Consider the following 71,108-nt stretch of genomic DNA (forward strand, 5'->3'; position numbering starts at 1 on the left):
GGGAAGTACTGTATGTGTAGAAACTAAAAGGAACAGTGTGGGATTTGGAGAGTGGGATAAAAGGATAAGAGGAGAGAAGAACGGGGAGGCAAAGGGAAAAACTCAGGGGCACTGGGAAGAAATTGGTGACAGATACTGGGATGATAACGGGCTGAGGTAGAAGCAGGAGGTGCAGCCCTGAGTGTGGCTGCAACTGCAGGGCTGTGAGTTGAGGACAAGAGGGAAGAAAGGTGTGAAGAGGAGGGATTTGGAGGCTGACGGGACATGACAGTTCCTGTTGGAAAGACTGTTTTCATAGGACCTGTTATGTCCTCCGTGTACCAACTCATGTGTTTGATTTTCCCTTTAGGAAACGATTTGGGAAGGACAACGTGATTCTGTCTGACATTCGGAAGCCCCCTGAGCACGTCTTCCTTAGTGGTAAGAGGCTCACAGAGCAGGCAGAGAGGCAGCTCCCAGAATCGGTGTCACCGCTCATAACCAGGCTTGTGAATTAAAGAAAGAGGAGTATTTGAGGCACACCTGTGCCACTTAAAAATGTTTCATGGTTTTGTCCTCATTAGTTCTGTAAAAAGCCTACGGTACAGCTACTGCTTGTTCAAGGGATCCAAGGACAGGAGAGTTCTTCAGACCTTGACATGAAGTTGCGGAATAGTATCTTTGGATATTATTTGGAGCAGTATCTGTGGGATAAAACTGATTCCTGTCTTTCAGAGTTTTCAGTGAACTTAGCTCAGAGAGAAAGCAAACAAAAATCAAGTTCTGAAATGAGGAAAAGGAACTTTAAATTTTGGAGAAATTAATCCTCATGTTTCAACGTGAACTTGTTCTTAAACTACTGTGCACACACACAGACCCCAGACTCCTCTAGTCAGGTTGTCTACACCTCAAAGATGTTTTTATAATTCCAGTCCTTCCTGGTTCTGTGTCAGCCTTTTGCTGTTTACCATGGGGAAGAGCGGTAATTTGCTGAAAGTGGGGGAAATTGGCACAAAAAATCGGCTCGGCCTCTAGCCTAACCAGATGTGGCGAACTCTTAATTTATAGTTCTTTTATACCATGGTGGGTTTTTTGTTTTTGTAAACCCATTTCTCTATTCCTTTAAAATATGCAACTTTTTTTTTTTTTTTTTGCTGCACCACGCGGCATGCGGATCTTCCCCAACCAGGGATTGAACCCGTGCCCCCTGCACTGGAAGCGCAGAGTCTTAACCACTGGACCACCAGGGAAGTCCTAAACTATGCAACTTTTTTTTTTTTTTTTTAAAGGGAACACTATTTATTTTTGCTGTGTTGGGTCTTCGTTTCTGTGCAAGGGCTTTCTCTAGTTGTGGCAAGTGGGGGCCACTCTTCATCGCAGTGTGCAGGCCTCACTGTCGCGGCCTCTCGTTGGGGAGCACAGGCTCCAGACGCACAGGCTCAGTAGTTGTGGCTCACGGGCCTAGTTGCTCCGCGGCATGTGGGATCTTCCCAGACCAGGGCTCGAACCTGTGTCCCCTGCATTGGCAGGCAGATTCTCAACCACTGAGCCACCAGGGAAGCCCTATGCAACTTTTAAGCAGGGTGAAATCTCTGTGTGCCTATAGGTTTGGCAACTCAAGCCAGTTGCCCAGTCATTACTCCAGTTCTTAATTTTATTCTGTTTGATACTGGCAAGCTACTTAACCTCTCTATGCCTCAGTTTCCTCATCAACAAAATATCTGCCTCGAAGGCTGTGAGAGTTAAACATACAGAAAGCCCTTAGAACAGCACCCAGCAGGTGTGTGTCCTGTATAAGCATTAGCTGCTGTTAGCCGTGGGGTGGCTGGGATTTGTTATTCTCCGTAAGGAAAATGCTGGGGAGTGTCCAAGTTGTTGTTATCAAGTCGGTACCAGTGGAATTCAAAGTCAGCGGGGGAGGGGAAAAGATCTGTTGAGCTTTTCAAGCCCGGAACTCTTTTACTTCCTGGTTTCACTGCTCCTTGCAGGCCCGTTTATTTATTCCGACATCCTGGATTACAAGAATCTGCGGGAGATCGTGGTGAACAACCGTGTCACCTGGCTGTTTCATTACAGCGCTCTGCTCAGTGCAGTGGGAGAAGCAAACGTGTCCCTGGCCAGAGCTGTGAACATCACTGGTGAGTCTCTGGGTCTTGCCCCAGATGACCCGTCTGCCAGATTTCCCAGTTCTTTGGGAAGAGGTTTCCCAGTTTGCGACATCTGCTTGTTTCAGGACTGCACAATGTCCTGGACGTTGCCGAGGAGCACGGTCTGCGATTGTTTGTGCCAAGCACCATCGGGGCGTTTGGACCTACTTCTCCGCGGAACCCAACCCCCGATCTCTGTATCCAGAGACCCAGGACTATCTACGGGGTGTCCAAGGTCCACGCGGAGCTCATGGGCGAGGTAAGCATCACTTGGCAAGATGACGCAGTGTTTCCTCTTCTATTTCTGCCTCAAACACCGGCTGGTTCATCCTTGGAGGGGACTCTCTCCCTCCCTTAATCTCTGCCCCCAGAAATGCTCGGGGACTGAGTGTGTTTGCCAAGTGGTCAGTACCGACAGCTCCAGAGGAATCCTCAGTCCTGTGCTAACACAACACTTCGTACACGCCCCTCGAGTGGCACCCCGTCTTTGGTTTGCTGCCCATCTTATTTGTACTGCACTGTTCTTTCAGGTTCCCAATACTGGTAGTTATCAGAGGTAATTTTAAAATAACCTCAGACATCTTTTTGGTTTTTTTTTTAATACGCTTTTTCTTTATAACTCTATAGCACATTTTAGCCGGTTTCTGATCCTTCATCTAATATATCACAGTCACCATCTTTCCCTGTACTCTTCCCCGCACTGCACCTCAGGACAGGCTTGTGGAGGTTTGTTCAGGACTGTGTGCAGGGTCTCCCTTCCAAAGAAAGGCTGGAAATCCTTACTCTCGGCTGATCTGTTATTTACAGTGTTATCTAGTGATGTTATCAGCAGAATGACGATTCTTTGAAGATAAAAACTTCAGGGTTATTTGTTAAAGAAAAATGAGTGACTGTTAGCAATTCTAGAGCCTTCATTTCCTTGAAGAGGATTTATTTTTATTTATTTATTTTTTCACTTAAAAAATATTTATTTGGCTGCGCAGGATCTTCATTGCAACATGCGGGATCATTTCTTTTTTTTTCTTTTTTTTTTTTTTGGTTGCAGCATGTGGGATCTAGTTTCCTGACCAGGGATTGAACCTGTGCCCCCTGCATTGGGAGCACAGAGTCTTAACCACTGGACCCCCAGGGAAGTTCTATGAGGATTTTAATATGACTGTATGGGATGAAGTTTCAGGAGAAGGCTATTATTTCTTTGCATTGCTCTACCTGATTTAAAAGATTCTTTTTAAAGTAAGTTTTCTCTTTTTTGTAGTATTATTATTACCGGTATGGGTTAGATTTCCGATGCCTGAGATATCCTGGAATTATTTCTGCTGACTCCCAGCCTGGAGGAGGAACGACTGGTAAGTGTTATTTTCGATTTCTTTTTTTACATAAGATAAGCTTTCTAATGGCCGGGCAAAGTGGAGATGGATCTGTTGTCTTTTTAGTCGTATGCTGACCGGAGTTTTTGCATCCTTTCTGGGAAGTGCATCTGAGAAGCTCATTGAACCCTACTGACTTAAACTTAAACTCATGCCGATGCTGTAAGTCCAGTGGGATTGGCCACCCACAGTGCCGGAGTCAAACTGACATTCGAGTTTGTTACCCACAATGTAGGAAGACACCAAATGAGAAATCACCTCTTGGGAATTCCCCGGCGGTCCAGTGGTTAGGGCTCGGCGCTTTCGCTGCTGTGGGCCTGGGTTCAATCCCTGGTCGGGGAACTAAGATCCCACAAGCCGCGTGGTGCGGCCGGAAAAGAAAAGCCTCTTTCTTTGAATCTACCTTTGTTTCTTCATACAGAGAGTTCTATTAAAATGGATTCTGCATCTTCAGAAAGAACATAAGCGTTGCTCCCGCCGCTCTTGTCATCGTGTCTATTGCTGTTTATCCAAATTGTCTTAGCGTTTATTTCGGAAAAGCTTGCCCCCAAATGAGAGTGGGTTACTGCTCATCTCTAGTGCCGTCGGTTACTTGTCTGTTTAGGACCCTGTATTATTCATTGGTGACTGGAGCACCAGGTCTGCTTAACTTCATTTTTTTCTTTTTTCTTTTACCGAGGAATAGTGAATTTATGATATTGTATACGTTTCAGGTGTACAACATAGTGATTCACGGTTTTTAAAGGTTGTATTCCATTTATAGTTATAAAATATTGGCTAGACTCCCTTGTCTGTACAATGTATCCTTGTAGCTTATTTGGTTTCTGCATAGTAGTTTGTACCTCTTAATCCGCTACCCCTATCTTGCCCCTCCCCACTTCCCTCTCCCTACTGGTAACCACTAGTCTGTTCTCTACGTCTGGGAGTCTGTTTCTTTTCTGTTGTATTCACTAGTCTGTTTATTTTTTAGATCCCACATATAAGTGATATCATTTATTTGTTTTTCTCTGACTTATTTCACTAAGCAAAATACCTTCCAAGTTCATCCATGTTGTTGCATATGGCAAATTTTCATTCTTTTTTATGAGTGAGTAGTATTTCATTGTGTGTGTGTGTGTATACACATATATATTTATGTATATATATATACACATATATATATATATGTATACATACGTGTGTCACATCTTCTTTATCCATTCATCTGTCGATGGACACTTAGGTTGCTTCCATGTCTTGGCTATTGTAAATAGTGCCGCAAGGGACATTGGGCTGCGTGTATCTTTTCGAATTGGTGTTTTCGTTTTCTTCGAATATGTACCCAGGTCATATGGTGGTTCTATTTTTAGTTTTTTGAGGACCCTCCCTACTGTTTCCACACTGTTGTTGTTATCATTTTGGACTTGAGTATGCGTTATATTCAGTAACTCCCACATTAGAGATCCCTCCCATATGAGGGCTTCTGAGATACAGTGTAAAAGATACTTGACAAAATCCAAGGGGTTTTTTACTGTAGATTTGTAGTATTGTCTGAAGTCCGAGAGGGTCGTGCCTCCAGCTTCGTTCTTTTTCCTCGGGATCGCTTTGGCAATTCTGAGTCTCTCGTGGCTCCATATAACTTTTAGGGTTATTTCTTCTAGTTCTGTGAAAAGTGTCATGGGTAATTTGATAGGGATCGCAGTAAATCTGTAGAGAGCTTTGGGTAGTATGTCCATTTTAACAATACTAATTCTTCCAGTCCAAGAGCATGGGATATCTTCCCATTTCTTTGAATATCTTCAATTAAAATTTGAGGGATTTTAAAAGTGCCTTTGGTTTTGGTTACTTTAAAAAATTTTGCCTTAATGTGGTGCATCTCCAAGTGTGCACTGGGAACCCCTGGGAATCCTTGAGACCCTTTCAAGGGGTCCAGGAGATCAAAACAATTTTCCTATCAGTACTAAGATGTTGTTTGCCCTTTTCACTCTCCTTTACAAGTACACCGTGGAGTTTTTCAGAGGCTACATGTTGTGTGTAGCGCAGTGGACTGAACACAGAAGCAGAGATTCCCGCTGTCGCCCATTAAGACAGTAGAGAGGTTTTCAAAATGTAAAACACGCTGTTCTTCTCACTAAATTTTCTCTTGTTTGGAAAATACGTTCTTTTTCACATAAAATATTATACATGTGAATGTGTGGGTTTATTATTGTCAATTTAAAATGCAGAAATTTTTTTTTAATTCTCGGTTGATTTGTGATATAGTAGATGTTGCTACAGCTCACCTTAATAAAACCTCTTTGGGGATCCTCAGTGATTTTTAAGCACATAAAGGGGTCCTGAGACTAAGACATCTGAGAACCACTGCCTTAATGCAAGAGGTTCACTCACCATTTTGTTATGAGAAGACCCACAGACCAGATTCTCTTTCAGACTACGCCGTCCAGATTTTCCATGACGCCGTCAAGAATGGCAGATTTGAGTGCAACCTGAAACCCAGCACGAGACTTCCGATGATGTACATTGATGACTGCCTGCGGGCCACCCTGGAGGTCATGGAGGCCCCAGCAGAGTCCCTCTCCATGAGGACTTACAATGTCAATGCGATGAGCTTCACCCCCGCGGAGCTGGCCCAGGAGATTCTCAAGCACGTTCCAGAATTCCAGATCACCTACAACGTGGATCCCGTCCGACAGGCCATAGGTTGGTACACCATTGCAGAACCCCTCAAAGCCAAAATTAAGCTTCAGTCCGCCCCACGAGTCCTTGAGAACATAAACGGAGGAAGATAAGGAGAGCTCAGCACCTTCCCAAGGGGCCCGACACCTTCTGGAGAAGGAGCTGCTGTCGCACCAGAGCCAGCAGATGCTGCGGTTTTGGGAAATGATGTCTAAAGTGGGTGAACTAGAACCGTCCAAATAAAACAGCTTGTTCTCACTTCACCATTTGCCAGTTTAAACGTAAAACCAGCAGGTGTAGTAGGAGAGCAGCCCTGGGTTCTCAAAGGCTGTGACTGTGCCCCTGTGTGAGTGCCATCTGAGCACAGCAGCCCCACCTTACAGGTCTGCATGAGACTTTCCTCCGAGGTGACAGACTTCTAATCTAAGAAGGGGACTGTGTGTGTGCCCATAATAGCTGCTCTGCTCAAGGGGGGATTTCAAATAGGACGTTTCTTTCGTGGATGATAATCCTTTATTTAAAATGTTCTAGACCTTTTTGCAAATCTAGAGCCTGAATAACTTAAGCTCCTCTTCCATATCTTGTCCTAGCCGATAGTTGGCCAATGAACTTTGATGATAGCAACGCCCGGAAGGACTGGGGGTGGAAGCACGATTTTGACCTCCCGGAGCTGGTGACGACGATGTTGAACTTCCACGGTTCCGAGAGCAGAGTCGCCCAGGCTAACTGAAGGGGCCGGAGGAAGAGCTCGTGAGTCCTGGGCGGCTGTCCAGGGAAAGTCAAAATAACCCCGAGATTCCAGACCCCGAGGAATCTAGATGATGTGGAGTTGAAGGACTAACTGGACTGTTTTCGCAGCTCATGTGGAACTGCCAGATGGAGGATTGACTTGGCTTTAGCGTTTTCTCAATGCTGTAGGTTTGGTGGCAGGACCTCTGGAGCCTTTGCTGTCTGCCTAAACTTGTCCAAACACACAAATCACAGAATGAACACTTAAGTCATAATAGTTTTCCATTTCCTTAGTTAAGATGAAGGAACCATTTCCGAGAAGGTCCAAGTATGTGATGTTTGTATTAAATTAAACTTAAATATCGCTCCTAAGATTCCATTATTCTCTTGACTAAGACCGAAGATTACATTTTAAAGACTATCAAAGATAATCTCCCATTTTAAAAGAATTCTTTGCTATCCCATCAGAACATAAAAAATGCCTGATGTATTAATCCCGTGTTCACAACGTTCAAGAGATTGATTGATTGTTGATTGATTGATTGATTTTTGGCTGTGTTGGGTCTTCGTCGCCGCGTGCGGGCTTTCTCTAGTTGCGGGAGCGGGGGCTACTCTTCGTTGCGGTGCACAGCCTTCTCCTTGCGGTGGCTTCTCTTGTTGCACAGCACAGGCTCTAGGTGCACGGGCTCAGTAGTTGTGGCTCACGGGCTCTAGAGCGCAGGCTCAGTAGTTGTGGCACACGGGCTTAGTTGCTCCGCGGCGTGTGGGATCTTCCGGACCAGGGCTCAAACCCGTGTCCCCTGCACTGGCAGGCAGATTCTTAACCACTGCACCACCAGGGAAGTCCCTGTTCAAGAGATTTTTAATGTGTCAAAAATGATCACTTCTAATTTATTTGTCTGTAAGAAGATATACTGGTAGGAAACTAAGAATATCAAGAGATGATCTAGGGGCCTTCCCTGGTGGTCCAGTGGTTAGGACTCCACACTCCCAATGCAGGGGGCACGGGTTCAATCCCTGGTCAGGAAACTAAGATCCCATATGCCACACAGCGTGGCCAAAAATAAATAAATAAAATTTTTAAAAAAGAAAAGAAAGAAAAGAGATGATCTAACTAGTAAAGGGGAGCACCTCTTACTTTAATTGCCTTCCTGTTGGTGAGCTGAGGGGTGGTGACCGGGACTGTGATCCCTTACCTGCCATATCAGCCTCCGGAGGAGCTTGTCTAAATATACAGGTTTCTGGGCTGTACCCCTTCAGGTGGATTCAATTGATAGAGATGGGAATCTCGAAGGACCACTGGTTATTCTCTTCCAGCTTCGGCCCCCTAATTTAGACCAATCCCAAACACGATTTTCTAAAGAGAGCTTCCTTACTACAGCCTTTCTATATACACTCTTAGGTGAGCCTTCAGAAAAGCTACTCTAACCCTCTGAAGCAGTTACTGTCTAAATATATAGACTTACTTTCTCCAGCTACCTCAGGATGTGCTGCCCCTGAAATCACTGGAAAGTGAAACTCCAGTCAGTCGATCAGGGATCTCATGGACACAGCTGTCAAGGATTAAAAGGCATTTCTACTATCTGCTTAATGACAGTGTTATGTATTTGGAACTTGTAACTGCTCGGTAGAAGCGTGAATTGTTTTCTTTTGAGGCGTAATTGGATTTGAACTTCTAGATAATTATTTAATAGTTATGTTGATACAGTTTCCTTCCCTACTTAGTATAATTAAGCTTACATTTGTACGTTTGATTTGCTACAACCAAACAGCTAGTGTTACGGTCTTTTATTTTCTTTTTACAATTTTATTGAGATATGTTTCCCATACCATAAAATTCACTCATTTAAAGATTGCAGTTTAGTGATTTTGCAGTGTATTCAGAATCGTGCAACCGTCACTATAATCTCATCTTAGGCCATTTCAGCATCTCACAAAAAATCCTTCCCCAGCCTACACCACTACTAATTTACTTTCTGTGTCTATGGATTTGTCTTTCTGGATATGTCACATAAGTGGAATCATACAATATGTGGTCTTTTGTGAGTGGCTTCTTTAATTTAGCATAATGTTTTCAAGGTTCATCCATGTTGTAGCATGTGTCAATGCTTTATTTCATGGCTAAACAGTGTTCCGTTGTGTGAATGTACGACATTGTTTTGTCAGTTCAGCAGCTGAGAAATGTTTAGGTATTTGCACTTTTTTTTAGTTTTTAGGAATAAATGCTGTTATGAATACTGGAGTAGATAATTTGGTTTTGAAGCTCATTAGAAACAATATTTCTAATCGTTCAGTTTGAAAAACAGTTGTTCTCTTAATTTATTCTCAATTATCTTAAAGGAACAGAAATTAATTCCTTCCTTCCATGTGAAGGGCAGAAGCAACTGAATTGAATGACCCTTTGTCCCGTAGACCCTAGTCTTCCAGAGTTTCCACCAGGTTCCTCGCATGACCTTGTAACTGGGGCCCTCTGGAGGGATTTGTTCTAGAATGGCTTCCTTTAATCCTTCTAAATCTATAAATGCACCTCCGGAAGAACCTCAAAGAAGCATAAAAGAACAAATGAATCCTTCAAATTACATTGGTGATTCTTAGTCATTGACAGCTTTGCACTTTAAGATTAAAATTACAGTTGCCCTTTCTATCCAGATACTCAATATCAGGTGCATATCTTGGGATCCCAGGAGATGACTCAATACTTTACTATAAAAGCTTTCCTTTCTGTTGGGAGAAAGGTTTTTTTGTAGTTAATTTGAAAGTGATCTGAAAAGCTACTTAGAAGGGGAAAGTGTGGGTTGCATCACAAAAATAATTTTTTGATTTTTAAATAAAGAAGAATACAAAGCTTGACCTTGCTCTGATGCTTTTCATCCTGAAGATTTCTACAGGCTACCAGTGTGGTTACTAGATCTGCTGGTGTGTTTTCTATGTGGCATTGCCGTGATGCGCCTTTGTGTCACTCCACAAACAGCACAGCCCATGGCTGCCGTCAAGGTGTACTGTTTAAAATCGAGAAGCAGGCTCTGGGCAATGAATACTATTGCACCATTTAGGATACTTACTGTAGAAGGGGATGGGTGCTAATACTATTTTTTTTTTAACTCATATAGGCCAAATTGCCAATTTGTTATTGTATTTTATGGTAAGGGCATGAGTGTTTTCAAGAGGCATTTAAAATTTTTTTAACTTAAAAATGTTTCTATTAAGAATTTAAAAATTAAAAGATACGTAATGAAAAAAGTTGTCTTCTCCCCTAAACCCAATCAATAACTGATGTTAACAGTATAGTGTGTGCCTATGTTTTTCCCCGTATGCTTATACAACATGGTATTAGATAGTCAATTTTTTTTTTTTTTTTTACTATAAAAGTAGTGCTAAGACAACACTGCTGAAAATTTTGGAAGAGTCACTTGCAATTTTTGCTGCCTGACGTACTAGCTGTTTTTTTAATATTCCCATCCTGTCTTCTCATACGTGTTACAAGTAACTTAAATGTAATGTTGATATTTACCATTTAAAAATAGCTGTGTAATAATTCATTGAGTGGAATATCATAATTATGCAATCATTCCACTATTTAATTGCTTTATTTAGAAACCCAGAAGTATGCCTACTAAGTCAAAAGGTATAAACACTTTCCTTGCCTCTTAATTTTACAGTCAAATTCCTACTGAGAGTGTTGAATTAATTGATGATGAAATTCTGCTCTACTGTCAGCAGCCCTTGGTACATATTTACCTAGTAAGATATGGTTCACATGTATTTAAAAGTTTGATTTTTTTAAAAAGTTTGGGAATATAAACTTTATTTTTTGCTGGATAACCTTAAGATTCTAATTGAAATGGATTTGAATTAATATAAGAAAGATACTAAATCTCAGACTAGTGGTAACTGCCTCTAACTTCAGTGCATTGGTTCCGTAAGCCCCCCATGAAGATAGTAATTCTGTTTTTTAATCACATTTTATTAAGATAAATTAGGGTACTTGCTTTTTTGAAAATAGAATGATCTCGTCAATTTTTATGGTTTTAGTATCATGTGTGCTTGACTATACTGAGACTGAATTGAACAGACAATGCCTCTTCTTCCAATGTGAAGGAAGATCCTCCCAAAAGCTTTCTTTCTGCCCAACTTAAACATTTAACTTTTAGGGTTGCAGATGAGATGGTCAAGTGCCTCCTTTTAACATTAGCTATGTGTTTCAAATTTGTTCATCTATAAACCAAGAAATGAGCTTTTCCCCCATTACCTTCATGTTTCATGAGTGTTGCACACACTTCAAATTCACTGTTGAACGTTGACTTTTGTAGTCACCTAACAAATCAAGAGCAAACAATCTTTTCTTCCAATTTGTTTGAGATGCAGCATTCTTTTCATCCATTGTTTGATGCTGTTAATGGAAATTTTATCCCAGACCACAAGGACCCCTGCGCATAACACCAGAACATTCAAAATCCATCCTGTGATTGCTACACATCGCCTACGGTGTTGCTTTCCGTGCTTTTTAAGTCGTGACACCCAACACTTGAAATTGTAGCTTTATGATCTCAGGGAGCATTAGCAAATCTGTTTTGTTTTTTTTTTAATTAATTAGTTTATTTTTGGCTGCGTTGGGTCTCTGTCGCTGCACACGGGCTTTCTCTAGTTGTGACGAGTGGGAGCTACTCTTTGTTGCAGCGCGTGGGCTTCTCAATACGGTGGCTTCTCTTGTTGCGGAGCACAGGCTCTAGGTGCGTGGGCTTCAGTAGTTGTGAAATGCAGGCTCAGTAGTTGTGGTTCGTGGGCTCTAGAGCTCAGGCTCGGTAGTTGTGACACACGGGCTTAGTTGCTTAGTGTTATTCTCTGTGCCAATAAGTGTGTGGATGAGAGCATTTCTTAAAAGAATTTATAAAAACAAAATCATTGGTGCTATAAACCAGCTTTACAAGGATATCAAGTTAGTCTACTTTTAACACCTGCTTCAGGAATGTGGCTAAATGTACTGGATTCACCCTAAAACTACAACTCTGGTTCCTAGGGGTGGAAAAGCTGACGCCCACCCTGCAGGTTTGATGCTGTTTTTGATGGTGCTCAGGTAGGTGATACTGACACTATTCCAATTGCCCGCCCTGGTCGATAGCAGTTGTGCAATGGAGCCTGATTTCAAAGATGTTTGAGTGTGAAGAACATGTGAGTCTGAGTGTACATATCGAGATGGGGCTGCATTTGTACGTGGCGGGGCCAGGGGGAGCCCTGCAGCTGGGCCACTGTTGGGCTCACCACCTGCCTTTTGCATCGCTGGTGGGTTAACAGATCCGGTGGGCGCTAGATGAGTTGCTGAGGGTGATAGGATGTGTACACCTGCGGAGGAGGAGAGGAGATGTGAACCGCCGGGAGAGAACTTCAGGGAAACAGCAGGTTGTCTAATGGGGGCTGTGTGGTCATGCTGCTCTCTGTACATCACCTGCCCGACCAATGCTGCTTCACCTACACCCTACGCACATGACTGATCTTCCTGTGTCCTTGCCCCAGACCCCAGCTAGTGATTGTTCTTATCTAAGGGGCTGTGAGGGGCGTGCCCCTCTGCTAGTTTCCCTGGTAACAAATGAGCCCACCTGGCGTCATCCCCCTATAACTGGCAATCTCCCACCCCCCACCCCTGCCCTGCCCCAGGAGCAAAGACTGCTGCTATGTCCTGCCCGCCCATCCGATGCACACAGTGGGGTGTCGCTCCAGGACCTTGCTTCAAACGTGTAAGTTCCCCCATCCATTAAACCACTCATGTCTCTCTTACTGACTCTGGGCTCTTTCTTTGATCTTGAAGCTGGGTGAGTGCAGGCCTTGTAGGCCTGCGGGGGGCAGCCCAACAGGGGGTTAAGTCACATTAGGGTTATGGTCCCTGAGGTGACCCATGCCTTTTGTTCCGTAAATGAGTTCTGGCTGTTGCTTTGCCCCCCGGTTGTGGATCTTGACCAAGTCACTTCCTGTCTTGGGTCTCTACTTCCTTACCCGTGAGAAACGATATGAACCTGGCCCTGCTGGGCTGCTGCCTCCCCGCCTTCCAAAGGTGTGATTTTAATCGAGGGACTAAACGCATGCCCATAGTTAAATGTTTTCTGAAAAAGTAACATTGGGGGCTTCCCGGGTGGCGCAGTGGTTGGGAGTCTGCCTGCCGATGCAAGGGACGCGGGTTCGTGCCCCGGTCCGGGAAGATCCCACATGCCGCGGGGCGGCTGGGCCCGTGAGCCATGCCCGCTGGGCCTACGCGTCCGGAGCCCGTGCTCCGCAAAGGGAGAGGCCCGCGTACCGCAAAAAAAAAAAAAAAAAAAAAAAGTAACATTGGGTACGTTTGAAAGAATATCTATCTGTAAACATGTAAATTATGAAGTATAAGAAAACCACCTGGGGGGTAAACCAGGGAAGGGATAAATTGGGAGACTGGGATTGACATATACACACAACTATATATAAAATAGATAAGTAATAAGGACCTACTGTAGAGCACAGGGAACTCTGCTCAATACTCTGTAATGGCCTATATGGGAACAGAATCTAAAAAGGAGTGGATAGATGTATATGTATAACTGATTCACTTTGCTGTACAGCAGAAACTAAGACAACATTGTAAATCAACTAGACTCCAATAAAAATTATAGAAAAAAAAAGAAAGAAGAAACCAACTGCCATAAACCCACAACTGTGCTCAGGAGCTGCCCGTTCCCATGGGCCCTTCCCACCCACCCCACATTTTCCTTCTCTTGTACAGTTTTGCTCATTAGAGCTGGACGTGGCAGTCTGTTTCCTCACTTCACTGGTGAGACATTAAGTTTCTAATGGAAGATGAATCAATATTTCTGTTCCCTTTTCTCCTTTAAATAAACCATTATCAAAATACCTAAATTAAAAAATACTTTCCTTAAAATTATTCAGCACATTCATAGTAAAGCAAAATTTTTTGGTTGTCTTGCTGAAGAATATATAAAGCTGAAGTGTGGATTTCCAGTCAGTGAAATAGGTAGAATATATGTATGGCAACAGTTTGAAAATTTCTCGTTTTCTCCTTAAGTCATTGAGTTTGCGGGGGGGGGGGGGGACTTTTTGCTAAATATCTCCCATATGCTCTGATACTAAGTTTGCAATGTTTACTAAACTCTGGAAATGAACTGCTGTGCGGACATATTTATTCAGTCTTGAAACAGATGGGATTCTGTTTGAAGGGGAGAAGTGATTTTTTAGAATCTTTTTGTTTTAGTAAAAGATTAAAAAACTGTCCCTGTTCATATTGAATTTTGGTCATCCGGTAGTTTGTATAATTGTATGGAAACTGTTTTCAACACTTCTGTTTAAAGACAATTTACGACTCCCTGAGAAGATTCCTTTGCACTAATAAATAATGTCCTTTATTTTATATTTTAATACTCACTTTAGTGAGTGCTGTTTTGCTATCATTTTTCACAACAAATATCAGGGAACCCAGACTGACTTCATAACTTAAAAAATAAGCTGGAGGCATCAGGCTCCCTGACTTCAGACTATACTACAAAGCTACAGTAATCAAGACAGTATGCTACTGGCACAAAAACAGAAATATAGATCAATGGAACAGGATAGAAAGCCAAGAGGTAAGCCCACACACCTATGGTCACCTAATCTATGACAAAGGAGGCAAGACTATACAGTGGAGAAAAGACAGTCTCTTCAATAAGTGGTGCTGGGAAAACTGGACAGCTACATGTAAAAGAATGAAATTAGAACACTCCCTAACACCATACACAAAAATAAACTCAAAATGGATTAAAGACCTAAATGTAAGGCTGGACACTATAAAACTCTTGGAGGAAAACATAGGCAGAACACTCTGACATACATTGTGGCAAGATCTTTTTTGACCCACCTCCTAGAGTAATGGAAATAAAAACAAAAATAAACATGTGAGACCTAATTAAACTTAAAAGCTTTTGCACAGCAAAGGAAACCATAAACAAGACAAAAAGACAACCCAAAAAGAATGGGAGAAAATATTTGCAAACGAAGCAACTGACAAAAGATTAACTCCAAAATATACGAACAGCTCATGCAGCTCAATATCAATAAAACAAACCAATTGAAAAATGGGCAGAAGACATAAATAGGCACTTCTCCAAAGAAGATATAGAGATGGCCAACAAACAAATGAAAAGATGTTCAACGTCACTAATTGTAAGAGAAATGCAAGTCAAGACTACAATGAGGTATCACCTCACACCGGTCAGAATGGGCATCATCAAAAAATCTACAAATAATAAATGCTGGAGAGGGTGTGGAGAAAAGGGAACCCTCTTACACTGTTGGTGGGAATGTAAATTGATACAGCCACTATGGAGAACAGTATGGAGGTTCCTTAAAAAACTAAAAATAGAATTACCATATGACCTGGCGATCTCACTCCTGGGCATATACCCAGAGAAAACCAGAATTCAAAAAGAGTCATGCACCCCAATGTTCACTGCAGCACTATTTACAATAGCCAGGACATGGAAGCAACCTAAATGTCCATCAATAGAGGAATGGATAAAGAAGATGTGGCACATATATACAATGGAATATTACTCAGCCATAAAAAGGAACGAAATTGTGTCATTTGCAGAGACGTGGATTGACTTAGAGACTGCCATATAGAGTGAAGTAAGTCAGAAAGAGAAAGACAAATACTGTACATTAACTCATATATGTGGAATCTAGACAAATGGTATAGATGGTCTTATTGGCAAAGCAGAAATAGAGACACAGACATAGAGAACAATGTACAGATACCAAGGGGGAAGCGGGGAGGGATGTGTGTGGGATGAATTGGGAGATTGGGATTGACATATATACACTACTATGTATAAAATAGATGACTAATGAGAACCTGTCGTATAGCACAGTGAACTCTACTCGGTGCTCTGTGGTGACCTAAATGGGAAGGGAATCCAAGAAAGAGGGGATAGATGTATACATATGGCTGATTCACTCTGCTGTACAGCAGGAACTGGCACAGCAGTATAAGGCAACTATACTCCAATAAAAAACATAAGCAAATACGAGTCTTCTGAAGTCTAGGTGACGGCTCACGGTAACAGTTTCCAGGGGTAAGGTTTAGCTATAAAATGAGTTCACAGAATAAAAGGAATACGTCTTCCAGCACAATGTGAAGGACTTTATAAAAGCTAAACTTACAACAAACACAGTGATTCCTGAGATGAAATGGAGAAACCATCTCTCCCTGTCCTGGAACCTCTGTGCTTCTGTCTACCAACACGGACACTCCTGACCACAGCCCAGGTTGAGAAAGCCGTTGATCTCCTTTCTCGCTCCATGGCTGTTAGCTATCTATTGCTGTGTAAGCAACAGGGTGGCTTAAAACACCACATGTTAAGCATCTCATAGCTTCTGTGGATCAGGTATGCTCCTAGGAGAGCCTCAGCAGGATCCTGTTTAGGATGTGACTGAATCAAGGTGTGGTCCAGGGCTGGGTTCTCATCTGGATGCTCTCCTGGGGAAGAACTGCGTCTAAGCTCACTCAGGTGGCTAGCAGGATTCGTTTTCTGGTGGTTATATTACTGAGGGCCCTGGTGTTTTGTGGCTGTTGGCCGTCAGTCGCCCTCAGCTCCTAGAAGTCAGTCCTAGCTCCTAGAAGCTTCTGGAAGTTTCTTGCCACGTGGGCTTTCCCATCATGGTCACTTAATTCATCCGGCCAGCAAGGAGAGTTTCTAGAGTGAATCTGCTAGCAGGACAGAGTCTTACATAACATAACCCAACCAAGGAAGGGACATTCCATCATCTTTGCCACATTCTATTGGTTAGAGGCAAGGTCTTGTTTACATCCAAGGGGAGGGGATCCCCAGAGGAGTGACCACCAAGAGGCAGGGACTGTGAGTCTGCCACAATGACCAAGTTTGACGGTTGTCCAGCACCCTGAATTCATCATGATGTGTTATATCACGAGGGTGAAGAGAGACTTGCAGTTTACTCCCAAAGCCTCCCATGAATTACGTTCTTGGGCTCCTGCTGGATTTCTGCCTGGCCAGGTGATCAGGTCGGGACTACTGAAGATGCTCTGCTAACATCTGACTCCACCCACTTGGTATGTGGCGTCCTTTACTCCATCAGCCATCTCTGAGAGACGATGCTTCCCATCTTTTCTTTCACCGCAGGGTTTAACCTTAGCTAACACTTCTCCCTGTTCCCCTCCCTTCCTCTGGGGCCTCAGAGACAGCTTCTCTCCCCACACTCCAAGTAGCTTTCCCATCCTCCCATCTATCTACAACCAGGTTTCAGAGGGATGGAAAACCAAACTCTCAGCCTTCCATTAGATGCTACATTTTTCAGGGCAAAAGGTGCTGGCTTTTATCAGATTCTCAAAGGGTCCCCCTCTACCCCAAAAGAGTAAAGAACCATGGTGTGAGGGGATCCTCACGTGTACGTTTGGAGGAAAATGCAGACAGCTCCCGTTTGGGCGCACATCTGGGGGCTGGGCTGGCCATCTTGGCCCCACCCCCCGGCCGCGCCGGCGGTGTACCAGGCCTGAGCCGGACAATCCTCCAATGCCCCAGTTGTGGTCGGCCAGAGAATAGCACGGTAGGTCGTGTGCCTGTGCCTGGTGTGGTTCTCAGGCTCTGCTTTGCTTATCAGCCGCTCTGCCCTTGCCTTGAAGCTCAGACCTTGTGAGCTGATAGCATCCTCCCCTCGTGCCAGAGTCTACACTGCCGGGGCACGTGAAGCTGGCAGTGCTCCTGGAGAGGGGGTTGGATGCCACGTTGTCGCTGAGGCAGCAGGTGTGTTTGGCCCTCATCTTGACAGGCTCCTTTGGTTCAGACCTTGTGAGCTGATAGCATCCTCCCCTCATGCCAGAGTCAACACTGCCGGGGCACGTGAAGCTGGCAGTGCTCCCGGAGAGGGGATTGGATGCCACCTTGTCGCTGAGGTGCCAGGTGTGTTTGGCCTCATCTCAACAGGCCCCTTTGATGTCTCTCCTCATCTCCCCTCCTCCCGAGGCCCTGCAGTACTTACTTGGGTCAGTGGATCCAAGGGCAGCAACTCTTCCCTGTCTAGGGTCCTCTGGGGTCTGTTGTCAAGTAAGATCTGCTGTCCTTCAAATCTCGGCCCCATGGACATTTCATTCTCACTGGCGGGAACCCTGGCAGGGCCTGTGCTTCCAGAAACCAGAGCCATGTGTCGGGGTACAGCATCACATCCCTGGGCAGGAAGCTCTGAACCTGCGCTTGGCCAATGTCCCTGGCTCGTGACAGGGCAGGCTGCACAGGTGGAGCAGAGACGGCGATCAGCTGAGCATGTGCAGGAATTCTACGCGCCGTCAAAGCTGCCGAGGCCTCCAGCTCTGGGCCAGCTCCACGTCGTACTACGGAGATTTGCAAGGATGCCACACCAGTGTTCCTGCCTTGCAGCCCCGGAAGAAAGAAGCAAGTTCTGTACATGGTCAAGACTCGAAAGGCATCTGCCGAGAAGTGTGGACTGCGCATTCTGGAAAGCGCGTCAGGCTGGCTGGGCCAGTTTGCAGGAATGACGTGTGGCAAAATTCATACCTGAGGAACCTAGAGACATGAAAGGCCCCCACTTCTCATTCTTTGTGCAACTAATTTCACAAGAGGGAGGGAAGGAGGCCACGCTGGTTGTTATTGGGAAATGAGACCAAATAACTAGGTCAGAAAGGGTAGCACCGGTTCTGACGGGATGGGGGCAGGTGCCGTGGATGCGACCCAGCTACTTGGGATCAGATCGAACAGGCCGAGTCCCAGGGAGCAGGGGTCACCAGGTACCCACCTCTGGTCAGAAAACAACCTGAACCCTGAACTAATATGCAAATGTGACTGTGAACAAAACACATGAGCAGAGCGTCAATAGAATGTGTGGGAGACGAGCGTCCTGAAGGGGAGTCTAAGAATCTCCACCCAGGGCTTCTCTCTGGGTGCTGTGGGTACAACACAAGTGTGCAGAGAACCTGATGCCCTTGGCCCGTGGGGACCCTCGGGCGAGGGCTTTGCCCCAGTGGCAGCACCGTCTCCTGTGCTCCAGCACGGGGCACGAGTTCTATCACCTTCTCTGGATGCCACAGGTGAAAAGGTGGGGAGACACTGGTACAGGTGACCTCAGAGATGTTGCGGCTTCTGGTCCAGACCACCACAATAGAGCGATTATCGCAGTAAAGCGAGTCACACGAATTTTTTGGTTTCCCAGTACATATAAAAGTTATGTTTATACTATATTGTAGTCTATTTAGTGTGCAATAGCATCATATCTAAAGAACAATTTACATACCTTGATTAAAAGAAACTTTATTGCTAAAAAATGCTATCACCTGAGGCTTCAGTGAGCCATAGTAGTAATATCATCAAAGATCACTGATCACAGGTCACCATCACAAATATAATGATAAGGTCCCAGGTCCTTGTGATAAGTAGGCAGAGGTCTGGGCTTTGTGTCTGATTGGGCAATATGGTGAGGGGACCTCCAGGCTGAGGACCTACTTGATAGAAATGCAGAGTCTCAGGCCCCACCCCAGACCTGCGAGTCAGAATTAACAAGAGCCCAGGTAATTTGCGTGCACATGAACGTTTTGAAGAAACTACCAGAAACTAAGTTAGCAATGTATGGAAAAGAGTGGTCTCAGGAAAGGCATGGCCAAGGGAGCCCCTTGAAACCACAGTCGTGGTTTCAAATACTGTCTCCACCGTCCCGCCCATGTGACCCACTGCAAGTTAGTCACCTCCTCTGTGCCCCACCTGCAAAACGAGGACTGTCACAGCACCAGCTTCATAGGACTGGGAGACGCATTACATAGGCTGGTGTATGAGAAGTACCTGGCGCGTGGTAGATGCTTGGTGGATAAGGATTCTCTTTCTGGAGTTTTCTTCCTGGCAGATTCTTCAGGGGTGGGGCAGAGGAAGGGGTGTCTTTCCTCAGGCGGGTGAATTGGTCCCAGATACTTCCAGTGCAAGGGCAGGTGACACTGCTTTGGGCCATTTGCAGAACCTCACACCTGGGATTGTACCTGGGATGTGCCCTTGTGCCAGGACGAGGCTGAGGAGAGAACTCGAGGCTGAGGAGGGAACTGAAATGGTATTGGCAGTGGGGACTGGGGGGTAACTAAACTAGCCTTTATTTAGCCCCTGATATGTTTTCTATAGGTTTACTTTTTTTAAAAGCTTTTTTTTTTTGAAACTGTATGATAGAACATATATATACGAAAGTGCATAAAATAAAAACGTACAGTTTAATAAATAATTATAAATAATAATAATTATATAAATAGTTAATTTATAATTATTAATAAATAATTATAAAGCAAAGTCCTGTGTGGCCACCAATCAGCTCAAGAGGGAGAACCACGCCGACACCAGAAGCCGGTGTGGACCATGGCCTCCCAGCAGGAGACCGCACGTGTCCCTGTGTCTTTCTTCGTGTCCCTATTTTACCCAGGAGGATACCGAGGCTCAGGTAGGTTAACTACCTTCCCCAGGGTCACACAGCTCGTAATCAGCAGAGTCAGAATTCAAACCTATGTGTGTCTGACTGCAGGATGGGGATAAGGGGCAGGGCTCCTGCATGGGGGCGGGGGTGGGGGGCAGGACTGAGGGGCAGGCCCAGGGCAGGTGAGCAGCGGCGGGGGGAATAGATTCGGGGACAGGGCTCCCTGAGCAGGGGAGGATAGAGGAGAGGTGAAGGGCGAAGGGGGAGCCCATCCCGCAGGTGTCAGTCCTCAGGTCCCCCGACTGTGCCCGGAGTGGTCACACCTCAGTAAAGCTAGCAGGGGGCGCCCTTGAGTCTTCCTGCTAGAGAGAGAGCTTGGCAAGCAGGTCTGGAGGGTGCAGGATCACCAACGAAAGAATATCCATGGAGGTGACAGAAAGCCCAGCAGAAAGATGGACCTGCCCCCAGAGGGAAGGGTTCCAGTGCCCTCAGGGTCCACTGCTCTCAAGGGAGCTGGACTGTTTCCAGAGGAAAATGCTCTGCTGGTTGGTCTGAGGGTTCATGCTGGGTTTCAGGTGAGATAAGACAGATAACAAGGCGCCGATCAATGGCAGGTCAAGGTGAACCCCGCCAGAAAGGGTTATCATTCAGAGGCGGCCACATGGCCATTAGGCAACGCTCGAATCTGATTTCTGCTTTCCCATGAGCAGCTGGGAATTTCTGAGACCTGTTTGTATAAAATTAGAAATTCTTAGAAAAGATACATGACAAATGTCACACCGACCCTTGCCCTCTCTCTGCCCAGTTCCCACCCCACCCCTCCAAGGTAAAGTTTATTTTTAGTTTCTTATGCATCTTTCCAGCGCTTTAAAAATGCATATGCCTTATGTATGACTGATTCACTTTGTTATAAAGCAGAAACTAACACACCATTGTAAAGCAATTATACCCCAATAAAGAAGTTAAAAAAAAAAAAAAAACAAATACAAAAATGCATATCCAAGCAAATAAAGTACTAGAGTCTAACCGCCCCCCCTTTCTACCATAAAAGTAACTGATTGCATACTGGTTTGCACCTCGCTTTTTTCCCCTAATTAAAAAAAAATTTTGGTAGAATACACATAACATGAAATTCACCATCTTAACCATTTTTAAGCGTACAGTTCATTGGCATTAGGTACGTTCACATTGTTGTGCAACTATCACCACCATCCATTTCCAGGTTTTTTCATCTTGCAAGACTGAAACTCTCTCCACTGAACTATAATCCCCCATTCTTCCCTCCTCCAGCCCCTGGAAACCCCCATTCTACTTTGTGTATCTATGAATTTGACTCTTCTAGGTACCTCATAAAAGTGGAATCACACAGTATTTGTCCTTTTGTGTCTGGCTTATTTCACCTCGTATACTTTCTTCAAGGTTCATCCATGTTGTAGCCTGTGCTAACATTTCTTTCCTTTTTTAAGGCTGAATAATATTCATTATATGGATAGACCACATTTTGTTTATCTGTTCATCCATCAATGGACACCTGGGTTACTTCTCACTGTAGCCCTTATAAATAATGCTGAGTATACAAATATCTTTTTGAGTTCCTGCTTTAAATTCTTTTAGTTATATACGCAGAAGTGCAATTGCTGGATCATATGGTAGTTCTATTTTAGAATTTTTGAGGAACCGCCATACTGTTTTCTACAGAAGCTGCACTATGTTACGTTCTCACTAGTAATGCATGAGTCCCAATTTCTCCACATCCTCTCCAACACTTGTTATTTCTTTTTTTTTTTTAATAATAGTCATCCTCATGGGTGTGAGGTGGTAGCTCACTGCAGTTTTCATTTGCCTTTTTCTAATGATTAGTGATGTTGAGCATCTTTTCGTGTGCTTATTGACCATTTGTATATCTTCTTGCAGAAAAATCCATTCAAGTCCTTTGCTCATTTTTATTTATTATTATTATTATTATTATTAATTTTTTTTGCTGTACGTGGGCCTCTCACCGCCGCGGCCTCTCCCATTGCGGAGCACAGGCTCCGGACGCGCAGGCTCAGCGGCCATGGCTCATGGGCCCAGTCGCTCCGCGGCATGTGGGATCTTCCCGGACCGGGGCATGAACCCATGTCCCCTGCATCAGCAGGCGGACTCTCAACCACTGCGCCACCAGGGAAGCCCCTATTTTTTATTATTTTTGATTAATTTTTATTGGAGTATAGTTGCTCATTTGCTCATTTTTAAGTTGGGTTGTTGGGTTTTTTGTTGTTGAGTTTTAGGAGCTCTTTAAATATTCTGGATATTAATCCCTTATCAAATATGTAATTTGCAAATATTTTCTCCCATTCTGCTTGCCTTTTTAATCTGTTGATAGTGTCCTTGGACACACAAAATTTTCCGTTTTGATGACCTCTAATTTATCTATTTTTCTTTTGTTGTCTGTGTTTTTGGTGTCATAGCCAAGAAATCATTGCCAAATGCAGTCATTTTAAAAAATCAAAATTAATGCAAAAAAAATCCATGTGAACAACTATCAAAATCTAACCAAGATGAATCTTGCATGACTTACCTTCCTCATCTCACCGTGATCTCAGCCTTGTCCAACCCTGTCTTTCCTTAAAATTTTGATATTTTGTTCATCATGGGGCTTGGTGGGGGGCATTAATTTTGATCTTTAAAAATATTGCATTGAAAATACTAGTTGTCTTGATTACTGAGTTTCCCCGATGCCCCCTAAAATTTTGTATCCGAGGTGAGTCCCTCCCCCCATCACCCTAGTGCCAGCCCTGAGACAGCAGTTAGCCAGGCTCTCTGGGGACGTACAGCTGTCTTCATGCGGGGGCCAGTTCTCCTCTTAGGCGAGGTGGGGTGAGCTGGAAACCCACCTCTGCAGAGAAGCCCCCTGCTCTGCCAGCAGTTAATGGACAAGTGTCCATTGCGGATCTCACCCAGATCTCCACCAGTGGCGTGCTGGTGAATGTTCAAGAGCTGGCCCTTGGTGGAGTGGGGATGGGCAGGGTGAGCAGGATTTGTAGGGTTTGCAGATTTCCATGACTCCCTCCATACGAGATTTCAAGCCACAAACAAGATGTTGCTGAAAGCAGAGCTGGGAAGAGCTGGCAACGGGCAGACCCAAGCGTTGGCAGGTGTTGAAAGGAGAACCCACGGCCACTGGGGGAAGGGGCAGAGCCTCCCCATGGGATGTTATTACCAGGTGTTGAAACTGCAACACATCAGCCAGAGGTTAACCAGGAAAACATATCTAGATAGCAAAGGAGGTTGAATGCAGGAAATTGGTTCCCCAGGGGATGGAGAGGCTCAGGAATCAACCAGGGACAATGCAAGTCCAGGAGCGGTGAGAAGACCCTCCATCCCTGGGCTGAGAGAGAGAAGGAGGTGATGGTGAGTACCAGAGCCAGGGGCTGGGCTCCCCTGGGAGAACCTGGGCCACAGAGGGCCTGTATGGCAGTGCTGGAACTGCAGACAAGAAGGAGATGCTGGCGGAGGGAGAGAGGGATGAGAGGGGTACCCTGTCTTCTCTTCTCCTGCCTTTCCGTCCCCACCGGTGCCTCCCATTGGAGACCTCACTGAGAAGGGGGCTTGCAGGCTGCAGGCTGCCCCTTCAACATACAGCAGAGCAGGGAAAGGATGAGGAACAGATCTGAGGGCAACCAGGCCCAGGGCTGGCACATCCAGGTGCTGGGCACCTAGCACTGGTCCATTATCACAGTGCCCATAGCAAAGGCCATGGGTACAGATGGCCTGGCTCTGTGATTCTGAGTATTACTTGGTGATTAGACTATCTACAGAGGGAAAGGAGTTTGGGGCTTAAATAGTTGAGGACTTTAGATCTAAATGTGAAAATTACCCAATTCCTATAGAGCATGAAACTGAAATGTGAGTAGATAAATGTTTGGAAAAAAAAATTTTGGGGGGGCTGCACCACGTGGCATGCGGGATCTTACTTCCCTGACCAGGGATTGAACCGTGCCTCCTGCGTTGGATGGGTGGAGTCTTTTTTTTTTTTTTTAATATTTATTTATTTATTTGGCTGAACTGGGTCTTAGTTGCTGCTGCAGCATCTTCGTTGCAGCAGGCAGGACCTTTTCTAGTTGCGGCATAAGGAATCTATAGTTACAACATGTGGGATCTTTTAGCTCAGGCATGTGGAATCTTTAGTTGTGGCATGTGGGGGTCTTTAGTTGTGGCATGCGGGATCTAGTTCCCTGACAAGGAATCAAACCTGGGCCCCTTGCATTGGGAGTGTGGAGTCTTAACCACTGGACTGCCAGGGAACTCCCAGAAGAAATTTTTTAAATTAGAGACTTGGCTTAAGTAAATAATATTCTAACAGACCTCAAAACTTTGTTTTGTTTTACAAGAAAGAAATATTTCCGTTATTAAAGCTGATAGATTATTCTGATGAATGATAGTCATTACACTTATAAATCTAAATACAGAAAATAAGAAAGAAGCAGAAGATATTGAGAATGAGGAAATAATGAAGATATATATCCTTTATAAGTATATGAGAAAAAAATAAAGAATTTAAAATATCAAGTACAAGAGACAAATTATTAATTTTTAAATAAAGTATCTATAGATGCATGTTTGATGAGAAAGTAAAAACCATAGCAGATTTTAAGTTCCTTCCACATGGCTGATTGATGTTCACAAAGCTTCATGGGTTGCAGGTGAACATAAGTTGATAAAATTAAACCAATTCTTTAATAGGACATTTCAATGAACATTTTTATGACTTAGTTGGTATCAGAAATATTAAATAAATAGAAATATCAAACAGGACTATAAGGGCTAAGAAATTCTTTAGTGAAATTCCTTAGTTCAGTAGAAGATTCAGCACCAAAAACTAAAGCATTGATGCTAAGAGACATTTACTTAAGACAAAAGTCACCTGCCAAATATCGACTGAATGTGGAACGTTGTTGAGAGCCAGATGTGATTCTCTAAGTCAAATTATGGTTCAGGCGGTTACAGTTTCATCTAGCAGGTGATAGCTAGCCAGCCAAAAAAAAAAAAAAAAAACCATGGCAAAAACTTTAAAAGATCAATACGTGATTTGGAAACTGCTAAAATGGTTTATTGATTTATTTTCTCAATCATTTATATCCCTTGATAAGTCATGGTAGTAGCTCTGTAATTTAGTTTATTTCAATATGAAATAGACTATATTTTTGCTGATTTGATTTGCACTTGATTTACATGATCCTTCCTGCTGTTCACTATTTTCAGATCACAGCTGCATGGGGAGCTCACTTCATGGAGGAGAGGCTGCAGCTGAGTTTCAGTTGATAAGTTGGGAGGGGGTTTCAGCCCATAAACATGAGCAGGGACACGTGAAAGAACTGATACAGGGGCTCATTGGACAGTCACATGTGAACAGGGAAAGCTTACTCGTCATTCATTCAACAAATATTTATAGGACACCTGTGTGCCAGGCACTGTCTTAACTGCTAGGAATAAGGCAGGGAGCTAAAAAGATAAAGACCCTGCTTTTCATGGATCTTACATCATTGAGGACAACGTTCACGTACAGAGGGATTTTTATTTTTTAAAGAATATGAGAAAGGGGCTTCCCTGGTGGCGCAGTGGTTGAGAGTCCGCCTGCCGATGCAGGGGACACGGGTTCGTGCCCCGGTCCGGGAAGATCCCACATGCCGCAGAGCGGCTGGGCCCGTGAGCCGTGGCCGCTGAGCCTGCGCGTCCGGAGCCTGTGCTCCGCAACGGGAGAGGCCACAACAGTGAGAGACCCGCGTACCGCAAAAAAAAAAAAAAAAAAAAAAAAAAAAAAAGAATATGAGAAAGAATATATATGTGTATAACTGAGTCACTTTGCTGTACAACAGAAATTAACACAACATTGTAAATCAACTCTACTTCAATAAAAGTTTTTAAAAATTGAACAATTTTGTGTTTAAAAGTTATACAGGGACTTCCCTGGTGGTCCAGGGAAGGTTAAGACTCCGTGCTTCCCCTTCAGGGGTAGTAAGAAGTGGTTTGATCCCTGGCTGGGGAACTAAGATCCCACATCCTGCGCAGTGTGGCCAAAATAAAATAAAATAAAACTTATACAAATCCCTACCACCACGGGACACCCCAGTCCTGACCAGGTTGACACACTGGAGAAAGTATTTTACGGGTTGATGTTTGCCTCACTTGACCGTGAGACGCAGGCTAGGGTTATTCTGTGTGCCATGAACAAGGATGCATCCCATAGGAGGCCAACAGGTGTCTGAGGAAGCCAAAAATTAGGTTTGTGTCACCCTTTCTGCTCCTTATGTGTTCCACGTTACAGAAAATGCAGTGAAAGTTATTAATTTTACATGTTACGATATGAAAAAAGTTAGGTGTAGTTCACTTTAATTTTTCAAATGAATGTGTGTAATGGGGCATCAGAGAAGGAAGCGTGCCTATGTCAAAACTTTAAAAAGGATTGAGATGCAGAAAACCAAGGGGTGCTTCCCAGTGGAGTTTCTCATCATGGAAAACAGGAATAACAATCTCTGCTTTCCTTCCACGGCCCTCAAAAGGCAGGACATAAATAAAGGGAATGGTGCTCATCACAGAAATGCCCCACCCTATACCACCTCTTTCCCAGAGAAATGTTTATAATTTGAGGTATTTGCTATAATACGTAAAAGAGCCGTTTTAAAATATGCAAGGAAAGACAAAAACAAAAAACCTATGTTTGCTTGACTTGTATTTGACAGATATGTTAAAAAGCATCTGAAAACTCTAAAGTAACTTTACCAGCTCTCAAGTAGCTTGGGGCTGTTAGGCTGGAGGCTTACAGCCCTATTCAGAGCAGTGCTGTGTTATAGATTCCGCAAGCTAGGTCTGATTTAACTTGCTCTTTCCTACTGTGGGCCCCAGCGCCCTTGTCAGATCCCTCCATTTGACTTTGGAAAATGCCGTTAATACTTCTTGGAAAACAGACAATCTGGACATGGTGCCCCATCTGGCGCCCATTCTGTGAGTCACTGTGGGAGCTGATGGGATTTCGGTAGGAGGTAACTGTTGGTGTTAGGACCACACATGGGAGAAAACAGTCCTGAGCTGAACAGGGTGTAACGCTGGCTTTTAAGTTCTGGGAAGGCCAGGACTGTGCCTTAATCCTTTCTGAATGCCCTGCTCCTAACAATGCCTTCCCCACAGAGTATTTGTTGAATTGAGATACTAATAAGCAAAGCATTATTAAGCATAACCATCAGCCGTTATAGTCATTCCTTCTTTTGAGAAACACATGTGGACTGGTCTGAGCCGGAAAATGAATGTTACATCCTAGTTCTGCTTCTTAGCTCTGGTACTGTTGTTATTGATACGTTATTGCTCATGGTGATTTCAATTAATTACATAATAACTCAGTGACTTTTCCTGGGGGACAGGAGGATAGGGAGGTGAGAGAGTTTGGAAACTTGGAGTTCCTTGGCACTTGGACTTGAATCGCAGGTCTATCATTTTCCGTGTGATCTTAAAAAAAACATCACTGGTTTTTCTGAGCCTCAGTCTCCTTTTCTGTAGTAATGGAGACCACAATAGTATCTAAGTCAAGAGTGGCTGTGAGGGTTGTGAAGAGGTCTGGCCACAGACCATAAAATCCAGTGCGGATACGAAAGGCTGTCTGTAATGATGAGTATAACTGTGTGTAGGCATGGCCGGCAATTGATTCAGAGAAATAACCAACTGAACTTACAGGGGACGGCGCACAGGATCCTGTCCACTGTACCATGGGTGTAACTGAGGCCAGGAGAGGGAAAGGTGTTTCACAGAATCTCACTTGCTTTACCTCTTGTGTCTTCTGGTCCCCATCTCTAGGACTCCATAAAGTCGTGATTTTCCTTTTCATCTGTTATGTTAGTGTTTTCTAAGCCTTATTTTTTCCCAGATTGCTTAGGTGTTTGTTTTGTTTTGTTTTGTTTTGTTTGCGTTATGCAGGCCTCTCACTGTTGTGGCCTCTCCCGCTGCGGAGCACAGGCTCCGGACGCGCAGGCTCAGCGGCCATGGCTCACGGGCCCAGCCGCTCCACGGCATGTGGGATCTTCCCAGACCGGGGCACGAACCCGTGTCCCCTGCATCGGCAGGTGGACTCTCAACCACTGCGCCAACAGGGAAGCCCTAGGTGTTTTTTAATCAACTTTATTGAGGTGTAATTTACTCAGGTATAATTTATTATGCATCCAAAACCCATTCTGATGAGCTTTGACCAATTTACATATTCATACAACCACATTCAAGACACAGAATATTCCTTATTACCCCCAAAAGTTCCCTAGGCCTCACCCCCAGTCAATCCCCGCTCCTGCCCCAGGTAACAACTGATCTGCATTCTGTCACCGTGAATTAAATAAAACTTTTTTCTAGCTTTATGTAAATGGAATTGTTCTTTTGTATTTCACTTATTTCGCTCAGTATTTTCAAGATCCCTCTATGTTATTGTACGTATCAGTAGTTCATTCCTTTTTATGCTGAGTAGGAATATTTATGCTACTGTATAAATATACCACAATTTTTTTATCCATTCACCTACTAAAGGACATTTTAGGTTTTTCCCCAGGTTTTGACTATTATGAATAAAGCTGCTGTAAACATCCGTATACGAGTCTGTGTGTGTACATCTATTTCCATTTCTCTTGGAGAAATACCTTAGAATTGCTAGGTCCTATGGTAAGTATATGTTCAACCATATAAGAAATTCCCAAAATGTTTTCCAAAGTGACCGTACCATTTACAATTCCATCAGCATTATATGAGTTTGCTCCACATCATCAATACTTGGTGTTACTAGTCGTTTTAATTTTAGTCATTCTCATGGGTGTGAAGTGGTGTTCCACTGTGGTTTTAGTTTTCACTTCCCTGATTACTGATGACGTTAAGCATCTTTTCATGTGCTTCTTGGCCATTTGTTTTTTTTTTTTCTGTGAAGGGTGTGTTCAAATTTTTTGCCCATTAAAAAAAGTAGGTTGGGGGCTTCCCTGGTGGCGCAGTGGTTGAGAGTCCGCCTGCCGATGCAGGGGACGCGGGTTCGTGCCCCGGTCTGGGAAGATCCCACATGCCGCGGAGCGGCTGGGCCCGTGAGCCATGGCCGCTAAGCCTGCGCGTCCGGAGCCTGTGCTCCGCAACGGGAGAGGCCACAACAGTGAGAGGCCCGCGTACCGCAAAAAAAAAAACCAAAAAAAATGAGAATGAAAACACCACATTAAACAATAGATTTTAAAACATATCACACTATTTTCAAGTTAATGGCCATTTTATTTTCTTTATAAAGGATTGCATGCCACGACTGACATAAAACATGAATTTCAGTTGAGATGGCATGAATGAAACCAAAGTGCTGTATAAACCTTCAGCTTCTAGTCACCTTGCTTTTCTAGAATTGGCATAGTGCTTGGCACATAGTAAATATTAAAAAGTATTTGTAGAATTTAATTAAATTGTGACAGGGTACTCCCGCTAGAGATCTCATTTTTTGAGTGGTGGAAATAGCATTTGAACTTTGAATTTTCCAGCAAACATGGAAAGTGATGACAATCACAAATGCCAAGAAAACAAGCAAATATTAAGGTGTAAGTTATTGGCGCTGCTACAGCATCTGGAAGACAATCCACATGTGAGTAGATTCCTCTGTTTGTCCAGCAGGGGGCACTTTAGGCTTTCCTTCACTCAATAGGCCCGCATTATAAAGTCTGAAAAAAACCTTTTGTTTACAGGGGGAAGAACTTCTCAGATTTGTTTTCTCAGACCTCCTTCTCTGTGGAGTTGGAAGAGAGAACTCGGAGGTAGGAGGGCTCCAGGGAAGAGCCAGGATAAGGAGTTAGGTGACCGCGGTGCAGTCCCAGCTCTGCACCAACCGGACGGTGACCGTGGTCAGCCACTCCAGCTCCTGGACCTGCTTCTTTGTTTGCAACAGGAGAAAAAAAAAAAAAAATCGTACTCTGAGTGGTAAAGCCACTCGACTCTGACAGCATACGGTGTGTCCCACCTGCAGCTTGGGGTCCATAAAAAGCCATGTTCCTTTGTTATATGATTTAATTCCAGCCCCATTTCATCAGGGTGAGTCGCTGTCCTCTCCCTTCTTCCCTGAGACTCATCACTCCCAGAGGCTGCTCTTTACCTCTGCTTTTTCCCTTAAAGTGGGTACCATCACCTCCTCCCTGTGTCCCAGCCCCTAGGATGCGCGTTCTCACCCGCACGTCTGTGATCCCCTGAAGAAGTAAGGCGTTGGGCCTCAGAGGTGCTTTTAAATCTGTAAAGGAGTCAAGGTCGTTTGCTTGGGAAGGCTTCTGGCACGGATGCAGCTTGCCCATCCCTCTGGCTCCCTTCCCCCAGGGGCATGGCGGCTGACCCCCTCTCATCCACTTCCCTGAAAGGAACCACTCCTACGGTTTTTCTCAGGGAGACTCACTGTCTCCTCTGCTAGAAATAGAAGAGGCTGGAAACTTTTAACAGAAACTTGCTTTCAGAGCATCGCTTTTTACCTCCTGGGCACCCTGCTGCATCCTCATGATGGCTCATTCAGTCTTGTCTTTCCTAGAGAGGGGTACAGGGAGCCCAGCTCAGAGGCCACTGTGGGCGCGGATGCGGGATACAGGAGACGACATTTTGTGTGTGGATTGTGTCACACTGAGTTAAATCGTAGAACACCCAGCTGGTGTCTGCAGAGAACTGCAGGATCGTTTGGGGTGGGAAACTCACACATCTGGTGTCAGGAGTGTTCTGGGCGGGGGTGTTTGTGTGAGTAAAAACCCAGTGGTGGCGGAAGGCAGACAGGCAGACAGAAGACCTCTTGGGAATACCTGCTCAGGTGCTGCCAGAAGCCCCAGATGACGCCTGCCGAGCTTGCTGGAATCCAGCACGGCTCCGAGAATCACGTTCCCTGACTCTTCCAGTGGTTCGTAAGCCTGGATGCCCTGGGTCAGGTCCTCCCCTGCTTGGGATGCTGGAACAATTCCACTTCCCGCCCACCCCGCCTGGTGCAATGGGACAGCGCAGAGAGCCCTTGTGCTGCCCCCCAGCCCTGTGCCACCCCAAAGGGGCGTCCGATCCTGGGGAGGCTCTCGGGGCAGTGGGTGGTGCCCAGGCCGGCCCCCCCTGGGAAGGGGAGTTTACTGGAAGGAGGCGGAGTCCCTTGGGACCCTGGATGTCCTCCGACAAGTGGTCCTTTCTCAGGCTCCAGTTGTCCCCACGTGGAGGAGGGGGCAGGAAGAAGAAGCGATTGGATTGAGGGATTCCCTGTCTGACAGAATGGTTTAGGAAATAAATACACTCCAGTCCTGCAGAGCTGAACCAGGCCTTACCGGCATAACTCCCAGGGAATTTCCACCCACTCCGGCACCTGTCCCTGCCAGCCAGGAAATGCCCCCCGCGGACTTATCTCCTCGCAGTGAGTGTGGGTGACTGCTGTCCAGAGCCCCCCAATGTTTGCGGTCTCTCTTCCTGAGTCGGTTTCCCTCGGAGACTGCCTAGGTGTCTCCACCGCAGTTTGCTTTGAGCCTGCGAACAGGGTATTTAAAAATAGCCTTATCTGAAAGCTTCAGTGTGCCTGAGCGGTTCCCATCAGATAGGCCCACGGTTGTACTTGGCCTGTATGTCCTGGCAGGGCCACACGACTGTCCTCCTCCAGTCTCTTCTTCTCAACTGCAGACTCGGGGCTCTGACAGAGAGCATCAGGAAGCGGGAGATGCTCTGCTCTTGCCAAGAAGCCAAAGAGAATGCTGTCGACAGAGCGTAAAAACCCCTTTCTAAATAAGACGGGTGAGATCTGCAGGGGCCGGGGCAGTCTCAGTCTTGACTGATGTCACCAGTGCATGAGGTACACACTTACTGAGGCCACCAGGCAGCTAATGTAGCATCAGGCTGTGTCTCAGAAGGAAGAAGCTGCACCATCCCCGAAATGTCACTTCTGCTGTCCCCATACTCTGATCATCACCTTCTGTTCAGCTTTTCCCCACCAGCCCTGTCACTCAGCAAGTCCCAGATGGCACAGAGACTGCCAACCATGGACCCCACCGCTCTAGCACTGCTGTCATCCCCGCCCCCGTGTCCCCATGGCCCCTCTCCCCTCCTCACTGGGTTTGGATTCTTTGGTTCAACACTACGGTTGCTCCTTTGCAAAACACTTTAAATTCCACTTCCTTGTCCTCCCGTGTACCTGCCTGACACATCCCCTTGCCACCGTCTGCCTGCCCTGTGTGCGCACTGTGGCATCTAACCATTGCTGGAGGGAAAAACAAAAAACAAAAAAAAAATACACGCAACCACATTCACTGGATTTGCATCACACTGAACGACCGCAAGCCTCAAATGGGCAGCCAGCACTCCTGGGTGACTTGACTACCCTTCCTAATAAATGAACATGCCCATTCGCTGAGATAATTGTTTCAAAACTTCTTTCTTCCCAAACCTCCAACATTCCACCACCTCCAAGTCACTCTCCTATTTCACAGAGAAAATAGGAAGGATCCAATGGGACCCTCCTCTTCCCACCAGAGATTCCCTAACCCTCTCATCTTCCGCCTTCCCTCTCGCTACAGTGGAAGGGGTGTCTTTACTCCCCTCCCAGCCCCCTCTCTCCTCCTCAAGAACTTCACTGCTACAATTACTTTCTGCTCTCTCATGCACCCTCGGTTTCTCCCTTCGCATGTCTTAGATGCTGACACCTTTCTTATACATTTGTATTACGATTCGATACATTGTTAATATACAGTGCACTCTATTATGTATTTATTTTGTTATACGCTGTTTCCAGGAAGCCAAAAATTGTTTCCCTGACTTTAGGACTTTGTCCAGCTGCTATTTCTCTGCTCGCTTTACAGCAAACTGACTTGAGTCAATTTCTTCACTTTCCATTTTCTCCTCAACCCACACAACTGGACTTCTGTCCCTACCCCTGGACTGAAAGGGCTATGACCGTTGGAATAAAAGACAGATGATCTCCACCTTGCTTGAAAACACTGTTTATCTCTCTGTCCACGTCTTCCTCGATTTCTCAGCAGCATTTGATATTGACGACCGTCTCCTTGAAACATTTTCTTCTCTTAGGCTCCCCGATGCCCCCTTCATCCGGTTTTCCTTGTACTTTACCAGCTGGTCTTTCTAAGTCTCCTGTGACTGTTTTTATTTCTCTCTCAGACCCCTAGGTGCTGGAGTCCCCACGATGCTGTACTTGGCCCCCTCTTCTATGTCTACGCTTTCTTCCTCGAGGAGTTTATCCAGGTATGGTGCTTTGTAATATCATCCAAACACCCAAATCCACACTCCTAAATTTATGCCTCTGACATTGGCCTTTTCCTGAAGTCCGGGTCCTTATAGCCAACCACCTACTCACTTCCTGCTTGAATGTTTGATAGACATTTAAGTATAACACGGCTGAGACAGTCTCCCCAACTCATGCTCCCCTCAAACTTTCTCATCTCAGTAAAGCCCCCGTCCCCCAATCCAGCTGCTGGCCAGAGGGCTATCCTTAGTCTCTATTTCCTGCACACTCCACATCCAAGCTACCAGTGGACCCTGTTGGCTTTACCTCCACAGTATCCAAAATACATCCCACACCAGGTCCCAAAGTAAATCCCAAATCAGACCGTGTGTCACCCTGTCCACAGCTGCCACGGGCGTCCAAGTCACTCGCGTCCACTGTAATTGACCTCCAGTGGATGCCACGTCTGCCCCACTTCCCCCATACTTTCTACATAGATCTTGCTAACACCTAAATCAGATCATACATCACTCCCCTGTTCAAAGACCTCAGAACACTTCTGGCCCAATCCCAGTAAAACCCAGATTCCTTACTCTGACCTACGAGGCTGACCCCACTCGAGCCGCACTGCCCACCACACTCCCTCCCGCCTCAGAATCTGGGTCCTTGTTTTTCTCTCCAGAACACTCTTTTTCCTGATCGTTGCATGGCTGCAGAGAAGCCTTCCCTGACCGCGTGGTAAAGCAGCCCTCGCCACCTTTTACCTTCTCTGCGGCACTTAAAAGTATTTAACTTGCTTGGAGGCCAAATTAGAGTCATTTCCCTTTGGGCTGAAAAAGTGTGCAGTCCCATCTGCAGGGGTGGAAAGGCCCAGCGGCTTCTCGCGTGCCCTTTGAACTACACGGCCGATGGTGATGGCAGATCTCCAGGTGCCCATCCGTCCCTCAGCTCATGACCTGTGCTCCATGCAGCCAATTCATACTGGGAGCTCTCTGCAGGAACTAGATCCCAGTCACTCATCCGCTTGGTGTAAGCAGGTGATATGATCTCGAGACGGCTAGAGTGCTTCTCTCCAGCTGTTCCTTCTACAGAATGGGATTCCTGACACCTGCTCTGACCTGCAGACATGGACTTCTCCCGGGAATGAGAGACAGGAGCCATTCAAGACATGCCTTCCCTGCCTGCTTTGTCCCTTTAAAGGCTTCTCCAAGTGTCTGCAGACCACCTGTGTCAGTCTCCTGGAGTGTTCGTTAAAAACAGATTCCTAGGCCCCGTGCCAGAGCGGCACACCAGAACCTCTGAGTGGAGCCCAGGAATTTCCTGGGAATGTGCATTTGCAGCAGGTGCCCCAGGTGATCCTCACGCAGCCTTCATTTTGAGCACTGCCACTTAAGATGTTCAAAAAGTTTGACACGAGTTCTCCACACAGGACGGTAATGCTAAGCCCCGTACTTGGATGATAGAACTGCGATTTGAAATACACGTCCTGTGGGTCCGCTACCCAGCAGGGCTCTGAGTTGGACCCATATATTCTGAATCCAATCAGAGTCACCTTTGGAAGTGGCTAATGTAAGAGAGGCTCTGGCCTTGGTCAAATTCAGGAATAATGAATGCCTGCATCTCTCAGTTTCACCTCTTGAGCTCACACAGCCCGCACCGGGAGGCTCCTGACGGCGACACGACCAAGCAGCCCTCCTTGGGGGAAGGTACCATAAAGGAAGGAGAGTGATTCAGGTGACTGTTCCTCCCTCCAGGCCTCCCTCCCTCCCTCCCTCCTCCCACTTCTCTCTCTTTCAATTTAGTGCTCGGCCCTGTGTGTGCTGTAACAGGAACAAGATAAAAGGAAGCACATTTCTCCTCTTTATAAATATATTCTTTTGAAATATTTTAATTTCACTTTTTCTAACAGCAATATAGAAACAAACAATCATAAAAAATAAAATTATAAATTGTCCATCGATTACATAATAGCACTTGGTATTGCTACAGGGAGGAGGCCTGAGGCTGGGTCAGGTCATCTCAAGCTTGCCCGGGCTCCCCAGGCCTGTGATCACTGCTGAGCCCACGAAGGCGTCAGACATCACCCTGCGAGGCAGTGTCATGGAGACTTCGAGTTTTACACCCAGGGGTCCTTGAGGGATGGCAGGGAGACGGGTAGATAATGAGTAAAACTGCAACAGTATCGTATACGCGTGGTAAAGCTGGAAGGCTGCCCTGGGGAGCTGGGCACGCAGGTTAGGCTGCGACTGACTCAGGCGTTTCTTGACCCACAGGAGGCAGGGACTTCACAAAGCCGAACTGACTTGGTTAGTTGCCTGTGTTCACCATGGAAATAAGGACGCTAACAGACACTGGACAGTGAGTAAGAAAACACACCTGTCTTTTCCCCGCACTTCTCTTCCTGACTTCTCCTCCCCCCTTATCCCAAAATAAAATTCCCTTGGCATGAACTAAGCACAAAAGCTGAGACATCTAACCTATTCCAAAAAGTGCACCTATTGCAAAACCTATTCCATCAAGTGTTCTTGATCTCAAAAAATCATTAGGTCAACTGAGCAACTAAATTGCCCAGTTGACTCCAACTCAACTGGGTTGATGAAATTCAGGTAAACCACTCAGCTGTGGCCGGACCCAGCTTTTTTAGTTACTGTAATGACTGGTTCCTAGAAAGAAAACTAATCAGTTTGGCCCTCTTTTCAGTTGTGGAACGCGCTTGCCTGTGTGAGTTCAAGTGTGTGTATGTGCACGTCTCTGAAGAGTGAGCGTGTGTGCAGGCTGGCCGGCCACCTCAAGGGCTCTTCTGGAGGACGGCTGGCGGGCACGCCTCTGTAGGACTTGGCAGCGCTCAGACAGAACCCCTGAGGAGAGGCATCAACTAACTAGAGAAAACCTCCCTCCTTCCTGCCTGGGGAGGAGCCGGCCTGAGGAGGCCTAGCCTTCCACTGAGGGCTTCCTCATGGACAAATGCTCTGCGCCTCAGACTTCTGCCACTGCTCAGAGCCGAAGGAAAAACAGATCTTGGCTACGTGGTAATACCGTCTTTGAAGGAAGTGTAAACCCTCCGGCTCTTGGAAGCCACAAGAAAACACCAAATTATTTTCTAACTAGGGACTGGTCATCCACAAACTCCCACTCCTGGCCCACAAGAGAAAAGCAACCGCTCCCCAGTGTGGGTCATGGTGTGTGTGTGTGAGCCTGCCTGGGCCCCACTGAAATTCTACAGGAAGACGAAGCATGAAAGACAGAGCAACAGGACGCCTCACATCTACAATGGAACCCAGACGCAGTAGGAATGGTAACTCGGCGGGGGGGGGGGGGGGGGGGGGGGGGGGGGGAGGCGGTGACGGCGCTGAGTGAGTGGAGAGTGGCAGTTGGCAGTCCATGGGTTTGGCAAAGCACTAGTACCATCTTTGGAGTTCAAGTTCATGGATACGTGATCTGTGTAGCGTAATTAACAATGATTATTATTAACACATCAATATTCTACAGCCGCGGAGCCCGAGGGAGACCACTCCCCTCCGCTGGCCTCACTCCCTTATGAAGCAGAGGGCTCGGCTAGATGGGTCAAAGGTCAGCCCACCCCCCCACCCCCCCGCACGGGGCGTTCTACTGGGGTAACTTCCTAACTTGCTGAGGTCTCAGTCCTTACCTTGCCGATCCTCCCACTTGTCTTGAGGGAGAATCTTCTAAAATCAAACCCTGAACCTCTGTACTTGACCTACCCACTGGCTTCGCCATTTGGACAAAAATCAAACAGTTATTGACAAGTTAGCCACAGGTTAGTAACAGTCTGATTGAATTAAAATTAGTTGTTTAAGTCAGGCACAGAATCTCAGCGGAGGCTCAGGGCGAGCTTCTGGGGAGGGCACGAAGGTGACGGAGGTGACACCGTCGGAATACACCAGGAGGCCTCTGCTGCCCCCCCCCCTCCCCGGGGAAATCCACTCCTAGGTGCTCCCCAGGGTTGTAGCGTGGCAGCAAAGGGGCTCTTTGGAGGTTGGGACTGGTGTACGTGGCCAGAACGGGCAGCAGAGGGCGGGTGTGCCTGCTCCCCCCCAGCTACACTGGTGGGACCACACACACTGGAAACAGTGTACCCCGCACCTGTAGGGCCGAGGTCGGAGACCTCATCCGGGGCACTGGCTGTGGCTCTGGCGCCTGCTTCCCCAAGCTCCACGTGTTACTCCTTTTGGTCTTCCTTTGCTGGTGGGTCCCTGTCGAGGCTGCTGAGTCACCCACTTAGGGTGAATTTGAGCCAGTACTTAGAGGACAGCAACAGTGACATGGGCGCGGCTGACATCTAATAACCCCCCCGGGGGTCGGTGCACCTGGGGAAGCCTTCTGCAAGAATCACAGCTTTGGTCCCCCTTTGGGTTCCCAGGTCATAGCACCAGTGATTCCGGAAACAGGAATGTGGGTCACTAAGGGGAGGATGAGACGTGTGCCCTGGGGACCCAGGTCTCACTGAACAGCGGATGCGGCAGCCCTTCTGCAGGACTCTTTGGGTATTAAACCAGGGCCAGGCATGGGGACACTGAGCTCCACAGCTGGACCCTGCGAGCACGTGTCACAGGTCCTGGGGACGCCCTGCCTCCGGGGAGACCCGCTTGGGTAGCTGGGCCTCAGCTTCCTTCCCACGCCCCGCCCCCCGCCGCCCCCCACCGTCCACCTCCCAAACCCTCATTCCGGCTCCACCGCCCCGTTTAGGGCTTCTCAGCACAGAGAAAACCTGCGGGAGTTGATGTTCATCTTGGTGACCCCAATGAGCTTGAGTGGCGCGGAGAGACTGAAGGAGGAGGCGAGCGGGGCGTCGCAGAAGAGGTCGGACAGCTCGTCCCGCTCCTCCAGCTCGTAGGTGGCGTCGTTGAGCATCCGCCGGTGGAGGTCGCAGGTCTGCTCGATCTTCAGCTTGTGGATGTCACTGCGCAGGCGCATGAGCTGCCGGGCCAGCTGCTGGTCCTGAAGCCGCATCTCCGTCTGCAGGGGAAGACGGGGGAGGCGTCAGCGCCGAGCTGGGCCGGGGAGAGGGGTGGGGGGTCGGTGCTTCAGCTCCATAGTCCCGGACGGGCCCAGGCCCGTTAACAGGAGACCTAATGAAGGGCTTGCATCACCATTTGGGGTCCACCTAGAGAGAGTAGCCCGTTCCCAGCTCAGGGAGGTGAAAAGACACAGAGAGTGGGGTGACAAATAAGGATGTGCTTGCCAAACAGTCCTTTGTGCTAAGCTAGATACTGTGTCAAAATCCTTCTGGAAGACATGCGTGTCAGTCCTGGCTTAAAGGTATTTCCAGCTGTCTCTCTGTTTACAGATATATATATATAAATGGAGTAAGGGTATAAAGAATTGCACGGGAATGATAAACACCAAATTCAGGCGTCATTTCTGTAGCGCAGTGGTTATCACGTTTGTCCAGATTCAGGAGCACGGTTGCCTTTGGGCAGGAAGCAGGGACTGAAATTGGGGAAGGTATTCAGGGGCTTCAACTCTATTGATGATGTTTTGTATCTTATGTTGGGTGGTGGGTATGCCGTCACATTGTTTTTTAAACATTTAAGAATGTCTGCATTCTTAAGAATGTCTGTCTTAAATGCATTTTAAACATTTAAGAATTCGGCCTTGGAACCAAGTGCATTTCAGGGTAGAAAAATTAGCAACTTCACCAGTAAGCATTTCGTTGCTCTGTTTTCTCGCTTCCATGTTTTGATGTACTTGTACAGATCTCTTTTATACAGAGTTTATAGGTGAGAAAAACCAAAATAGAAAGTCTTGCCTGGGGATCAGCAAAATGTTTAACGGCAAAACGGGGTTAAAATTCTTAGCGTCCTGCTCATTAGTTTACTTCTCAATCCTTGGGCATCACAACCCAAATGTATTGCCAATCAGAAATTGTATTGATCTAGAATAGTGCCAAATCAACGCTGGCGGGCTCACCAGAGGGCAGCTGGTCATTCATTCACTTATTTGGAGCCTCCAGCCATGCCTAGAACTGGGCTAGGTGCTGCCTAAGCCCTTCTGAAGGAGATGGGGGTCCAATTTGTCTGAAAGTCAGTGCCGGCTCACACCACTGCTTTATTTAATATGGTCTTCTGTGAGTCTGCCTTGAACCACTTCTCTTTGGGGTATCCTGTAATTTGAAGATGGTTCTCTTTGAAAGCTAGGAACCCTATGGCTCAGATCTGAACCAAGGCATTGGCCTCAGGGATTGCATCTTCAATCTGAAAAGATCCTTTTAAGTTGGAGAATTTCAGTTTTGAGCAGGTGTCTGGAAGTACCTGTGAGATGTGGTCAGCAGGGAGGCCTGGTGGGGGGAAGGGGCCATTTTTCTATGGCCAGTAGGTCTGGTCCAAGGTCAGAGAACAATTTAGTGTTGAAAACCCATCAGAGTCAGCTGAAAGGTGGTGGGGGGGGGGTTGATAGTAAGGCATCTGTCTGTCCTTGGGCTGGACAAAGGCCACCTCGGTGGAGACACCTCACACGCCCATTGAGCTTGGAGGCGTTTGCCTCTGCATGAGGGGAAGGAAACGGCTTCCTGTGGGGAAGGTGATGCATGTCCCTCCACTTGTTGGAGCCCAACACCAGAAGAGGCTGATCATTCTGTTTCCTCACTAAGCTTGGTCCTGAGGGCCCACCACAGCGTGAGCAGCCCACCCTAGGACTGGCTTGCAAGACGTATTTCGTTATGAATGTAAATCCACGTTGCACCTGATGCTCAAAGACACAGTGTTTGTTCCAGGGCTACAAGGAAAAGCAGCAGCGTTAGCCCCCTTCCCACCTACTCTGTGGGCCACACAGGAATTTTCCAAGGGGGACTCCACACTTAAACCCTAAACTGAGTCCCCGCTTAAGAGGTAACTCCACTGTAGTCAAGCCAAATCCATATAGAAATGAGTTTTCTCAGCCCCCGAAGAAACCTAAGCAAAAAGTACAGGGCTAAGAGGCTTTTTTCCCCCAGGATTTTTTCAATTGTGTTAAAGTACACAGAGCATAAAATTTTACCCTCTTAACCATTTTGAAGCGTACAGTTTAGTGGCATTAAGTCCTTTTACATTGCTGTGCAGCTGTCACCACCAACCATCTGCAGAACTCTTTTCATCTTGCAAAATTGGAGCTCTGTCTCCATTAAATAATAACTCCCCATTTTCCCTCCCCCCAGCCCCTGGCAATCACTATTCTGCTTTCTGTCTCTGTGAATTTGACTATCCAATTACCTTGTGTAAGTGGAATCAGTACAGTATTTACCGTTTTGTGACTGCCATATTTCTCTCAGCATAATGGCCTCAAGGTTCATCCACGTCGTAGCACATGTTGGAATTTCCTTTCTAAGCCTGAATTATATTCCACAGAACGTATACATCGCCTTTGGCTTATCCTTTCATCCATGGATGGATGTCTGGTCTGCTTCCACCTCTTGGCTCTCGTGAATGCTGCTGCTATGAGCACAGGTGCACAGTACGTGTTCAAGTCCCTGCTTTCACTTCTTTTGGAAGTACACCCAGAAGTGGAATTGCTGGATCCTATGCTAATACTATGTTGAATTTTTTGAGGACCCGCCATACTGTTCTCTGCACCATTTTACTGCAGCCAGTAAATATGTTTATTCCAGCCAGTCCAGAGGCAGGAGTCGGCCCCTCTTTTAATTCTCCAGGAAATCACTAGTGATCCATGGGACTCGGATAAAGAGACATCACAGCAAACCACCTACACACTTAGATTCTTCTGTCCTGAGTTTCCCGACCGCCACCCTCCCTGATGCTCCCTTTCTAGCCCCTCCCCACTCTCAGAGCCTCCCCACCCCTCACACCTCCTTATCCCTTCAAGCAAAACCCAAGAAATCTCCCTCTTCCTCTTGCAGAGCAGCCTGATGACCACCTTTAGTTACTTCTTCCCTCCCTTGGGGTTTCACCTTCCACCTTAGAAACAACCAGCCTCTCCTAAGAGCCATTCTTATCTGACTCAGAGAATCAAACGTGTTGGCTAGAGCCCAGCTATTGCAACAGGGCTACGGGTCAGCTGCCACCCCCGTGGTGTGTGTATTTTCTCACCCCGTGGCAACACACCCTTTCACCAAATACTATACCGCAATTAGAGGATTGCTGGAGTTACAGGCAGCGCCTCTGAGAATCCTACAAGTAACTTTACCCTGCAGAGGCAACAGGCCACCCTGGGAGGGGGGATTGAAGTCGGCATATCCCACAGCTGAGCCTTTGCCAGGGAGAGCATTAAACTCGTGTTGCTAGTTGAGTCACCAGGGCCAGCGTCTAAGTCTTTTTAATAAAGGCTCAAAACTTTATTGGGCCCTGCCCAATTTCAACATTCTGCACCTAGGCCTGGAGAGAAAGGACCTACATGGTGAAATTCTCACTTTTCTTTGGCCAATGTTGTTGTTTATATGGTGCATTACTTATGATCTATTTGCTTCTTACAGCTCTTGGAATGGACAGTATCCAGGCAGACAGGAAAACAAAAATCCCAAGGTGATCAAGGGCATTTTGTTCAATCCCGATTTCTGAGGCTGGAATCTAAGCTATCCCAGCCCAACAGCCACAATGAGCCTCTGATCGATGCTGAAGAGAGACTGGGTATAAAATCCAGGCCGTGTTCTCGGAACATGCTCCCTTCTCTATGAGACTTCATCTTGAACCATGGAAAGAGTTTGCATAACCTGTCTCATGACTTAGCTCAACTAAACGTCCAGTTATTGTTTTAATCAGCATTGTGTAGAAATAGAAGCCTGGATAAAACATGATTTGTTATTTGATCTTGGGTTTGGCCCCTGAGAAAGAGCCAGAGACATGCTGTGAGGAAAGACCGTGAGGGTTGTCACTGAGGTGTGCTGCTGGATGACAACCTCAGATGCTGGGAAAAATTAATTTTTTTTTCAAATACCTCCTAGAAACCAAACTGGGCTTGTGAATTGATTTCCAGGGTATGCTGTTGACTCCGGCAGAGGCTGGAACATGTTTTTCGGCCTCCGCTTGCTCTGCAGCCCCAATCTTGGCGCTGGGGCAGGTACAGGCTGAATCTGGGTTCTCCTGATGCCCCTGGAGCCATTGTCTGCCGGGAGGGAAAGTCGGAGCAGAGCCCCAGAGCCAGGACAGAGAGCAGGGGGTGCTTCAGGCCCCAGCAGGGACTCTCCGTCGCCAATGGCAAGAGTCAAGCTCTACATACTATATGATAAAGTCTTCGGTTTGCAAACTTGGAAGGTCCTAGGCCAAGCTGCCGCCTGCACAGGTGAGGCTGACCTTTGGGAAGGACAGGGTGGTGCCTTCTGAAGGCCCCCAGGTCTGCCCCCAGAGGCTCTGGGTTCTAGTCTGCTTTGGTCTGAATCTTTGTGTCCCCCTCAAATTCATATGTTGAAACCCTAAAGCCCAATGTGTTGGTATTAGGAGGTGGGCCTTTGGGAGGTGATGCGGCCATGCGGGTAGAGCCCTCACGATAGGATTACTATTCTTATAAAGAGACCCCAGGGGGCTTCCCTGGTGGCGCAGTGGTTGAGAGTCCGCCTGCCGATGCAGGGGACACGGGTTCGTGCCCCGGTCCGGGAAGATCCCACATGCCACAGAGCGGCTGGGCCCGTGAGCCACGGCCACTGAGCCTGCACGTCCGGAGCCTGTGCTCCACAACGGGAGAGGCTGCAACAGTGAGAGGCCCGCGTACCGCATAAAATAATAATAATAATAATAATAAAGAGACCCCCAGAGAGTCCCCTCGTCCCTTTCCATCATGTGAGGACACAGCGAGAAGTCTTTAACTCGGAAGATGACCCTCCCCTGACCATGCTGGGACCCTGACCCCAGACTTCTAGCCTCCAGAACTGTGATAATTGAATGTCAGTCGTTTATCAGCCACCCCGTTGGAGGTGGTTTGCTGCAGCGGCCTGAATGGATGAAGACAGTCCCAGTCCAGCCTATAAGGAGATGAGTGGCCCGGGGCAGGAGATGCGACCCCTTTGTGGAAAGAGGATGCTCGTCACCTCCCCCCACCTCATAAGGTTGCATCCTGGACATGAGGGAGCCCTAGAAGCCGTGCACCCAAGAAAGGAATTTGTGAGAGGGGAGAGACGGGAAAGACAGGCCCAGATGCGCACACCCACATTCACTTGTCAGCCTGCACCTCAGCATCCTTTCACGCCTCCCTGCCCCCCTCCCACTCTCTGCACTCAGCCCTGCAGTCAAGAGGCTAGCAGCCAGGTTTCTCCCCTTCTTCAAACCTTTCAAAGGTACAACCGGCCCTCCTGGCTCCCTTGCTCTCTCCAGCCTTGAACTCCCATTCTGAGCCCCTGGCGCCTTGTGGCAGCCACGCTGGGTCTGTGTCCCCTCCCCCAGAACCACTCCTTCCCACGCCATCATCCACGTGCCCAGCTCAGCCCTTGCCCCCCAACCCTGCAGGCTGGGTGACACCCCAACTATAGGTACCTCTTACGGCAACACCTACACACAGCATTGCCTGTCTCCCCACCAGACAGTAAAACACGCAGGAGAGATCAGGCCTGGTGCTCAAAAGGCATGGCTGAGGTGGAAACACAAGTTGGAATAAAGTAATATATTTTTTAAGTTAAAAAAAAAAAAAAGGCATTGATCGAATGAATGAATGAATGAATTCAATTCTCCTAGAGCCAGGTATTGATTTTACACAGGTGGGACAATCCTAGGACACCATCCCTGACTCCCACCCAGGCTGCCCTCCAGGCCTGGGGAGAGGCCTCGAGTAGAATGAACAGAGCATCGCTTGTGGGTCCAAAGTCCTTCACCACCACTCACTGGAGGTGCCCCTCTGGGCAAGTTGCTCAAGCTGCCTGAGCCTCAATTTCCTCATCTGTGAAATGGGTGCAATAATAATGCCTGCCTGTTCTGAGAATTAAATAAATAAAACATATATAAGACCCTTGGTCCAGGACACGGGGGTTCCACAAATATTAGTTCCACTTTATCCATTCTTCATAGAGCTAAGCCGTCAGTTATTTTTTCTTATTTCCCATACGACATTCTTATCTCTCCTACTAGGTTTAGGAGTTCTGGAGGACAGTGTGATTCCCCCTTGTTCCCCAACTGCCTGGAGCAGAACTAGTCACCAACCCATGCTTCCCACACACTTTGGGGGTGATTACTCACACCTGACACCTGTGTCGCCCCTCCCATTGTTATCAATACCAAGTACGGCCGGCTGGGCTGATAGGGCAGTACTGGCATCTCGTCACCAAGTGGTCTGTCCAGAGTCACAGAGCCAGTACCACCGAAGCACCTCAGCATTTGCCGTGGAGGCATCTCCCAGGCAGGGGTGTCCTCAGCTTGGACACGATGGGTTCAGGCCCGCAGGGTGGGCCGGGGACTTCCCCAACTTCCCTGCCACTGCCCTGGACAGCAAGTGGGGGCCTTGCTGGGCAACGGCTAGCCCCGGGATGGTGACCCCCTGTGCCAGGCTGCTGGAGTGGGGCCCACAACACAGCTATTCCCCCTGAGCCCCAAGCAAGACTGCAGGGAGGGCTGGCCCCCCCCCGCCTCTCCTGCTAGGGTGTCTCTAGGCGAGAGAGTAGACAGAGACGAGACACCCCCCCCCCCCCCCGCACTTCCTGCTCTGCCATGAGCTCCTTGGGTTGCCTTCTGAACTTCCACCTGCAGGGAGTGCCCACCAGCACAGGCAGGAGTAGCGCTTCATTAAGGGATTGCGTGGAGATCAGCTCTAGCCAGGGCCATTGTCAAATGTGATGGAACAGGGCTGAGGTGCCTGGCATCCTTAGGGAGCCCCCAGAAGACCCCTGGAGCACCTGTGTGGGGACTTCTAGACTTTTCTTGGGTTCTGGGCTCCCCGGCTTGGAAACGGATGGGCTGGGAGTTTCACGTCTGACACCAAGTGAGCCCAGGAACCAGCCAGGAACCCTCACTGCCCAAGAGTCAGGAAGCGAGCCCTGTGGAACTAGGTCTCCTATGAGTGATTAAGGTGCCCCTGCACCTGCAGTTTCTATATATAGATTCCCACCTGTGCCTTCCAAAGGAAGTGAAGCAAATCTGTTCTCTGCAAGTGTGAGCAAGGCCATTAGCTCTCCCAAGTCATTTCACGCTCCGTTACCCTGGAACCTGCCTCCTTAGAGGGAATAATGGTTTGGGCTTCACCCCGGGAGGGGCCTCACAGCAGCCTCAGTGCTGGGCTGGACTCAGAGCCCATCTCAGGAGGGTGTCTGCTGTGCCCGTGGGGCGTCCGTGACCTGGCTCCCCTTCACATGCCAGAGTTAGGGGGTGAGCCCGAGCACACCCTGGGTGCTCAGGAAAACGCAGGGACTGCTGAGCGCCATGCAGTGTGTCCAGCACCGACGTGGGGCCGCCGGCCGGAGCGTGGGAGAGGCTAGAGAGGGCAGGGGGAGCCCCCGAGCAGCAGCTGCTAGTGGACACTCGCAGGACCTCTCCACCCATCTCCCTCTCTGTCTGAAAAATGAAGGCTCACCACCCCTTGGGTTCCTTCCTGCTCGAGCACCGATGGCTCCGTCCATAGTTGTAACCAGCACTGCGCAAAGCAGTTGCTCTGGCAGGAGGAGGCTTTGTCCTCCTCAGTCCCTGTGTCGGGGCAGGGGTGGGGTGGGGGTGGTGCCCGCCCTGGGGGGAGCCACGTGGGAGGTAGAGAAGCCAGGGCCGCCTGCCACCCGGGCCCCTCCCTGGCTCCTGGGCACCTTGGGGCCTGGCCTGGCCCTGCCAGCGGTCAGGAGCGGTGCCCCCCGAGTGCCAGACCCTCAAGGGCTGGGAGGGGTCCGTGGTTGTACCCAATGCACTGGGAGCCTGATCCAGCAGTTACTACACACTAGCCTGGAGGGTAGTTACCACAGCTGGGAGGGTGCCCCTCCGAGGAGCTGGGTTTTAATTATCACAGGACAATGGGAATGGGAATAAGGAGAAGGCTAATGTCAAGCCTTGGAGACGTGGATCTGGTTGCTAAGGAAGTTAGGGATGTGTACTTCCTTTGGTTAATTTCAAAGTCCACCGTACCTGGCCCTCGGTGACTGCCCAACATGGGCCTCACACCCCAAAGCATTTGGGGACTACATTTACTGTTCCTCTAGCATAGCTCTTGTCTCACGGTGTCACTGTTTACATGTTTGTCTCATCCACAAAGGCGGGCCCCATAAAGACAAGGGCCCTGTCCCCACCGGCACCAGCACCTAAGCCCAGGCATTTGGTCAACACAGCTCGTACTGAATGAACAAGTTGGATCGAAGGACGCCCGCCTGCCTCTTACAGCCCCAGGACCACCTCGCGCTGTTCTTCTGGTAAGTGCGGCCATCAGGCCTCTAGCCCTGCCCTCTCCCATCCTCTTCTCTGCATTGCAAGGTGGCCAAGAGATGGAAAGCAGGCAGGATCTCCTGATTTGGAGCCACCTTCATCCCACTGGTCAACAGCTCCCACCTAATGCCAAGTGGGGGATGTCTAGCAATGGCAGATCCCACTTTTTATCTTTTTCTAGGAGATCCGATGCCTTATTTAACCTGGAAGCTATGAGGGGAGGCATGTGTGCCAATTACACTGGCAAGAAGAGGACCTTAGTTCTTTCCCGTCTTTTGTCTTTTACTTTTATAATCTTCTTTTCTCCCTAATCATATATATTTCTATTTTAGAAATTTCAGAAACTACAGAAAAGTCCAAAGGATAATATCAGCTCCCAGAAATAAAGGTCACTGATGTTTTGGAGTATTTCCTTTGTAGGCCCCTTTGTTTAGCAATTCCCTAGTAACTGCTAAAGGACGGTATCTGGCCAGATTAACGAGATAGGCTTCCCCCGGCAGGAGTGGATGGGTGGAAAGCCCCTGCTATGCAGAGGAGACCTAGCCTCGGGCAAAGTGACACCTGGGCTAGAAACTCTTGTGCATCAAACCCCAGCTCAGCCAGCAGCCCCCTGGGTAGCTCTGAGCAAGGTATTATCCTCATTATGGACTGGGCATGGCTGCCCCCATCCCTGCCATAGGGTTGTTATGAGGCGTTGCTAATAACTCTCTGTGACCCCTTACACATGTCCCGTTCTAAAATCAAGGCCTGATTTTTCTTTTTTTTTTCCAGCCGCGCCACGATCTTAGATCCCCGACCAGGGATTGAACTTGCGCCCCCTGCATTGGAGGGTAGGAGTCTTAACCACTGGACTACCAGGGAAGTCCCCCCATTCTGAAATCAGCAGAGTTTCAAATGCAGGCTTTTTGACAACTCGTGGGCCCACTGACTTGAACATCTGATGTGAGCACCTGTACCCAGTACGAAGGAAAGAGATCTGGGTCCAGAGCCGGGAGATGCAGGTCTGTGTCTTGGCTCAGCCACACCCTTACATGTGACCTTGGGCAAGTCACTTAACGTCTCTGACTCTCAGGCTCATCATCTTTCTGAGTCTCAGTTTTCTCATCTGTAAAACGGGAATAGCAAATACCTCCAAGCCGTCCCACTCAGATACTGTATGTAAACGTGCCTTGAGGACCATAAAATGCTCCCCCAGATGGGCGGGGTTAACGTGGCTATCACCTTCACGCCTCTCACCTCCATCCCCATCAGAAGATGCTCAGTGAGCTCGAACTGTCATTCGGCCGCTATCATTCAGCAGCAGTGGATAACACTGGCCTCAGAGGGCTGTGCCTGGACACACCAGTCACGTGCTTGTCAAGCAGGCAGCACAGGCAAGAGAGGGTTAACCTGGAGAGGACAGCTGGGTCCAGGGCTACGGGCCTCCTGCCATGGCAGGCCTTAGAATAATTAAAACTTGTCAGATTTCCTTTCCCTTTTTCTAACAACCATAAACACCTTTTTGGCGGGGGGGCTCTGTCTGTGGGGATCAAACACCTGCATGAGGCTAAAAGAAAAATACCTGTTGACGCCAGGGATTCTCGCCACAAAGACAACACCTTAGGAAGCTGGAATGTTTTGTTTTGGTTTTAATTTTGGCACCGCACAGGCCAAGTAGACGATTTCTCCCTTTTCTTTATCCTTCATGTTGGCAAGGGGAGCGTTTTAGCAGGACTAAAGAGAGAGGCAGAAGGGAGTGTCCCTCTTTCTCTTGGGCTGCAAGCTCTGGGGCCAAACGCAATCAGAGGTTTGTGACGTGTTCTGAATTTCAGGCTCAGCTAGAGGGCTGAGACCCACAGCTTCAGGGCCACATCCTTTCGAGCTCACCCCTTCCTGAAGCATTGCCCCAGCCCCACTCCAGGCCACCTGGACCTAGTGAGGCCACCCTGAAGGTGGAAAGCTGGAGGCTGTGGCCTCAGGCAGCGGAGCAGCCTGGATCAAGCAGAGCTGCAGAGGGCCACTTCGCTAGGCTCTGAGTCGGTCTCCCCAGTAAACGATGCTGGGTCTCAGCCTGGGGAGTCAGGTGGCCCGAAGCTGCCGGGCACAGAGGCAGCAGCCCTGCCTGCCGTGGCCGGATGGTGACACCTTTCCTGAATACACAGGGAGCTGAAGGCCAAGCCTTCCGAGGAGCAGTGCCAACAGGGCTTAAGGATTCCCACCCTCCTTGTACCCCCAACATGTTACTCTGAAGGAAAACCCTCTACGTGCAGGTCCCTGGGGGTGTCAGGAGCGACTGCACTTTCCCTGCAGTGAAAGCTGAGAGGAAGGGTGGACCCTGAGGAAGCTGCTAGGACCCTCTCTGGCCTGGGAAATAAGCCAAGATTCAGGCAGTCGCTCTCTGCCTTTGAGCTAACCTCCTAGGAGATAGGGTTGGACCGCCCATCCTTCCAGACCCGACATCGCCTGCCTCTAGGAGGGTCAGCGTTGTCAACAAGAACCTCGCTGGTTTCATCAACTGCTCCGGTATAAGCTCTTGATGGTCAGAGACCCGTTCAGGGCACAAACCCACGACTGACCCCGAACTCCCAGCCAGCTGAGTATGGCATCGTGTGGGGCAAACAGCTACACAGCTGACTGAATTACAGATTTTTCATGTTTCCTTGGCCACACCAAGAGAAAAGACAAATTTGCACACGGGTCTGATAAATTGGTAGAGAGAGCCTGCCCCGGTATAGAGAAAACTTGACTCTGGGCTTAAAATAAAACAAAGGTTATTTGAAACCACTTTTGAAATCACTATTTTTAAAAAACAGGTTAATTTTTAATGACACCTTCAATGAGTTAACAGATGATGAATTAGGGAAAACAATGATGTGAAGTTTAATGTTTCGACTGAGAGTCAAAACAGGAGCGTGGGCGTGTTGATCAAATGTTCAACTCTGTTTTCAAGGCAGTCAAAGGATTTTATAGGTCGCCTTTGTTACTGTTTAATCTCAGAAGCGGGCAGAACTGCACATTTCAGTTGGCCTGCCTGCTGGGCTGCATTTGGGCTGCTCTGACCTCAGACTTAAAGTCTTCTGAACTAATTCAGCTCTTGGACCATTCGGTGTGGGACGACGTGGCTTCATCCCCGGAGCCCACTGGCTGAGCCCAAGCCCAGAGGACAGTTACAGCAGGGACAGGGTTTAGGGCACAGGCTTGGGGACCCTTGGGGGTTCCCTCTGAGGACCCTTCTTGGTTCTCTGACCCCAGTCTTGCCTGCCTTTCAGTCCTTGATTCTCAAAGTGTGGTCCGTGGACCAGCAGTACAGCAAGCACTACCTTGGCGCTTGTTGGAAATTTGGAATCATGGACCCCATCCCAGACCTGTAAGATCAGAATCTTCATTTTAACAAGATCAGAATCTTCCCATTAGAGTTGGAGAGTCTTTGCTCTGAGAGTTTCTCTACCTGCAGCTGGAGGAGGCCTGCCCGATGGGGCCCTGTGGGAGGGACACCTCTCACCCCCTGCCTTTCTCCCCAAAGCTGTACTCTCACTGGTGAAGGCTGAGTTCACCAGTTATTAGTCATATAATTCTAGGCAGGTCGTCTGACTCTACGAGCCTCAGTTTACTCATCTGTATAATGGAGACATAACAGCAATTACACAGGTCTGCTGTAGGAACAAAAGAGACCACAGCGTGAGGGCTGGACTCTCAATTTTGTTTCTCCCTCTGCCTCACCTATCGACTGCCAACATCTTTGTGAAGTCATGGCACAAAATCAACTGCCTTTGGAAGACACTATGTAGTACAGTGGCTAAGAAGAGCCTGGGCGAGGCAACCAGACAGGCCACTGGTCAAATTTCTACCCTCTCACTTATTGCTACATTCCCCTCTGAGCCTCAGTTTCCTCTTCTGTAAAATGGGGCAACAGGAAGGTGATGTGACACTCAGAAGAGCTAAGTCATGCATGTGAAACACCTGGCACATGGTAGTCACTCAATTGGTAACAAATCTTGATATTATTATTATTATTATGCTTATTACCCACCTTTGGCAGCACAGAGAAGTGGCATGGAAAGGGGGAAAAACGCAAATATGAAGCATTGTTAATGCCAATGTTCACTGTACTTATTTACAATAGCCTTAGGCAGCCACGTTAGTCCTGACGATTAACGCTCCTCTCACTGCCTGTGGAGTATGACTCCATACGTCACCCCTGGGTGCCCTTGGCCTGGTCCACCTTCCTCCCCTCAGCCAGTGCACTCCGGCCGGGGCACTTCGCGCTGCTTGGCTTGCAATGGGCTTGGCAAGAAAAATGAGCACGGCCTGTAAGTCTATGGCAGTGGTTCTCAACCCAGGCTGCACTTTGAGAATAGCTTGAAAAACTACTGACGCCCGGGGCCCACCCCCAGATGTTGGTCTGACTGGTCTGGGGTGTGGTCTAGGAGTTGGGGGTTTCAAGGCTTCCCAGGTAAGTGTAACATACAGCCAGGGTTGAGGGGCGGCTCTCCTCCGGCGGACGTGGGGGACAACTTGAGAGAATGCCCTACTGGTTCACATCCAGGAAATTCCTTCTCTGATTTCCACCCCCGACGGGGACCCGTGTGGGATGCTAACCTACTTAGAAAGTAAAAGCCTGCACTCCCAGAAGCCATCAAACCTCAAATGAACCCAATGCCAGCTAACTGAATCCTTGATTGATGGGACTGTTTTTTTGTTCCTCTTTATGAAAACAAATCAAAGCAGTGCAGCCTCAAGGATTTAAAGAGCAGCTTCGTGTCCATCCGTCCTCGCCTCTTACATGCCCCGAGAGCACCCAGTGGCGATGGGGAGTCTGGAGACGCAGCGCGAATCCCCAGCGGCCGCGTCTTCTCTGCAAGCAACTAACACTCCAGTTACCAGGACAGACGTAGTGGAGACGTGTTTTGAGAAGCAGTCTCAACATCAAAGGTTAAAACCGAAAAAGATGTCTGATCAGATACTTGGGTCCCTGAGCCCTCCTGGCCCCAGTTCTTTACCTTAACTCACAAGGAATTCCAGGCCCCAAAGGGGATTTATTTTTCAGGATTCTGCCCAGCAAACCAGGCAGGCCTCTGCCTACCCTGTGGGACCAGGAGTAACTGGAGGCTCTGGAAGGCGGTTGGCCCTTGGTTGCTGGCTCACCTGTGGCCAGAGTGGCCCGACTGGGCAGCTGTGACCTGGGCCGCAGGTGACGGGCTGGGTGGGGCAGGAGTTGAAAGCACACGATTAGCATCACACCCGGCTCTGCTGAGACACCACCATGCCCAGGACCAGTGATTCTCCCCCGGGCGAGGGGCGCACAGCTCTGCACGCCAACCCCCTTCTCATGTGCTGAGCGACGCCCCTGATGGGAGCCTGCCGTGCCCGTGGGCAGAAAAAAGGTCGAGCTGCTGGCCCCGGCTCCCAACGCACGCCCAATGCTCACACTTATTCCACCTGGGCGCCCTCCCAGCTGTAACGTCTGGGCAGTTTCCTACTCAGCCCCCGAGCCTCAGCCCAAAGCCCTCACCCCCGCCAGGCCTGATCAGCCACGCTGCCCCTGGGCAGCTCCCTGTACACCCGTCAGTGTGGGCAGAGCGCTGCTGGGCCGAGCCCGAGCTACTTACAGCAGCGCCCGCGCTGCCCTGTGCTTGCCTCACGCGGCCCCGCTGCCCAGAGCAGCGCCGTGGGGCGGGGGGGGGGCTGCTGAACAAAGGGCCACAGGAGCGGCCAGCAGCTTGAGCAGGTGGCAGGGTGACAGGGACTCAGAGAGGAAGAGGGGCAGTCACAGTCCAGGAAGGAGTGTATGGGACTCTGATGCCAGGAGTGGCGCTGGGGACACCTTCAAAACACAGGCTCAGGGGGACTGCCCTGGCAGTCCAGTGGTTAAGACTCCACACTTCCAATGCAGCGAGTGAGGCTTCCATCCCTGGTCGGGGTACTAAGATCCCACATGCTGCAAGGCGTGGCCAACAAACTAAAAATAAAAAACACGGGCTCAGGGTCTCCACAAGGACCTGTGGTTGGGGGCTGATGGGCACATGGACCACATATACCCACACAGTAATGAGGCCCAGCCTTGACTAAACAGGAAAATGTACCGTTGGGAGGGGCAGAGATGGGGGAGAGACAGAGAGACAGAGGGGTGGAGACAGAGACAGAGACAGAGAGAGAATGGCATCTTTTCTGGGGCTTCCTGGAGGGACAGCCACTTACTCACCAGTTCCTTCCTGAGCCAGGCTATAGCTTCATCGATGCTCTCGAAGCCCTCCAGCCTGCCAGCGCATGGGGCCCCATCATCCTGGCTGGCCATCCCATGAGGTTGAGGATGCCGCCTGGGCGCTCCTGGGGGGCCTGAGGGCCCCTCTTCCACACAAGCCCGCTGCCCGGCCACCGGCCTCGGGAAGGGCCACATCTGCTCCTCCAGCCTGGCCTGCCATTCCAGGTAGGAGGGCCTGCGGGTCTCCAGCCTCAGTTTCTCTGTGAGGGCCTTCAGGCTCCGGAGGTGGTCATCGGGAGGCGGGGCTGCGCCTGCCGGCCCTTCTTCCCCACTGGCTGCGTCTTCTCCTCGGATCTGGGGCACAGACATTCTAGAACCTGCCTGGGCAGCCAGACATGGGAGGCGGTGGAGGGCACCGTGGGAGTCTTGGTGGGTGGCAAGGTCGGGTCCTGCTCTGGAAGGGTCTCACCCAGCTGGGACCGAGGGTCTCGAGGGCATCGCTAGGATGGGCGCAGCTCCCGGAGTCCAGAGGGAGGACGGCGAAGCTGCAGGGTCCACCGGAGCAGCTGCAGACAATCTGGGTTTAAGATGCCGTGGGCGCCATGCTTTGCAAGATGCAGGAACAGACAAGCGTTAGCAGGAATCTTTGGAGGCAGCTTTGCCAAGAAGATCTATCAGTGCTGGAGGTGAAGGCAGATTGAAGACCGGAGGGGATGCGGGACAGAGCCCTCTCCTCACAGGGAAGGGCAGGCGGTGAGAAGCTGCTGGCTGGTGTGAGGCCTGCAGGAAGGATTGGAACGATGTCAGTGCTGACCCCTCCCCTTGATGCGGCCTCAGAAGGCGACACTGAGGCTCAGAGAGGCTCAGACACGGGGCTGCTGACTGCTAGTTCAGGACTGGAAGACAGGCTACTTCAACGCCCTAAGTCCAAAAAAGTTCATCATAAAAGCGTTGACTTTGTACAGTGTCTCACCATGTATGAAATGTTTCCACCTCTATTATCTCACTTACTCCTCACTGCAGGTCTGTAATTACTTCTTTTTGTCCCCGTTTTACGCAGAGGAGCCTGAGTCTCAGAGGTTAAATGACTCACCCAAGAGCTCTCGCTGATTAGCAAGGACAGAGCCGGTCTCAGGCCTCTCTAAGCGCAGGCTGTCTGGTGGGGCGGAGGGCGTCCCCATGCAGACGCAGGTGAGCCTTGGGTCCAGGCACCCCCTGACCCCGCCCCGCCCCATCCACCACAACCCCGTCCTAGGCTCCAGCCCTTTGGGGCAAGTCCTCCTGCACACTCTCAGCTTCCTTCCCCAAGAACAGCACCTTATCTCTCAGCTCGTCAGAGGAGGAAGAAAGTAAACCTGCAGCAGCTGAGGGAGATTGTTAAATGGAGCGAGGCTGTGACTCACCTTCTAGAAAGACGGTTCTCACATTCACCTAAAAGGCCCACACAGCAGCCCCTCCCCTGCTGGGGCTGCAGTCTTCTGATCCGCTTTGGCCTTCCCACCCCCAGGGAGGAGGTATGAGCCAGGCCCTTGCCCCATGATTTGGAGTCACAAGGCAGAGGAGTAGCTCTGAGCCAGAATTAGGCCCCGGGCTCCCAGCCTCCATATCCCACGGTGTCTGGCAGGTGGAGATGGGCCATCAGAGTAGGAGCCATTTGACTTGGGCCAAGGAGAGGAGCCCTTGGCTTTCAGGGTGAGCTTTAAAAATCTGTGCTGAGGGCGTGCCGCCGTGAAAAAGACTGAATCGGTCTGGAACAATGTCCAAGATAAAGCGTACATGAAACAAAATATATATTCGCAGCCTGGAGAGGATGCCGCCCTTGGTGTGGAAAAGGCGGGGAAGGAAGAGATTTTTATTGACTTGTGTGTGCCTGAGGAGAAAAGCTGAAACTAAGAGTTGTGATTGCTTGTCTGGGGTGACGGGGACCAAGCATGGGGCGATGGTGGGCAGGCTGGGCCACCAGGGAGACTGTGGGCTCCTCTCTCACTGAGGCTTGGAGCTCCTCAAGAAGAGCTGAGCTTGCTGTCTTTCCAGATGGTTCCTGCAACCCCTTCCTGCAGTGGCATCTGACCAGAGGGATGCTCTGAGCCTGGGCCCGGGAATGAGAAGAAATCTTCCACCCCAACCACCGGCAGGGAAACCTAGCTCTTGCCTCCAGCCACACACATGAGAATCCCCTGAGGAACCTCCACAAACACAAGTCCCATGGCCATCCCAGGGGTCCTGATTCAGTAAGTCCGTGGCTGGACTTAGGCATCAGCATATTTTAAAGCTCCCCAAGTGACCTGAGATGACCAGGGTTGAGAACCGCTGGTCTTGAGACAGAAACACTAGACTTGGGATCAGATGGTCTGGCCGTAGGTGCTGCCAGGCTAGCTGAGCCTCAGTTTCCTCACCTGTAAAATGGGGGTGATAATACCAACCTCCTAGGTTTGGGGGAGTGGCACAACTAAGGTTTGTGTGTACCCTCTGCAGGCTTAGCTTGCCCTGCAAATCGGGTATTCTCATGGGGGTCTTCTGTGCAGCCTCACCGTCACACAGGCTTCTTAAGAATCTCTCCAAATCTAAAGACCTATTAGCCGCAGTCTGGGGCCCCTCCCAGGCGCCGTCTGCCTCTTTGCTGAGGTGCCAGAGTCTGTTTGGAGTGTGCCGGGGTGGTGTTAACCTACAGGGCGTGCTCCACTGACCAGGAGCGCTGGTTATTTCCAGCGAAGCTTTTTGGAGAGGATCTAGTTGCAGATGAGCCCTGAGATTTGTGAGCAGAAGCAGCTGCCGGGACGTCTGTCTCCCTCCCCCTTTCCGCCACCTGCACCCTGCCTGCAGAGGGAGGACCTGTTAGGAAGGGTCTTCCTTCCGCGCCGCGGGGTAGGGGGCGGTGTGGAGGGGACAGTTACGACTGCCTTCTTGTAGCTGCCTCCTGGGCAGGGGGTGGGGGGTGGGGGAGCTTATTTTAATTAGTGGTTTCTAAATCAGTTCAGAGAAAACAGGCACAAAGGCGTCAGGATGGCTTGGAAACACTGGCGGGAACGCCAGTGTGCTGAGAATCAGCGGTGCTGACCCTTGATCAGCTGAGCTTTAGCGAGTGTGCACGTCCTCTCTCTCCAGCCTCAGAGCTGCCCTGAGAAGCAGGAGGGGTCACCCCATTTTGAGAATGGCAAAATCGAGGCTGGGAAGGTTGAGGGACTCAGGTCAGCCTTTTTCTACTCCAGAGGGCATAGGCCTTGGGGTCAGTCCCCCAGGGTCCCAGTTCTGTGATCTTGGTCATGTGGCTTCATGACCACTCTCTGCTTCTGTGTCTTCTCCTGACAAGTGGGAAGAACAAGGACCAGCTATGTAATTTGCTGGGGTTGGTGCAAAATGCAATCAGGGCGCCTCATTAAAAAGTACTAACTAAAAAGATTTTCCGGCTTCCCTGGTGGCGCAGTAGTTAAGAATCTACTTGCCAGTGCAGGGGACACGGGTTCGAGCCCTGGTCCGGGAAGATCCCACATGCCGCGGAGCAACTAAGCCTGTGCGCCACAACTACTGAGCTGTGTGCCACAACTACTGAGCCCGCGAGCCACAACTACTGAAGCTCGTGCGCCTAGAGCCCGTGCTCCGCAACAAGAGAAGCCACTGCAATGAGAAGCCCGCGCACCGCAAAGAAGAGCAGCCCCCGCTCGCCGCAACTAGAGAAAGCCCGCGCGCAGCAACAAAGACCCAATGCAGCCACAAATTAATTAATTAATTTAAAAAAAAAAAAAGATTTTCAAGGGCCCTGTGGGCTGCCCAGGTCCCTGGCTCACGAAGCCACAGCCCCAGGGTAATAACATCAACCTCACAGGTCATTTTGAATATTACATAAGGTGACAAATATCGAGTCCTTAACAGTGCCTGGTCTACAGTAAGCCCTAGACAAAGTGACACTCACTGGGGACGTGGCAAAGGCAGAGAGCCCGAGGAGGGAAGCCACAGGAGGCTGCCAGACCTGGGGCCTGAGGCATCTGGAAAAACAGGGCCAGATGGTAATCTGACCAGGCCCAGGCATGCCCCTCCAGGCAGGCCACCGGGCTGCAGGGGAACACGAAATTCCTGAAGCAGAAGACAACTCCCGGGGGCACGTCAGCCTTCCTGCAGCAGCAACGTGCCAGCGCTCGGGACCCACGCAGCACACAAGGACGGCTGTTCAAACACGCTCCTGGCTCGCTCTGGGCGCACGGTTGCTGCCATGAAGATTGCCGTGCCAGCCGTGAGCTAATTCCCCCTGCTGCTGGGGGAGCCAGGTGGGCGCAGCCCAGTCATTCGGCCAACACCCCATCTCATCATGACCTAGTCTGTCCACTTGGACAACTTCCAAACCCACTTCCTAGATGGGCTCTGCGGGCAGGGAAGGATGCGCTGACCCATTCTCTCACTCTCTGTCTCTCCGGCCCTCTCTCAAGGGACACTCCCTCCCTCCCTCCCTCTTGCCCTACGTTTTCCTAAGAAACTCTGAAGCCACTCTCTCCCTGTGTGGATCCCCAGGCTCGGGCCTGCTCCTTCCACTACGGGGTTCTCATTTCTTCTCCATGATACGCAATCCTTCCAACACTGAGTACCAGGCCCTGTCACGGCCCCCGTGACTTTGCACAAGCTGTCCCCTCGGCCTAGAATGCCCTTCCCTCCCTTCTCTGCCTCAGTTCTCAGGGATTTTCCCCTTCAAGTTTTTCTTGACTTGCCCAAGCTGTGTGTGCCCCCGGGGATACAACGAGACCACATCGGGCAAACAATTATGTCATCCCAACATTAGCTGACGCTTACTCAGAGCAGGTCATTCCAGGCATTGTTCTAAGAGCTAATGTGCACGGACACATTTAATCCTCACAATACCCCCACGAGGCAATATTATTCTTGTCTCCGTGACCCAGATGAGCAGACTGAGGCACAGAGAGGTTGAGTAGCTTGCCCGGGGTCACAGAACTAAGTGAGAAGGTGGGATTCGGAACCCTGCAGTCCGGCTCCAGGCTGGCTCATAACGCTGGGCTCAGCGGCCCTCTCGGGCCACAGCATTTCTACCAGGAACTTTCTGCATGGTCTCCTCTGTCGGACTCTGAGCTTCAGGAGGGCAAGGACCAGGCTCTGCACCCTGGAACCCCCAGCCCTTAGGGCCAAGCTGCTCTCTTTAAATGTTCGTGAATGAACAAGCAAAGAGCACGGACGCCTCTCTCCCCGCATCTGGATGGGCTCAGAGAAGCAGAGGGGATCTGGGCTCCCCCACCTGTCCTCACGAGACCTGCCCTGACCTCGGGCGCCTGGATACAGGCTGTCAGGCCCAGCATCGTGAGGTGAGGGGACTTCTGCCCAGTGTCCCCTCTGTCCCCTGGAGAGAGCATTTCTGTTTCCTGGAAGGAAGTCACAGCTCTCGCCTCAGGGTGGCCACATGACTCAAACTGGCCCGTCAGAGCCCCCCTGGGTGGCTGTGTCAGAACCACCCAGAAGCCGGCCGTGGCCCCGCTGCTCACCACAGGGAGAGGGTCTGCCTAGCAAGCGAAGCCAAGCAGATGAGGTAGCTTGAGGCCCTCAAGTGGGCCCTGTGGGAAGCAGTTCCACCTGACCTTGATTATAGAGCCTTGATATATCCTCCTACTTTGAAGTGGGTTCCTGACACTTGGAACGAACATAAGCGTGTGTTGGACAAAGGACATAAAATGACTCAGTGGATGTTGACAGTTGAGCATGAGGCTTGAGCTTGGCCAATCAGTTGCTCAGGTCCAGGATTCTGAGTCTGGGGCATGTGAGGCCAGCATGGAGGGACGCTGAATCTTGGAGGAAGATGTTAAATGCAGGGGATGTGGCGTCATCTTAGCCAAACCATCCTTACTGAAGGACTGTGGGAGGGTAATGTTGTAATATAATAAGAAATATGTATTTGGTCTCCATCCCTGGTTCCTGACACAGAGCTCTTAAAACTCTTGTAATTTTCTACATGATGAAAGCAATAAGAGTATTTTTTGTTAGAGTATCTCAGTTTTGTTCCCACTTCTTGAAACAGCTCCAGGGCATTCAGGTGCAAAGAGGGTCATCTGTTATTAATAAGAAGCCGCCTTCTACTACACCTGAGTTTATGTTAATGAGGTGACTGTTGGAAACCACTCAGGATGGGGGCTGGTTGCCAGGGGAACCAACCCGAGATGAGAGGGTTGGAACTTTCAGCCCCATCCCTGACCTCTGGGGAGGAGAGAGGGGCTGGAGGTTGACCCAATCACCACCCACCAATGATTTAATCAATCATGACTATGCAATGAGGCCTCCATAAAACCCCAACCGAAGGGGTTCTGAGAGCTCCCAGGTTGGTGAGCACGCCGAGGTACTGGGGGGATGGCACGCCTGGAGGGGGCATGGGAGCTCTGCACCCCTCCCCCTATGGACCTCTTCACTTGGATGGTAAATACAAGTACTAAATTCTTCCCTGAGTTTTGTGAGCTATTTAAGCAGATGACTGAATCTGAGGAAGGGGTTGTGGGCAATTCCTGGTTTACAGCCAGTTGGTCAGAAGTTCAGGTGACAACCTGGGACTTGCAATTGGTGTGTGAAGTGGGGGACAGTCTTGTGGGACTGAGCCCTTAACTTGTGGGGTCTGATGCTACCCTTAGGTGGATAGTGTCAAAATTGAGTTAAATCGTAGAACACCCAGTTGGTGTCTGCAGAGAACTGGAGGGTTGTTTGGGGTGGGAAACTCACACATCTGGTGTCAGAAGTGTTCCGGGAGGGGGTGTTTGTGTGAATAAAAACCTAGTGCCCCGATGAGTGGGTCTCAGACAGATCACTATGGGCCCTCTCGCCTCTCGGTTTTCTGAGCTGCCCCGATTCTGCCTGTTTTCTCTCTTGGGTCTCTACCTCCTGCCAGTTCTGTGTACACCTTACAATAACACTGCTTTCTGTTGCTCATAACCAAGAGCGCTGACTGAAATGAGGGGGAGGCAAAGCATATGACTGACAGCTAAGCAGTGTCATAAAACAACCTGAATACCAAGAGAGGCTCCCTCCCCCCATTTCCACGTGTCCCTTAGAGGGTGCCACCTCCAGCTGAGAACCAGAGAGCGGATGACCATTGTGGACTCAAAGAAGCTTTTACCAAGAGTCCATCCGCATTCATAGTTGATATGTTTCTTGTCTTTTTTAAAAAAAAGAAAATTTATTTATTTATTTTTGGCTGAATTGGGTCTTAATTGCAGCATGTGTGATTTTCGTTGCGGCGCGTGGGCTTCTCTCTAGTTGTGGCATGGGGGTTTTCTCTCCCTAGTTGTGGCGCGTGGGGTCAGTAGTTGTGGTGCGTGGGCTTAGTTGCCCCACGGCAGGTGGGATCTTAGTTGCTGGACCAGAGATGGAACCCGCGTCCCCTGCATTGGAAGGTGGATTCTTTACCACTGGACCACCGGGGAAGCCCCTCATATGTTTCTTAATTTACGATCTACTACAGGCAGTGCTTGATGAGGATGTAATAACAGTTTTCCACAGGGATAAACTGACACGTATGCTGCTCCTTCCAGCAGAAGTGCCGCCCGTGCATAAGCTGACACGCTCTGGGTTTAGGCTTGGTGATACACGCAGCGCAGACTCTCTTGCACACGCGTGCAGGCCGGCCCTGGCCCCCAGCAGCAGAGCGGTGGGTAACACACAGGGGTTGTGGGCGGGGTTGGTAAAGGCAGGAACGGACCCTTAAGACACCCCATCCCTGCCAGACCTGCCTTGCTGAGGAAATTCAGATCCCGTGAGGGCCCCAGCCACAGTGTAGCCGATTCTTCACTGCAGAAGTGTCCCCGCAGGACACAGACCCAGCAGTGGGGCCCACTCGCGGGGGCGGGGGTGTGAGGGCAGGGCCGCTGGCTCTGCTTGGTGCTGCCTCTGCTTATCCACCTTCTACCTCTGTGGGCCTCAGGCCCCTGACTGATGAGCCCAACCCATCAGTCCCCCAAAGAGAGCCGCCCTGTGGGCGTGTTACATGTGTCACCAGGCCTAAAACGCTCATTGGACGGACTCGGGCCCAGGGCTCAGGGGCCGCCCAGCGTCTTAGGAGCAGGGGCTGCAGGAAGGGAGGGATGGCACCCACTCTGGCTTTAGCCGGGCCAGGCCTGCCTGCCAGCTCTCAGCAGGGCCACACATCCCCACCTTCTACCCACAGGCCATGACCTGAGAGCGGGTCAGGGGCTGCCAGGGCTGAGGACAAAGGGGACCCCTGCTTCCCGGGCTGCGGGTCTGTCCTCTGGGACCGGAGCCCCTCTCCAGCGGGAGCTCTGAGACTTGGGGAGTCACCTCGCCTCACCTGTCTGGGTCTCAGCCGGCCCCTCTTTTGAAATGAGGTGTTGCAGCGTCCACCCTGTCAGCCACCGCCGGGCTGAGGACAGAGTCGGGGGGAAAGGGCTCCAGCATCTGCACTGCGTTTTATAAGCTTTCAGCGTGGCTCAGGCCATGGCTCACACCTGAACCTTTTTCTTTCCTTTCCTAAAGCAGCGAGTCCCTTTTCTTTCCAGGTGGGTGACAGGTCGGTAGGTCTGCGACAAGGAAGTGCAGCTGGGATGAGGCAGGCTTTTTTAGGTTTAATCATAAAACCCTGATGTTTATCTTAAACTGAGCGCACAGCGCTGGGCCTCAGGACTGACCTCCGGTGGCCGATGGAGGCTGTGAAATCCCGTCTGTGTTTTGTAGACTCAGGGAGCCCTAACGACCAGGGTTGAGAGGCTGGGGACACAGTCCTGTGGCCCATGGTCACCAGGGTGCTTCCAGGAGCTGCCAGAGAACGTGTTTTCTCGCCTCCTCTGAGGTTGCCATGGTGACCGAAGCAGGAGGGGACACCCGCTGGTCTGGCCCTTCACAGATCATCTTTCCCAGCTCATCTTTATTCCAGGTCTTGGTCAGAGCTGGTGTTGGGAGTGCCAGAGATGGGGGGGAAGACAAGATGCAGAGACAGGACCCCGGGTACAAACTGTGCGTGCATGGCGGAGGCAAACTGAGCTGGGACGGGGTGTGTGTGTGTGGGGGGGGGTGTTGGGGGGGTGCTTTATTGTTGCGTGTGTGCTCTGGGATGCTAGTGAGGGAAGTGGAGTGGTACCTGGGTTCTTCCCATGCACCGGTGATGTACCCCTCAGGGGAGGGCACGCCCACAGGGGCTGCGAGCTGCCACCAGGAGAGCCCTCCGCTTTCCACTTCCTGGAAGCCACCCGTTTGCTGCCTGGATCACTCCTCCTGCCACAAACCATTGTGAGACTCCAGCCATTTCCTCTAAGAGCCTGAGGCTGTGCTCCTGCCCTCATGCCTTGCGCCATCAACTGACTTCCCCCTGATCTCACGCACCCGTTCACATGTCACCTCCACAGAGACCAGCTCTGACCAGCCCACTGAGATGTCCCTGCTTCCTTTTTCTTCATAGCTCTCCTCACTCACAGAACTAGGATGTTGCACGTTGAATGTAAGTCCCCTGAGGGCAGTGACTTTCTCTTGTTCACTGCTGTGATCCTAGCACTCAGAACAGTGCCTGGCACATAGTAGGTGCTCAATAAATTTGTTGGATGAGTGAATGAGTGATTGGATGAATGAAAGAAGGAGGACTTTCTGGGCAGTCAGTTTTATCCCTTTGTCCATCACAGGCCCTTCAGGGAACTCCCTTCTCACTGGGTCTACAGCTCTGCTCTGAAGCTCAGCTGAGGGCTGGCCAAAACGCTCCAGGATACCCCACCTTCCAGGCCATTCTCTGACTGCTTCCGGCATTGGCCTCTGTCACACGCACGGCACCCTGGTCTGTATGACCTTGAACCGTGGGAGTGTCTGGCTCCCTGACCACTGTCTAGCTCCTCAATGGGAAGGGCATTCCTTTCTCTTTTGTGTCCTAAGCACAGGGCTCTGCAAACAGCAGACGTTCAATAAATGCTGAGGACGGCAGTGCTGTGAGCTAGTGAACAAATTCACACCTCCAGATGGTTTCCTGCCCGGTAGGAGACCTCCTGCAGCTTCAAGGTCAGAATGTTTCTAGCGAGTCTGAGTTGGGGGCCCGGGGTGGGTTTGGGAGACTGGTCTTAACTTGATGTTTTGGCCTTTCCGCGTAGCCTCAGGTTTGAATTTGATGAGTCTCTGAGCCTAATTCAAACACCACCTTATTCTACAGTCCTCTATACTGGGGGTGAGAGGCCCGGTGGGCTGCAATCCTCACTCCCTCACTGCCTGCTCCAGGAGTCCCAGCACCGCTGCTAGGGAAGGGGAATGGGGCCACCGTTGTGGACAGGCCCAACCCAGGTGGGAAACAGGAGTCCCTGACCGGGGCGTCAGCTCCAGGGACCCCATGCCCACCCCTAGCCCGAGTGCCTGCGGCCACTCACTTCCCCTCAGGGCTCTGCTTCTCCCCTGCCAAATGCATGGTTTGGGTGGAACGGCCTTGACACTTCCTTCCTCACCAATAAGCACAGAGCCTAGACCACGGCACCCGGTGGGGTTGTCACCTCGTCATGAAATTGCACCGGCAGGGGGCACAGGGACCCACTCACCAGTGTTCTCTCAGGCGTTCCTCCCAGTGAAGTTCGGTTTGCAATGTCCTGTGCTAATGGCCACGGCTCAGCTTCTCACTCAGAGCTCCCGCGTCCACACCTGGAATCACAGGCGCAATCACAAACATTAGGAAATCACACTGCAGCCTACAAATGTTTTCCCCACTTTCGATGGCCTGGGCTGCAGCGGCCTTCCTGAGAGTTAGACCCCAGAGAAATCACAAACCAGAGACGTTTCAAGACTTGCCTGGGGTCACACAGCTCTGTTCAGGGAGCTGGCTGGGCTCAGACCCGCGTCTTTGGACTCCAAGTGCAGCTTCCATTGTCTAGAAACCTTGCTCTGTCTCTCTGGGACCTCGTGAGACAAGAGTCTATAAAAATACTTGTTAAGGCCTCTGCATAAAGTGCTCAGTCCACGCTGAATAATTGATGGGCCCTGCCCCCTGCCGCAGAGAACAGCACACAGGCCTCCTGACGCGAGGCTGGGGATAGGCGGAACTTCCCTATCGTTTTTTGCCCAGTGAAAGAGGTGGCTGAGAAAACCGCCAAGGAAGAGTTGTGCGTCCCTGTGGGTCGGGAAGAGGCCCTGGCTCCCAGGAGCCGCAGATCTAATTTACTGCCTCGCTGAAAGGAGCGGGGGGCCTGCCGGGTCACCCGGCGTCGCCGCCGTGTCCCTTCCAAGGCCGCGAGGCCCTGGGAAAGGGCTGCTCCACCCCGACAGGCCGGGAGAAAGGTGCCTGAGAATCGGAGGGTCCCACGGGGGGAGTGGGGGGATTAGCCATGGGAAATGCAGAGTCCGAAGCGCAGATTCTCCTCCGTGAGAACCCTGACGAGGCAGAGATGCTCAGGAGGGGTGAGGCAGCCTGTCGCCGCCCGGCCAACTGCTGCGTGTGACCGCAGGACTCTTCTGGCCAAAGGCCATGGCAACGGGGATTAGGGGGGAGAAAGCAGACACAGAGTGGCCTTTAAAGCAATTTGCAGAGATCAAAGTAGAAGGCAGTTCGGGCGGGTGCTCCGGCTCTAAGAACAGGGAACATTTCACAGCTGAGCGAAACTCAGGCACCATTTCACAGCTAAAGACGCTGGGGCTATACATCCTCCCCCGTGGGGTACGTCCGCCCCACCAAAGTGTCTCCTAATTGGCATTTGTCTCAGCCCCCATCCAAGGCAGAGTTAGGACTGTCCGAGTCCACAGAATAACGGGCTCCAGCTTCAAATGTGCAGAAGCAACCAGCCGGCTCAAATGGGAGAGTGTTGGGACGACTGGCTTTCTGTTTTACTCTGCATCGAAAGTCCCAGAGCCCAGTGGTTTGGCAAGGACCTCCTAAGAAGTTTCACTCGCTTATGTAGGGCACCTCACCTGCATAGTCTATTTGGGCGTGCTGACCTCTCAGGGGGTTGGAGGGCCCTCAGAGTTGCCCTGTGTTTGGGCAGAGCCCGTCGTAAGGATGTGGGAGTGAGGCGCCGTTCCAGCTCTGTCTGCAGCTCATCCAAAGTGCAGCCCTGCACCCACTCCGGGGCCCAGGGAGAACAGAAGGTAGGGTGTGTACCCCTGCTCCCTTCTCAGGTCAGTTGAGCTGAACATAGCTGGGCTGCTGAGCTGCCTGAGTTCACACTTCACAGAGGGCAGGAATCGGGAGCCGGACAGAGAGACGCAGCAGGTTATAGGGATGGGACAGGGCTGCGTGTTGGTGGACGTGGGTTGATAGCCCAGCCCGGACACTTACTAATTCTATGACCTTGGGATCATAGTGGAATCAACTGCAAAGCCTTGGAAGGATCCGATGAGATAGAGTGTATGTGAATTCTTAGTTATGCCTCTAACAGGACGGTCACCTCCCGCCCACAACAGTGCTTGGCTGGACCTCTCCTGGCTGCAGAACCACTAACATCAGCCCACACGTTTCTGTGCACTCCAGAGCGCGCAGGACAGCACGCTGTTGCCTGCCCAGGACTCTGGGCTGCACGAGTGGTCTTTTCTCGTCGGCAGCTCTGATCAGACACTGCACCTCCTTGAGGACAGGGCCATTGTCCTGCTTCCTTGGTGGGATGTCCATGATTGATCTTAAAACCCTTCACAGACATGAGATGTTCTGTGTGGTATCACCGGGCCAGCTGCAACCAGCCACATTCAACGAGGGACACCTCAACCCCGGCTGGCATTGGCAGCCTGGTGTAGGGTCTCCCCTCTGCAGAGGGGGCTCTGGGAAGCGATTGGCTGTCTTTCTTACCGCTCAGCACGAGACATTTGAGAACTCGCAGGGTAAACGTTAGAAGCGCATTCTCCTAGGTGAAAACAGAGGTATTCAAGACATGCGGGCCAAACGAATTTTGAGACACTCTTGACTCTTGAAGGAGCAGAGTGAAAGCATCTGGTGAGACCTCAGGGGGAGGTATGGTCGGGGCTCCTAGAGAGACAGATGGCTGTGACCTCACTGAGCCCACAGAGCAGGCCGTCTGAACTCTGCTGGGCCCGTTGGCAAACAAACAGTATTCAAAAAATGTCTAGGTGTGTGGCAGAATCCAGTCTGAGGCTTATTTCCATCCGGCCTGATAGGGAGGTTTGCTCTCACCTTCCTCAAAGCTGTCGTTGTCTGCCATCAAACAAGTAAACAAACAACAACACAACAGAACCTGAGAATTTGGACCAAACTAGTAGGACAGTGTACAGTAAGGCGGTGCCCCAGGGTGAGGCGCATGGAAATGCTCCCAGGACGAGGGAGGTAGTGTCACTTTGACTTGATGATGGACAGGGGCGACCAGGGCGCGAAGTGGCCTCCCGCTCAAGGATCCTGATTTAGAACCTTCCTGCATAATCATCACCCTGGACCGCCTGAGCTGGCCTTCTGGGGCTGAAGTACCTGCCTCACACTCAGGCCCTGCTGGCTTCCTGGAATGAGGAAACAGCTCAGCCTTCAGTGGGCCCTGAGCTGCGGCCTCCGTGGAGGTCACCGTCTGGGCCCATTATGTACCTGGAAATCGGCTCTGGGCTGGGCCTCCCAGGTCCCAAGGGACGAGCCCTAGACAAAGTCTCTGGGAACCCACGACCAGCTCCCACATCTGGATCAGGATACCTGAGGGGAATTTCTGGCCATACTGGAGAGATGGCCTTGAAGAAGCGGCAGCTCAGTCTGTGCCCCGGGAGAAGCTGAATCCCGCCCCTCCCCAGGGCTCTGCAAAGGCTGCTGGGCAGGGGCCAGGAGTGAAGCGACCCCTGATGCTGGGGAGCTCACTGCCCCCCTACCTTCCTGGATGGGTGTGCCCACAGGGAGACCAGCTGCTGTGCTCTGCGTTCCCTCCCTTAAGAAGTTTTTCATGGGCGAGCATAGCTGGGGGGGCCGGCGGGGGGGGGACCGTCGGGTAGCATTCAGGAGGAAAGGAGCCGGGAGTGGGGCCACGCATACTTGTAAATTCTCCTCTCCATTTCTCTGTCGTCTTGTCTCCTTCCGCTCCCACACCTCTCCAGAGACAAGCGTGGAGGGGCTGGGGGGCAGAGTGTGGAAGCGCCGGGCTTTCATGCACTGGGGCAGCTGTCCTAGCCACGTAGAAACTGACATTTGCAGTCTTCCTAACTCTTGTGGGCAACTGGACCCCCTGTGGCGGCTCAAACTCTACAGGCTGATGGCAAAGCTCCTTCTAAACCCCTTGCCCACCTCCAGATCCTTCCGGGTCTGCATGCCCACTGCCCTCCATTTAGCCCATGCTCGCCGCTTCGAGGTCTTCTTCAGAATTTGCCTTTCCTTCCTTTCTCCTCGCCCCAGTCCAAATCCCAGGGTACATGCGCATATTAAGAGCCATCCCGGTTAATCCTAGAGGGTCTCCGATTCGTGAGTGAGAACTCTGTCCCGCCTAGTCTACAAACCAGGGAGCAAGCTGTTTCCATTATCATTCATCTTCCACCTTTGCAAATAGCTCTATGCCCCAGGCAGGCAAAGAGCGATTGCTGGGGAGAGCACAGCTCCCAGAGGGTGCTGGGAATTCCAGACGCTCCTGTAGGGCTGAGGGAGTTATCCATGGGCAAAATTTACCTAAAGAAAGCCGCCTGCGTGTGTGAGTGAACAGCCTGACACGCAGTTTCTTCCTCGTCGGCCTGGGGCTCGGTGGAAGTCTCTCAGCAATAGTTAGGCACTGCCTTAATTTACTTCCCGGCCAGAGTCCATATTGGAAGGAGACCAAGCGGGTAGGTAGACACGGAGGTGGGACTGTTAATTTAGTGGAAATCCATGCATGTAATTGGGAGGACAAGACAGGAGCGAGTGCATGAGAAGTTGGGGGTCTTCAAGGGGGCAAGGAGGAAAAGGGGGGTGAGGGAGGACCCTTCTCTCTCCCGGCTTCAGGGGAGCAGGTTGAAGCCAGCCAGGTCGAATGCAGAGCCTGGCTGCTTTCCTGACTCCACAGGGCCCTTGAGGTGCCAGGGATGTTCCCAGGTCACAGGACAAGCCCCGCCCCGCAGCTCTCTTTTGGTCTGGGTCTGACTGGTTTCTTCCCCCTCTCTGGCCTCTCTGATCAGATGTCCAAAAGCAGCCTTCCTTTGAGAGCACTGTCTTAGGAGTCAGCACGTTAGCTGAGCCTCTCTGCTCTTTTCACCAGCCCCACGAGCCGCACCAAGTTACTGAATCTCTCGGAGACCCATTGGCAAAATGGGGGTATAACGTTCCCTCGAAGGGTGATTGTGAGGGTCAAACGCCCAGCGGGTGTGAAGGGTTCTCAAGCAGTGTCCGGCTGGCAAGTGCACTTAGGAAAGAAGAGCCGTCATCCTTATGCACTCAGTACAGCTTGTAGCTGCTCTGCCAGGCCCCTTAAAACTCCGCTAGCAGAAGCTCCCACCCTGCAGATGCGGTCAGGCCACCTCTGCTCTCCCTGGACGTTGCCCAGCTCTCCACTCTCCATCAGCAGGACTGTCTCTGGGGCATCGGAAAGGAAGCTGCTTTAGAGCCACGCCTCCCTCGGGCACTTTGGGGATTGCCCTATTGGTGGCACCTGGGCTCATTCCACCTGGGATTCACCAGGAACCGCTGGGAGCTGGTGGAAACTTAATCTGGGAGAACGTGCCTGCGGGTTTAAGACAGTGGCCGTGATCCACCGACCTGGAAGCAACTCACCTTCCAGATCTTCTCCAGAGGGGCAGGGAATGAAAAACAGCAATAAGGGATTTTTTAAAAAGCAGAACAGACAACCCGACTTGGTGCACAGAGACACCTGCCCCCTGGCCTCGGGCCACAGACCTTCCCGCCTTCTCCCAGTGACCTGGGTGCCCAGCCGCAGGGCTGACCCTCTCATTCCCAGGGGCCCTTCTGGCTGTACAGTTCCCTCTGATCGCACTGGCCTCAGCCTTTCAGAGCACCCTCGGGCCCAAGTGCCCTGGGTCACTTCTCCTGAGTTAGGGATTGCATCCTTGGGGGCAGGAATAACCACATCGCTGAGCCTGAAGTAGGCAGAGGGGACCAGGTGGGCTTGGAGGCGACCAGCGGTCTGGGAGTAGACCCGGAGAGACTGAGTGGGGCTCCTCCCTTTCAGACCTCAAACCTCACACCTCCACCCAGATCTTATTCCTGGAAGGGGCCAGCCAGGAATATGCGAGATGGAGTCCAGCCGAGCTGTCCCGCTCCCCCTGAGGGGAGCGAGCCCCCAGGAGCGGGTGAGGCAGGACCTCATCTCCTGCGGGCTGGTGTGGGGGGGGGCGGTGCCCGCTCCAGGGCCCATTGGGGTCCGTGCTCCCCCAGCCCCGGACTGGGCTGCTCCCCGCCACTGCCAGCTCTGAGGACCTGCGGCGCCCCGACTGGCAAGTGCACTCCCCTGGCAGTGCCGCCGGCCACAGACACATCATCCCCAGTCCGGCCCCCAGACCTGGGAGCGTCCCCGCCCTGCTGCAAACCCACCTTCCGGGGCGCTCCGAGGCCCATTCCAGGGGTGTCACCGAGGTCCCCGCCTCCTCCTTTCGACGCGGGCTCCTCGCTCGTCCGCAGCCCAAGGCCCCCGCTTCGAGGCTGAGCCGGCTTCTGCCTCCCTTTCTCTCTCGCTCCTGGGAATTCTCAGCACTATTCTTTTTTTAAGGGATTTTTTTTCTTTTTTTTTTTTGCGTTGCGTCAGGGCGGTTGCCTGGCGACGGCGGAGCTATTCCACCGCGAGCCTTTCAGTCGCGATTCCCTCCAGCCTCTCATTCAAGTCTCTCCGCCCGCGGCTCCTGGGACGGGGAGGCGCCAGGCCAGAAGGCGCGCGCCGGGTCCTAAAGCCCTTCCAGCGGCTCGTTCCCGGCCAGGACCCGAACCGAGCAGCTGCCCTGCCGCAAGTAGAAGCAAAGCACACGCGATGGCCAAACCCTAGACGAAACCAAACCCAAATAGGCTTTAAAAAAACAAAAAAACAAAACAAAACGAAAACACAGAAAACCGAAACCAAGGCAGTTTTCCTCCAAGCGTGGCCACGTGGCTTCGCCACTGTCAGCAGTTTGCCTGCGTGGAGGGGCAGGAGAACCCCCTTCCAGCGGTATCGGCAGGCTGAGAGCCTACACTCCGCCCACCAGCGGCTTGAGTTCCAGCTGCCAGCAGCAAGGCCCATACTGAGTGCCTAGCACGTGTCACAACACTGTCACAGCCACTCGGTGGGGCAGATGTGGGCATCCCCAGCTTACAGATGAGGAAACTGAGGCTCAGAGAGGAGAAGTAGAAACAGACGTTCTTCCAGATCTGTCTCCCATACCAGACGGTAGTAGCACAGGGGGGCCTGCCCCAGACCATGTGTTTCCTCCACTAACCACAGCTTGGCCTTTGGGATCAGTTCTGACGGCAGACAGGGCTCTCCAGTTCAGATGGGGGTAGGGGAGGGAGGGGGGGAGGGGGTGTGGGGGTGTTCTGCTTCCTCCTGGGACCTCTGTCCCCCAGGGCTGACTACTGGAAGTTTGCCTTACTCTTGCGGCAGCCTAGACATGGCCAAGTTCTTTTCCCAGACTCTTGGGGTTTGCAGGGTCCTTCAAAGTTATCTCATCTGCCATGCTCACAACAGCACTGGGGGTGCAGGGCACTTGTCGTTATTTCCAGGGTAGGTGTACACACTGCAAAGTGACTTGACCCAAGGTGGCTGGCCTTGTTTTCTGTGGGACTCGGCCCCCACTCTGCCTGAGACACTTGTGCTGTCCCCTTGTCCTTCACTGCAAGTCCCCATCTGGGCCCGGTCCCACTTCCTTCCTTCCCTCTTCTCTAGGACATCCGCTAAGGACTTTGTCTAAGGAGACATCCCACTAATGGGGGCACCTCTTCATGCGAACGGGCTGGTGGTGCTAAAGCAGCAAGTGTGCCCGAACAGGGGCTTTCTGGGGAGTCACAGCATTGACCCAACCTCTTTTTTTTTTTTTTTTTTTTTTTGTGTGGTACGCGGGCCTCTCACTGTTGTGGCCTCTCCCTTTGCGGAGCACAGGCTCCAGACGCGCAGGCTCAGCGGCCATGGCTCACGGGCCCAGCCGCTCCGCGGCATGTGGGATCTTCCCGGACCGGGGCACGAACCCGTGTCCCCTGCATCAGCAGGCGGACTCTCAACCACTGCGCCACCAGGGGAGCCCCGACCCAACCTCTTGACTCTAGCTCCTAAATATGGATCCAATTCTTCCACTTCCTCCCGTCCCTTGTGCCACTGCCCTGGCTCACGTCGGCTCGCCCCAGCT

The 71,108-nt window shown here is 50.1% G+C and overlaps 2 protein-coding genes across 2 annotated transcripts in view; one reads left to right on the forward strand and one right to left on the reverse strand.

The window, feature by feature from the left end:
• The window catches only part of LOC309964081 (L-threonine 3-dehydrogenase, mitochondrial), a 19,982-nt gene extending 10,879 nt beyond the window's left edge, over window positions 1–9,103 (forward strand). The window contains exons 4-9 of the mRNA XM_082842717.1: window positions 350–420; window positions 1,968–2,117; window positions 2,213–2,385; window positions 3,382–3,472; window positions 5,903–6,172; window positions 6,739–9,103. Of these exons, the coding sequence (XP_082698843.1) occupies window positions 350–420; window positions 1,968–2,117; window positions 2,213–2,385; window positions 3,382–3,472; window positions 5,903–6,172; window positions 6,739–6,878 (895 nt within the window). The 3' untranslated portion in view covers window positions 6,879–9,103. The remainder of the gene's footprint in view (window positions 1–349; window positions 421–1,967; window positions 2,118–2,212; window positions 2,386–3,381; window positions 3,473–5,902; window positions 6,173–6,738) is intronic.
• Window positions 9,104–38,222: 29,119 nt separating this feature from the next.
• On the reverse strand, window positions 38,223–53,327 carry FAM167A (family with sequence similarity 167 member A; the record flags this gene model as incomplete). The annotated part of the gene is made up of 2 exons (XM_082843567.1): window positions 38,223–38,486; window positions 52,959–53,327. 2 exons carry the CDS (start codon window positions 53,325–53,327, stop codon window positions 38,223–38,225), a joined length of 633 nt encoding a protein of 210 aa, XP_082699693.1.
• Between the last annotated feature and the right edge of the window lie 17,781 nt (window positions 53,328–71,108).

The sequence above is a fragment of the Leucopleurus acutus genome (genome assembly GCF_964270905.1).
Source record: "Leucopleurus acutus genome assembly, chromosome: 7".
Lineage (NCBI taxonomy): Eukaryota > Metazoa > Chordata > Mammalia > Artiodactyla > Delphinidae > Leucopleurus > Leucopleurus acutus.